We start from the raw sequence: 72,089 nt of genomic DNA, 5'->3' as shown, positions 1-72,089 counted from the left end.
GGCTTGAGGGCATGGGTGCCTCCTCTACCCCTGCCCGCACCCCAACCCCCACCCTCAACACTGGGTCAGCCCCGCGGGGTCCGAGACCCGGAATTCACAGGCCTTGGGGCCACCTGTGTAACTTGGAATTCTTAGCCAAATTCTTGTATGTCCAACCTCACCCTAAGAGAAGGTAGGCGACCCAGCCAGCTCCTTCCTTCTCGCTTCTTCTATCCGAGCACTCCTGGTTCCGGGGGCTGCGGGTTGGGTGACAGTAGGGTGTTCCTGTGTCTTGCAGGTGGGCTTCGAGGATGTGATTGCAGAGCCGGTGACTACACACTCCTTTGACAAAGTGTGGATTTGCAGCCATGCCCTCTTTGAAATAAGCAAATACGTGATCTACAAGTTCCTGACATTTTTCCTGGCTATCCCCATGGCCTTCGCTGCAGGAATTCTCTTTGCCATCCTCAGCTGTCTGCACATCTGGTGAGAAGGGCACACCGGGGTGGACCGACTTTCTGAAACGTAGAAATGTTCTTTGCCACCTGCCCCCTGCACTCCCCTTCTCCCAAGGCCTGCTTGCAAGAAGAACACGCATCAGCTCGCCACAGTAGCAAGAAATGGGAGGCCTTGAAGGGCAGTGTGCTTTTTCGAGAATCATAGGTTAGGTTAGGAGTTTAAACAGAAGTAACGTCCCTCTGCCCTTGGGTGTGATTTTCCTTCTGATGTTAATAAGGCCCCGCTGACTATGGAGGTAGAGACCTGGAGGTCATGCTTCCTGCCACAGACTGTTCTCTTATAGAACAAGTTAGGACTTGTGCCAGTGGTTCTGGGCTAGGCTCTTACTTCTATCATCACCATTTATTCAGTCACCACCTGTGCTTGAGCTAAACAAAAGTGATCTCTGAGCAGACTGCCAGTGACAGTATAATTGAACAGGGGTATCAGACCTGGTTAAGAAATGCTATGGAGGGGCTGTCCAATCCTGACAGTAGCAGATGGCAAGAATGTGACCCTGTGTGTGTGCAATTAAGGTGAGGGGCCCCCAGCAGAAATGAATGAAAAGTCAAGCTGCAGGATAATGAAATGAGAAGGCCTCCAAATTACTTTTTCACCTATGAGACAACATAGGGAGTGGCATCAACTTGAAGTATGAAACCTCCTGGGCATTAATAGGCTGTTTTGAGTAACTTTATTCACACTCAAAGTGCATCATAAAACTTTGGAGAACATTTTAAGCATTAAAAATTTTTAAAAGAAAATGTTACATTGTTTAAAAAGATATCCACCTTGTGTTGAGGGAAAGAACATTCTGATCATCCCCTGTATTGCAACAGTTGTCAAGATTGTGCTTTAGGCCAGTCCTGGCAAAATGTATAATCCTCAATGCCTCCATGTCTTTCTTAGTCACTTCTTACGGTATTGCCACACCCTAACACATGTTGTGTTCATTGTTAGAAGTTACAGAATTATTCTCAATTCCCCTTTACCTTGTAAATCAATTCAATTTCTTTCAGTTACTTAGCTAGTTAGCTCAACCTGATAAATTTATTGAGTGCTTAGTTTGTGCTGGGCACTGGACCAAGGATGAGTAAGATGTAGAATCTGCCTTCAGTCTATTCAGCATATCAGGGTAGCAGACTAGGTACAGAAGTAGATGTTGAGGAAAACTCTGCTAAATCTATTAAGGAAGAGGGAGGCACTAGGAAGCCTTCATAGAGAAAAAGGAATCTAAAATATCTCTTAAAGGGTAAATAAAAATTCTGGATGCCTGTGTGGCTCAATTGGTTAAGTGACCAACTGTTGATTTCAGCTCAGGCCATGATCTCAGGGTCAAGAGATCAAATCTTGCATCAGCCTTGGCACTCAGCATGGAGTCTGCTTGAGGATTCTTTCTCTCCCTCTTCTTTTGTCCTTTCCCCTGCTCGTAGGCGGTCTCTCAAAAATAAATAAATAAATCTTTTTTAAAAAAGATAAATAAAAATTCACCAAATCAGTAAAGGACAACACCAATTTAATTTGGTCACTAAAGATGGAAACAACTAAAATATATTGAAAGTGTCAAAAGACTGTTGGAGGAATGAAAATCTTTGCCTTTATACATAAGCAAATTCACTAAGGCCAGATGTATAGTTTGCTTATAATCTGACATTATTAGCACATGGATTTTTTTAAAAGAGGCACAAGCCAGCATATAAAATTTTGGATTCCTAATTAACCAAAACCAATCGTGTAACCTCTTTCAAAAATGTGAAAAACTGAGTAACCACATAGCATGTTGTGAAATGTTGGCTATTAAGCTGTTTGGAAATACAGAGTGCTGCATTTATAATCAACAAAGCTGGGCTTCCTAAAGCACTGGCTGAGGAATTAAAGACAAAATGGTTTTCATTTACTAAATGGTGGAAAGATACAAGTAAAGCTACAATTACCCAATGATGCTTCTCTTAACCTGGGTCGCCTAAAAACAGAAGATGTTTTTTTGTGTGCAATGCTTCCAATGGTGAATCATCAAACCATTTCTTTTTCAGACACATAAAATGTATTATTTAACCTCAGCTTGTTTTTCAGATTACATTCATGTGGGTCATTAATGTTTAACAGTCATCTATTCATCATCAGGCAGCTGTGATTACAAGTAGAGGAGTTACTTCAAACAAAAAAATGCTTAAAAGTTAGTGTGTATCTTGATAAAATAGATTTATCATTAATGGATTACATTCCCTGGACATGATAAGACCAGATCAAGGAGAGGCCCTATAACAAATAAAACCTATTTGAGTAAACCTTTCTTCCCCATTGTTTCACTTCCCCTTCTTTCTTTTTTTTTTTTTCCCCCCTTTTGGCAAGAAGTAGGGGTTGTTATTACCAAGAGTTTGAGAACCAAAGTATGAAACTATGCAGTAATAGATATTCAACCCACATCACATCATTACAATGGATCTGATTTTAGATTCTTTAAACAAACCAACAAACAACAACAAAACATCCAGAACTCAGTCTGGTGTTGTTGGATCCTAGGTCAGAAGTACAGGTCATGAGGGACCAGTGGATTGTTTTGCTACCATGCCACATTCCGACTGAGATAACCACCATTTGGCAACAGCAGATTATTGGCCATAAGGGGATCATATCAAAGAAATATGTCTGGAGCACCCTTACCTTTTGTGTTTGCTGGGATGCAATTCAAATAGATAGTCCAACTTACAGAAATACAGTAGTAGCAATTTCACTTCTAGAAGAAATTTTTATACAGCAAATTGCTATGACAATGCAACCTATATGACACTATAGTTAATACAAAGCTAAGTAAAAGTCTCTGTCCCAAGGGCTTTGTCCAGTGGAGGGATATATAATCTTACAAATTATAAGATTTCTTTAAGAAGTGTTTAGATCAGGTGCCTGGGGGCTAAGTGGGTTAAGTGCCTGCCTTCAGCTCAGGTCATGATCCAGGAATCCCTGGACCAAGTTCTGCATCAGGCTCCCTGCTCAGCAGGGTGTCTGCTTCCCCGCCTTGTGCTCCCTTTCTCTCTCCTTTTCTCTCGCCCTTTCTCTCTCTCTCAAATAAATATATAAAACCTTAAAAAAAAAAAAAAAAAAGGAAGTATTTGAGTCATGGATCCTCTGACCCACAGTGAGAGAACAACAACTTGAAGAAAATGAGTTTACCAGTTTACCACATCCTATCAACTGAGCTTTCACATGTAAACAACCACACTTAGCTGCACTGGAAAGTCCACATTTGTCCTGTGCTTCATTCCCTTTTAGGATATAGAAATCTAAGAAATTATGAGAAAGAAAATGTCTCAACCTAGGGAAGAGTGGAAAGTATATTATATTCTCAGTGAAGTAGATTTGGTTAGGAAGCTTTCTGATTTAAACTTTAGTCTTAGAGTACATCAGTTTGAGATCGTTTTCTTTATACTATATATTCTGACTTCAAATTGTTCTACTTATAAATGATGATACCATATATACATTTTAATGACAGCATCATATAGACATTTCAAGGGTGCACAGTAAGTGTTAGCCTTATAGCCAATCTTACGAACTCCTGTTCTGCTTTCATTTGTAGTGATATGCCCAAGGCCGCATATCAAGTGAGAAACGTAATGTGATGAGAAATCAGAAGCTGTCATCATTCGGGTTTCTATTCAGCTATTTAGCTTTGAAACACCTAGTAATTAATTTTCTTTAAAAATTTCTTTTAAGTCTTTAGTAGTTGGAACAAAATATGAGATAAACATAAATGTGTACACAGTCCCTATGAATATTCAGTATTCTGAAAATATCTCAATCAATCAGACAGTTACCTGATCTTCCACTTCCCTTAGCTAAGTACAACAGACTGATATTTAAGTCACATTTTAATAACAAACCAAGAAAATCAACCTTACTTCTTGTGCCCATCCAGATAATAATAGAAATCCCTTTGAGGCTACCAATAATTCCTGAGAATTCAAAGATACTTCTGTGCTCAAATAGCACTACTACAACAGAGAGCATTATACAGAAGATTATACAGAAAATTAATCAGGCTGAGGATATAAAGATTTGCAGTTATCTTACAACAAGACAAAATGAAAAAATAATTTCAGGATAGTCTAGGTTGTTTTGTTTTGTCTAGGAGTTCTGACATAATTCAGGGTTCTTTTAACTCTACCACACAGCTCTTTGCAGTGTATGTAATTACCATGAAAGATTAGTAATATTAAGCATGAAAATGCTAAATTCACTTCCCCCAAACCTTTAATAAAGGTCAAGATTGTCCTTACTTAAACAGCTTCCACTCTAGGGGCATCTGGGTGGCTCAGTTGGTTAAGCGTCTGCCTTCAGCTCCGCTTATGATCTCAGGGTCCTGGGATCAAGCCCTGCATGGGGCTCCCTGCTCACTGGGAGTCTGCTTTACCCTCTCCCTCTGCCCCTCCCCCTGCTCATGCTCTGAAATAAAATCCTTAAAAAGGGGGGGGGGGGCTTTTATGCAAGTAGGAAAGACAGAAGTATAGCCATGTATTTATGATACCCCTTGGTAAATTTAAGGATTAAGAAATTTAGTACTATAGCACAAAAAAGGAGTGTCCAACCCAGCCTGGCCCAAGGGGTGGGGAAGTGGAATGAGGCAACAGGAAAAGGCTACCATCAAGTAGAACTCCAGGGAATTATGAAGAATTAAGCAGGTTAATGTTTAGGGGCAGAGATCAGGTAGATCCATTTACCGTTTCATTTATTTTTTTGTTTTACAGTTTCAGATAGCATGCCATCTATAGAAAGAATATTGGTGTTATCTATATGCCTATTTATTTTTTTAAGCAACATATCTCTATGCATCTTATCACTATGTGGGTCACTATTTATTTGTTTCAGATGTTCAGATTTAGGTGAATTAGGCCATTATTATATCTTTTCCTGCATGTACAAGAGTCAGTGGCCTTATTTGGCTACACCAATAATCCTTACACAAATCTCTTCCTCCATTCTAGGATTATAATGCCTTTTGTAAAGACCTGCCTAATGGTCCTGCCTTCGGTGCAGACAATATGGAAGACTATAACAGATGTTGTCATTGCCCCATTGTGTACAAGTGTAGGACGCAGCTTCTCTTCTATCAGCTTGCAACTGAGTCACGACTAAACACTTGGACCCCAGTCTGGAGATTTGGATACTGTAATACTTCTTGACTGTCATAATGTAAAAACACTACTGTTCTGTTCTAAGCATTCCCAACTGTTCTAATTAAGAAAATTTTTAAGATTGGGCAACCACATGTAGAAATGTTTATTGGCAGATCTTTTCAAATAATGCTTTTCTAATTAATAGTCAAGGGTTTAATATATAACTTTAGAGCCAGAATTATACAGTAGGTTGGCAACACTTAATTTTAAAGGCAGACAGTTTTTACTTTAGTACAAAAGTATACATTTTATAATGATGAATTTATAAAGATCAAGAGACATTTCTCAAACACTTTAATTTTTTTGCACAACTGCCTGTAAAAATATGGAATTTCTTTTTTTTTTTACTCTTAAAGTAATACTTTTAAAATTACCTTTGCAGATAAAGTCATGGGAATACTTACAGAAAAAATATACAAAGATCCTAGAAATTATAGTAACAAAAGCATGCAGTGGTGATGGGAGCTATGAAATATAATAGGACAAATAAATGTGAAAATAGATTCATGAACATGTGTACCTTTAAATAAGATATTGTTAACCTACAGATCTATTTAATAAGATGTTTCATTTTACTGTATATTTTGTACTTAATGTAAATTTTGCTCTAATCAGATTGCTTTTAAGTACTTTTATTGTATTTGTTATCTTTTTGAACTAATATATAGAATGAGTAAATGTCTCTTTCACGGGGAACTTCATTGGTGAGATTGCACTGTCTTGATAATGTAAGCATATATATCTTGTTTGGGAATAGAATGTAAAAGAGCAATATACAAAGCTTTTCTAACTTTTCCAGGCAAAATCCTGAAATGGTTTATGACTGAACTTTTCCTGGCTGTGACCTTAAAAATAATTCAAATCTAATTGGTATTTCATCTGGGAGATGCTTTTCTCTCTTATAGTTAGAAATTTAACTTGCATTCTGCATTCCTGTTAATGTCTCACTTTACCTTCAAGTAATACTGGTGCTAATTAATAACATTTTACCTAAAGGCTATTTCTGACACTCAAGTACTATTTCAACTACAGTGATTCATGGAGATACACTTATAGGAAAGTTGTCAATTTGCTGGGCCCATGCTACTTAGCTACATATATATATGTAAGAGACTAACAGATACAGACTTTCATGATGTCGTTTGATACGGGATTTGTTTTACAGTATAAAATTATTCTTACACTTTTGAATTGTAGAGTCCTATTTCAATGTTATGAGTCACTGTTATTTTAAAAATCTCATTATTCCAAAATGATAGGCATATATGAAAGATGTCTATGATATAAGTGGTTACTATAATTTACATATCTTAAGTGCGTAAATGCTCAAATTTTAAGAATTATTATCAGAACCTGAATTAACATTCCTTTGAGTATCTATCTTCGTAGATGAAGGATGATTTAACTGGAATACTATTGGGGGCCAAAGTAAACAAATGATTAAATTATGAAACTCCTATCAGTTTGAAGATAACTACAGAAGAGATTTCAAAATTGCCACTAGGACACTGTAGCATTCTTAGAAAAGATTCTCATGATCATTACCTTAAAACATTACCACTCATTTGACTACATAGATTTTATTATGTTAGTGAAAAAGATCAATCTCATTACTTTATAGTTATACTATAAACTATACAACTGTATAGTTGTATTTAAAGTGTTTTTTAAAATATGTGGATATGCTGATTGACAAAAGTATTTGATTAATAAAATATGCACTTAAATAAGTTATAAGTTTAAATAAATCATATCTTTTCAAATAGCTGTGGATAAGTTTTAAAGCCAAAATATATAGCAAACCTTTTAACTTTTAACAAGTGAGACGTTTGATTTCCTTATTTCTGAATTGCATTGATTATTCACCAAAATGAATTTTTATTGAGATTTACCATTAACTATTTTATTTCAAAGACTGAAATTTTGTACCAAGTGGATCCAGGTTTCATGTGCAAATATGTTGGTTCTTTTATTTGGGGGTGGGACAAATAGATGATGAGTATCTATAATAAACGTTCTAAAAACCCATAAACTTGCTCATTGTTTTTATTACATTAGATATGAAATTGTTCAATAAAGAACCTTTTTAAACCTTGTTAAAAACCCATAAGAGAAAAAAATACATGACTTACTGCTCATTCAGGGATGTACTTATGAAAAATTATGGGATTGGTAATTTAATTATTTCTTTTCCCAGCATATAAACAGGTTCCCTGTAAATTTTCCTATCATTTGATGAATAGTATACACAATGAATTGCTCAGAAGCCCATCATACTTCATCTTCCTCATGAAATGAAAGTCTCTTACTGATTCTAAATAAACTGATATTTCTGTTTTCAATTTTTTAAATAAGAAAGTAAAACAATATAAATCACATGTACTTGGATACTGGTACCACGAAGCCAGACTAGAGTCCAAAATTATTTTTGGAAAGTGAGTATGTGATGAGTAGTTGCTGATATTGGCACGGATTTTCCCATCAGCTAATCTGGAAAAATGAACAGCCCCTAATAATAAAGCAGGTGTTTGGCTTTCTAAAATGCTTTTTATAGTTTTGAAGAACTTAAAAATCTCCTCTTTTCAAATAGTCATCCACATCCCATTGATTTACTTAGATGTCTTTCCTGGGAAGCTGTTAGAGTGCAGTGAAAAGGGCCCTGCCCTCCTGATTAGGCATCTGGATTCCAGTCTCAGATCTGTCATTACTGTGTCACCTGCAAGGGGTTTAATCTCAGGGTCTCAGTTTTCTTACCCCTTTAATGAAAGAATTGAACTAAAGGATCTCAGGAGCTTGCCATTTAATTGCTTTCTGTGACTTCAGTAAGATGAAGACTTGCCTATATATATGCAAGCCACTCTAGCTGTTCAGACCAAGAATTTTCTAAAAATCACAAACTTTCTAGCAATTAGAGGTCCTGTGTGCTATAAAGATAATAATGAATGCATTTACTTTTCAATCTTCAGCTGATTGTGAAAATGAGTAATGTGGCTTTGATTCTCCATGACGGGGACTTCAAGGTCTTTAACAATTCTGATTCTTTATTGTTGTTATATTTTCTCTGAAAATAATGTGTTATTCGATCTTTTTAATTAATTAAAATATATTTTATTTGAAGATATTTCTACCAAAATCACTGCTGTAAGATTGTTGCCATTTTCATCTTTTGCCTAGCTAGTTGCCACAGCCTCCTAAGGGGCCTCACTTCCAGCCTTCAAAGATCTCCAATCCATCTTCCTTTTCAAAAAATAGAGTGATCTTATCAAAACTCTCCTGACATTCTCCTGCATAAAATGATCAGTTGTATGTGATTACCCTTAGACCAAAATCTAAACTCTTGAGCTAGAGATATAAGATACTCACTCTCAACCCATTGCTGTCTTCAGCCAGTGCCTATTCTAGCCCTCACTGAAGTGCCATTCTGCTCTTGTGTGCCCCACCCTCTCCTCTGTTCCCATGCCAACATCCCTCTGGGAGGCCTGCCCCACCCCCACTTCTAAAACTCCTCCACATCAAGTGCCTCTTCCACGTCTTCAGATAAAATCTTGTGCACACCCCTGTTACCACTTCCCACATGGTAAAAGCAACCCTGTTAAACCCTTCTAGACTACTACATGGTCTTTGAGAACCAAAGACATCATCTTTGTTTCCTAAGATTCTGAAATGGTGCCCAGCAATCAGTATTTTTTGAATGAATGACAATGTGACTAAATAATTGAAGAAAACTAGAAATGACTGCAGAGCTGAGATGGGAATCACATTTCAACTTCATGATTTTCTTTATTTTCAAGAGATGTTTGAAATGTACTGATTCTAGTAAGATTTCCTTTCTCACCATTTTCACACTCATGAATCATCAAGTTGGGAAAACAAAAATGTATGTAAAACATATTAGGTGTATTTCATCCTTTGGAATAATGCTTGTCTTTACTCTCAATTCTCTTACCTAAATGAAATGTATTTTCGCATCTCAGGGGTAGGAAATACCAGCACTTAAAAGCTCATCTGGAAACATATTTTCTGGTATGTTTAAAATATTGCTATTCCTTTTACTATCAGATTTTCCATTTTGAAATCTATAATACGAAAAGATTGTTTTATGGAGTTTTACATTGTCGAAAACACAATCCCTACTTCATCTCATTTGAATCCCAGGACAAATTAAATAGCATAGTAGAGAAATCATATAAAATAGTGGCTTAGTTTCTTTAGCTTGCAGATTTGTCATTTTAGAATGTTTATTTAAGATAACAAGAGCTTAAAGAATGTTAAAAAAGCTATACATTAAGAAACCAAAAAAAAAAAAAAATGTAGGTAGTGAAAAATTACCACCACTAATGCAATTTATCATAAACCAGGATTTGGTATATTTCTTTCCTTCAAGGTATATCTATGTGTATGGGGAAGGACAAGAGAAAGAATTAAAGGAGGAGGAAGCAGAAGATAAAGATATACTAGATATTCAGGCAATAATTTTTAGGAATAAAAACAATTTAGGTTCCCATAATTTAATCATCCCAGTTTCCTCTCCCTGTTCACCCCCAAAGGGCAAAATGAGCAAAGACCCTTTGTTATATTTTGAAGACATTTTTGTACCTCCTCCTCAGCCTTTTTCTTTGGACTATATCTGAAATACCAATAATGAAACCTTACACTTGGATGTTTGTTTAAGTAAAAGATGTCCTTGGGTGGGGTAACATTTCAATCATGAGCAGTCATCCATTACTTTATGTGAATGAAGGACCTGAGAAGGGGATACTGAAAACTACATAAGGGACCTGAAAGTGAGGACCTTAACCTGAGTTCCACATGAGAGTACCAAAGAGGAAGTTGGGACAGAAAAAGGGAAAATAGGAGCCTCCTCCAAAGACCATGATCTTCACCCATCACAGCTCTGCTTTTGGACATTCCTGCCCCCAAACCTCTAGTGAAGGGGACAATGGAAAATGAATAGGGATAAAGGGCGTTGAAGTTATCTACGGACTTCTCTTTTTTCTATAAGAAGTGTTACTTATGTCTTATTGAAGGAAAAGGGCCCTGGAAGGGGGCATGAGGGCTCTTCTACCACCATGTGCCCTAAAGACAATGCTGAAAAGCAAAAGTTGAAGTAAAAATGGAACTATAATTTCTGACTATCTGTCTCTCTCCCACCTTGCCTCTCTGTGCTGTTGACTGTTGCCATGTGTCTGTAGCAAAGAAAGAAGACCATGCAGCAGTCAGAGAAATCAGAGGACACCACTTCAACAATTATCCAAAAATAGGACAGAGACACCTATCAGTCTGCACGTGGACGTGTTAGGTCACTCAGCTTGGCTGCACGGCTGGAGAAGTGGTTTTTGCCATTATAGGAAAAGGTAGGGTGGAAAATGATGAGAGAAAGGAAGAGACATGACTCAGAGTGGGAAACAGCACGTAAGCAAGGGCAAATATTTCTCCCAGACATAAATGCATCAGGAAAAGACTGGAGCAAAAGGTCATCTGTGGAGCATTCTTTTCTTTCCCAGCCTCCCGGTAGCTTGTCATCCAGCACCTGCCAGTAACAAAAGGGAAGGGAAGGGCAGTAAGCAGGACCTGCTTCTCTAGCTGAATGGCATACGGGTTCCAGCCAGCTGCTGGCTCAGCTAACTGGGACAGTGAAACAAGAAGTCCTTTGGAAAGCTGCAGGGATAAACACACAATTTCCCAGTGAGGCAAGTAGCAAGGATTAACATACTTCTTTTGCTGAGGGGGAAATTAGTTGGACTCCTTCATGCATAATCTCAGCAGGAGAATTCTGATCTCTGGTACAAAAACTAACACTGATATTTGGTGATCATTTATTACCTGTTAGGCATTTATTTAATCTCCATGATAACACTATGACATGTGTTGTATCATTATCCCCATTTTTCAGAAGAGTAAACTGATGCCCTGCAGTTGAGGGATTTTGCCAAGATCACAATGGGAATCAGGATTTGAACCAAGAGAACCTGACACCAGAGCCTAGGGTCTTAATCACTATAGAGGTGATTTGCTATTTCTAGCATGTGTGCACAGCTATTGTAATGATTTGTTCTCCCTTCCAGACAAATTCTTTTTCATTCGTCATTCAGTCATGCCACATTCCTGCCCTGAGAAGCTGGAGAAGCTACTCCGATCAATGGAGTCAGTTCCAAGTACTCAGTGCTAAGAGCTCCCCTCAAGTTAGTAACTGAGTTCCAGGTACCCTCCTCACTCTGTCCCCTTCTGATCCCTAAACCCTCCCTGAGCCTCATACCCTACTCTCCTGAGCACACTCTTTCCTGACCTTTATGATCTGTGCTCTAGGCCCTATATTCTAGTTCAGGGCAGAAAAATATTTTTCAAATACCATTATTCCTATCTGTTGTAAATTTTATAAAATTTCACTATCTTTAACATAGACATCCTTAACATATATCAAAAACATGATGATATTTATCTTCAGTACCTGACAGTTTGACATGTAAAATATTAATATTTATAGTAATAACTTCTATTGATACTAAGCATGTATTTTTCTAAACAGAGGCCATATTTTGTATCTTTCTCACTTGGTTGGAAATTTCTTGTCAGTTTGTACATCTTTTAATATGTTATCCAGTCTGATTAACAGTTGTTTAATCTTGGAAATCCCAGGGAAAACCATATCTAGATTTTTCTTTCTCTTATAAGGTAATTTGCTCATAACTTTTTCTTTTTTTAAATATTTTATTTATTTATTTGAGAGAGAGACATAGCAAGAGGGAGAATACAAGTGTCGGGGGGGGGTGGCAGGTAGGGGAGAAGCAGGCTTCCTGATGAGCAGGGCACCCAACTGGGACTTGATCCCAGGACCCTGGGATCATGACCTGAGCTGAAGGTAGATGCTTAACGACTGAGCCACCCAGGCGCCCTGCTCATGATAAGTTTTCAAAAGCAGAAAAACTGGATTGAAGTATGCAATCATATTAATGGTGTTTGTATATTGTCATACTGCTTTTCAATGGGCTTATACAATTTAAAATTGCAATCACAGTGTGTGACGGCATTTCTATGTTAGTAAAAAGTTATACATATATTTGTAATTTTTACTAAGGTATTAGGTGTTATTGCAGAACAACATTATAATATTTCATTTTTACATATAAAAATGTAATAAACATTTTTTATAGTGATAACCACTATTGTTATCCCCATACTCATCTCCTCCCGATTCTTCACCCACATCTAAAATAGTAATGCTATCTGTGCTTTGCAATAATAATAATAATAATGCTAGACCCTATCATAGGGCACGGACTTTCTATTTCCCAGTGTTGGCCCAGTGTTGGGCTAGGACTGATCCATCCATTCTCTTCCTTTCTTCTTTCTCCTCCTCCCCTTTTGCAGTCCAATGAACTGAACACTTTAGATGGCTGTGTAAGATAAAGTATTACAAAGTTTTCTTTTGAGACAAAGAAAAACTAAATGCCCACAAAATATAATCTTGATGTCTTCAGAACTCTGTCTTAGATGATCTAACAAAGTTTAATATTCTTTCTGATTAAAACTTTGTAAACTACAATGCACCCAAGTAAAGAAGTTACCAAATGGACATGTCTGCAATGACAAATACTTTTATATACATATTTTCTCATAAAGTGATAGCCACAAACTAATCAATATTAAAATAGGGACCAATATTGAAAATGAGATGTTGCAGCACTGGAATATATAAAATGAAGCATAAGATAAACCAAACCCTCCTCTCCAGTTTCGATATGACCTACTTGAGGCTGTCGCAGGAATAGTCCACATTATTTGGGGTTAAATAATATAAGCAAAATGAAAATCTCCACTGAGTGTTTAGCACACTCAATCAATTTCATGGGCTCCTTGTATCAGGGCCATGCCGGGGGTAGAAGGGGGATGAAAGGGGCATAACCAAAGCACTGGAAATAAAACACCAAAATTTCCTTTTTTACTATGTGAAAGAAACAGGTGAGCAACCAATTGAATTATTTATATACATTTTATTTAGATGAGAGGAAGAATCCTATCATAATTAAAAATTTGAAATAGACCCCTAAAAAAAAGAGCCAGTTTTGGTATTATTTATTCTAAAGATGATTGAAGGGCCATGTGAAACATGAAAGATTTTGTACAAAGAAACGATTTTATTAAAACTATTCTTTTTTTCTGAGAGGGAGAAAGTCTAAGTGGAATTCTCTTACGTGAAAATTTCATTAGAGTAAATACACACAATAAGATTGTGATCATAAATATATTCAAACAAAAGGAAACGACAAAAAGATTATAAAATATTTTTCCTAGAAGAACTTTGGGAATGATAAGCATTAATCTATCTGGGACAGATTAAATGCAGGTAGGTTCTATGCTGCATATTGAACTAGGGATTCATTTAAAGGTTTTCATGATTTTATAATACTTAGAGTTGAAGAAATATTCAGAATTGTTAAGGAAAATTTCCCCAGCCTTAAAATCTGCAGTGAAGTCTGCCCAGCATGAAACACTTCATGGTGCAAGATGGGTTTTGGCTACTTTAAGCAGTCCCTAAAAAACTGTTCCGTGTTCTTAATAGTTAACAAGCCAGTGGTGTCTCAAATCTTGCTACAGGCCAATACTTTTTTGGGTGTGGCTAATGGGTTAGTTTAATATAGCTCAGGACCTTTCATACCAAAAAAAAAAAAAAAAAAAAAAACCTTGGCAGCTTCCCAGTTTGTAATTCTTGATTTCACATTCCAAGAAGCCTTCAGTTTATAGAAATGAAAAGAACTGCCAGTTCCCTGCAAGCAACTTGGCCAACTTTGCCTGTAGGATTCCCCCTTAAATGATGGTTCCTTCACTTTGTTTACAAATATTTCCTTAATAGTATGTTTGTTACTTCCTCTTGTGGAGCTGGGATTCCCTGTTAAGTCATCCAGGCTTCAGTTCTACTGCTCTTCCCATCATGTAAAGGATCTTTTTGCATGTAATTATATGTGGGGTGGGGGAGGGAAGTCTTCATTTATAGTTCTTACATTGGGAAGTAGTATTCGCTGGCATAACTCCTGACTTTGAAAATGCTTCAGAAAATGTGCATTCTCAAGTTTCCCCAAGATCACAGCTCTTAAAGTATAATGTGCATACCAATAACCTAGAGCTCTTGTTAAAGAGCAGATTTGGATTCAGTAAATCAGGCACTGGACCTGAAATTCTGAATTGTAACAAGCTCTCTGGTGATGCTGATGCTGTATCTCCCTGGACCGCACTTTGAGTAAAGTATTCAAGCCTAGTAAAGCTTGAATAGGACATGGAGAGAGATGGCAATGAAGCAGCTGCAGACAGAGAAAAGATGAAACTGACAGATATATTTGTTTGGTCCTATGAAAGGATTCTACCATCTGTCTCATAACCATAATTCGTGATACATGCTTTTAAAACACATTCACATCTCCTCTGATGTAAGCTGAATTGATTGAAGGTAAAACCAGGAGTGCAGAATTAAGCCCATCCTCTAGTATCTACAAAAGCTAATGTGGCAATCACAGATTTTCTCTGAAATTAGTGAAAAAACAAACTCATCAAATGATTATAAGAAAGCAGAGCTCTCTATAAAGATAAAATCACTTAATAAATTATCAGTATGAACTTACATATATTTTTGAAGAGTGAAGACTAAGCATCATGGCCTTAAAGGGAGTGGCTAAAGAGATAAATTTCTCTAGGTAAAAGCAACTCCTGGGAAATAGTTTATTTACTAGGGAAAGGGCCAAAAGGAAAAGAGAGTTTCCTTTGTTATATAATGGAGCTCTGACTTAAAGCCAGGTGGGTCTGTTACAAAACAAAGAGCTTTTGTAGAGGACTCCTCCCAAATATTTACATTAAGTTAAGAAAAAGGTGGAAGTCTGTATCTCCTCGTAATTTTTGCTGATATTCAGGGGATGTTATTTTATTCTTTATCATTTCATTATAGTTAAAATGGAATTTGAAAATTAATTATTTGTTAAGGTGAAAGATGAGATGTTCTAATATGCTGTGGGTTTTTTTTTTTTCCTAATATCCTGTTAAAACACTCTTCTAGTTAAAAAAAAAAATCATTCTACTAGTATATTATAAAATGGTAAATATTGCAGATATGTTACATTACATTATATCATACATATGACATTTGTTGCCCTTTTAGGTTTTCTAAGAGTTAGTCATAGTTTGAATAAGACTTATGGAGTTTTCATAGTTCTAAATGTAGTCATAATTTTGTTTTGCTTGGGTAGGAGGAAATGCAGTCATTGTCCACATGTCTATTCTACTTCTCTCAATTAGATAGATGTGATGTAGTAATCTGGTTCTGAAAATTGCTATGCCCAAGACTTATATTAAATATTTTCAAACTTGGATTAGATAAGACTGTAATTATAACTTCTATTATTGATATAAATTTATCTAGATGATAAAATGAGCCAAACATTTATTTACCTCTCATTTCATGCTTTCTGAATGCACTATCCCTAGGTTATATTATTATGTGACTCTAAGTTTAGACTCAGATTTTCTCTATTAAAGAATGCTAGACCAGGGGCTCCTGGATGGGTTAAAGCATCTGACTCTTGATTTCATCTCAGGTCATGATCGCAGGGTATGAGATCATGAGATCCAGCTCACCACTGTGCACCCCTCTCAGCTAGGAGTTTGCTTGGGATTCTGTCTCTGTCTTGGGACTCTCTCTCTTTCTGGGCAGGAAAGGAAGGAAGGGAGGGAAGAAAGGAAGGAAAAGAGAGAGAAAGGAGAGAAAGAAAGAAATCAAATCTACAAATAAATAAATAAAGATGGACCGGTTATTTTGTTAGGGCTATTATAATCTAGTTATTAAAATAATCAAGGTAGGTAGATAACCCAATTTCATAGTAGTTAGTTTGATTTCTTATGTCATCATAATGAGATGATAAATTGAACCTGGAATTTTGCAAGGATCTAAGCACAAATTAAAAAGAACTCAATGTGATTTGTGTTTGCTTCTCGTTGAGCATTTGCTCAATATTTAAGTTTATATAAGATGACAAACCAGACTGTTTTTATAGTTTTGCTTTTAATATAATATGTAAAATACAGTATCTCAAAGAAAAATTTTATAGGTAAAAAAAAATGTAAAGCCATGAGTTTTGAGCGCCTACTTTTAGAGACAATATTTTGCTACATTTTCAAAGAAAGCCACAACTTTCATCACAACAACAATAATAGTAATCCAGAACAATAATCCAGAATAATAATAATGGAGATGACAATGATAAGATAATGGCCTAATGTTTTGAAAGTAAGATAAATTGTCAACTGTCTGGAAAATCACATTCTGCTTAAAGCAAGAGAGTGCATCTTTTTTTATATGCATTTTTTTAAGGATTTTATTTCTTTTTTTGTCAGAGAGAGAGAGAGAATAAGAGGAGGAATTGCAGGCAGAGGAAGAAGCAGGCACAGGGAGAAGCAGGTTCCTATCTGAGCAAGAATTTCCCCAAGGAGGACTCAATCCCAGGACCCAGAGATCATGACCTGAGCAGAAGGCAAATGCTTAACCACTTAACCACTTAACTGACTGAGCCACCCAGGCATCCCAAGAAAGTGCATCCATCTTATCACCTGTCTAGACCCCTCTTGCTGAAGTCCTCTGTCAAGCATCATATGTGAGAATCTTCATACAGAAGTTGGCATTTAAGATTAAGAGATTTTTTTGTTACCAACTATTTAATGGGAAGATTTTAAATATACTATATAAAGCTTTACGAAAATTAAAAAAAAGATAGCAAAAGGTTATATCTAACAAACTAGGTTAAAACACAGAAAACTGAAACCAAGAACCAGTCCCTAACAACTAATGCATTTAATGCATATTTGGGAACTTCACATCTTCCTGTATTCACACTCTGCCCTGGTCTCACCATTGATGAAATTCACTCCGCAACTCTTGACCTTGGCCTAGGTCATGTGACTTGCCTTGGCCCACAGAATGGGGCAGAAGTTAAGTGTGTCATTTCCAGGTCCAGGCTGCCGAGAGCCTATGACATATTTTTTCTCTTCCTTTTTTGTAGCTGCTATTTCTTGTATCATGAAAAGAATCTTCCCCAATAGCTTGCTGGTCCAAGGAGGACAGAGACATGGAACAGAGCCAGCACAGACTTGCAGTGTAAAGCAGAGCTGCCCCAGCCATCCTAGCCTACATCAGCCAAGCCCCAGCCCACCCAGTCCATAGAACTGTGTGAACAAATGAGCTACGGAGTTTTGTAGTAGTTTATTTATGCCAAAATATTATAACAATAACTTATTGATACACCCTAAAATTCAGTTTAAAATGTGCAATGGATAGGGGAAGCTGGGTGGCTCAGTGGATTAAGTGGACCTTTGCCTTCGGCTCAGGTCATGATCTCAGGGTCTTGGGATGGAGTCCCACATCAAATCCCTGGCTCTCTGCTCAGCAGGGAGCCTGCTTCCCCTACCCCAACCCCTGCCCCGCCCCGCCTGCCTTTCTGGGTACTTGTGATCTCTGTCTGTCAAATAGATGAATAAAATCTTTAAAAAATATATATGCAATGGATAGATGAAGAAAAAGAAGTGTTGGTTCACACCATCTTTCACTTTTAACTAGCTATTGTGATATCACTCAGACATAGCCATAAAGCTTCATCTGTACTGATTTAAGAACATACAACTGTACTTTTACCAAGTTTAGTTAGGACACTGAAAAGAACTGCACTTTTCTACACATGATTTGTATCCAAAATTTTTTCTCAATAATTAATCTTATTTCAATCATATTAAATAACCAGTCAGATTGCTTTGGTCTTAGTAACAAAATATTTAATAAAAAAATTGTAAAGTAAACTGATATGATAGCTAAAGGCCAGATATATTATTCCACTATCAATATTTTGAGTTATTTAGAAGGATGGAAGCCTTAATGTAAGGCTATCAATGAAATACAAATACTGACAGAAGTTCTCCTATATTTAAAATTTGAATTTAAGGGTTTTTTATCATTCAGAAATACCAGATAGAACTTAAGAAAGATGTTACTGGCAAAACTTGGCAGGATTTGGTTGAAGGGGAAAAAGAAAACTGAATGATGACACTTCTGAAATGTTAACTTCTGTTCTTCTCTAGATGCCCCTGGAGCCCTCCCCTCCCTACCCACCCCCATGCCTAGGGAAGGATCATTACAGCAGAAAAGCAGAGATAAGACTTTTCTTGATTCCAAAAGCCTTGGTGAATGTCCTGGGGGAATTCAAGGCACAGAAAAATTCTTGGGTGATATATAAGCATGGCTTCCTACACAAGGGAAAAGAAATTGGGGAAATAAGCAAAATGATTTTTGACCTATATGTGTCTTTAGCTGAGGCCCAGATAAATTAAGAGAATCTAATAGCTGAGATATTTGTGCCTCCTGTTTCTGAGTAGGGCTCATGGAGATGGCAACCCCCTAGAGTTTCTCTGTACCACGGCAGGGCATTTCTTCTCTTCTCCAAAGCAGCTTTACCGTGGGTGGATCTGTGCTGCTACGTAAGGCCTGCCCACCCAGATTCAGTAGATACAACTAGAGCCCAAGAAAAAAACAGAAGTAGCAAAAAAGTGCCTCGAGCCTTAAAGGGTATATTGAAGGAACACGAAGGGACAGAGTAGCAGTGCTCTGAATGGACCAATAACTGAGGATGATGATGTACCTATCAGCAGATCCAAGACGGACAGTCAAGGAAGAGATTCCTCCACAGACCCACCTCGAGATTCCTTGGCAATTCATAAGCCCCTGGAATTTAGGTGCAATCCCGATGACATGGCAGAAACTAGAAATGGACTGACCTGAAGTTTCTGTCACCTGAAAGGGTGAAGTTTGTGAAAGAAATTAAGCTCAGTTACCAAAAGAGAGGAAGTTACACCTCACAAGGACTTTAGTAATACACATGTTTTCCATTTTTAAAAAATCTATAACAGGGGCACCTAGGTGGCTCAGAGGGTTTAGCCTCTGCCTTCAGCTCAAGTCATGATCTCAGGGTCTTGGGATCAAGCCCTGCATTGGGCTCACTGCTCAGCGGGGAGCCTGCTTCCCTCTGCCCCACTATGCCTGCCTCTCTGCCTACTTGTGATCTCTCTCTGTGTCAAATAAATAAAAATCTTAAAAAAAAAAAAATCTAAAACAAATAAGACAAAATGGTATTATTTGGTCAGGCTTGATGGTGGGAGTTCATTACGCTATTTACTACAACTTGGGGGATTAAACTACTTTACAATAAATAAATACTTTTATTTCAATTCTGGATCTGTAGGCTGAAATTTGTCCCTAACCCTGACATCTGTTATGATTTAGGCAGTATCCTTTGTGCTTTAAATGCATCACCTCATTAAATGTTCATGGCATCACTATTAGGTAGATGTCAATGTTTTCCATTTTACAAATAAGCAGAGTGGGGTTAATTTAAAGAAACAATATGAAAAGAATATTTTCTCATCCATTGTGATCAGGAAGATTTTTGAATGTAGAAATAGGTGTTTGTTTATTATTTTAAGAAAATAAATAGATGGGGCGCCTGGGTGGCTCAGTTGTTAAGCATCTGCCTTTAGCTCAGGTCATGATCCCAGGGTCCTGAAATCAAGCCCCACATTGGCTCCCTGCTCAGAGGGGAGCCTGCTTCTCCCTCTCCCACTCCCCCTGCTTGTGTTCCCTCTCTCTCTCTCTCTCTGTCAAATAAATAAAATCTAAAAAAAAGAAAAAAAAATAAACAGAAAAAAAGACATTTAAAATACTCAAGATGGAAAGGCCCACAACAAGGAAGAGTCTAATGGGGGCCTTCAAGCCACAAGAGGGATAGAACAGGATCAGATGATGAGGCAGATCTTCATCTAGAAAGCTGTTTCTTTCCATATATAAAATGGAAGTTATAGAACAAGGTAAGGCAGGTGTGGGAAGGCCTGAATGGAATTCAGTAGAAGGTATGTAAGGTGGTGATGCTGAAAAACAGGATAAATATTCAGCTGAACATACAGCTTGTAAAAATATTGATATTTATGCATGTAAATAGTCACCCTCTGAAATGTTCCCCCTTCCCCTTCTGACCTTCCCCTAAACGCCCCTAATCCTAGTGAGCCAACAACTAGCCAGCAGGACTCCAAGATATAGCTCCAGAGCTGTGATCCAAGTTGGGAATGACTGCTGGGTAGCTCTGCCTTGCTGGTTATTATTCTTTTTATATCACACCTAGTGATGGCCACTATTATAATCCAAACTGTAATCACTTTTCTGAACTCACTGACAAAATCATATTTGGGAAATCTTGGGCTTCTGAATATTGACAAATGTTGGAAAGCTGCTTGCTTCTTAAAACCACTGATATCACTCACTGTAAGCAGTCAAACCTTAGACTCCTAATCCTAGAGTGGAAATTAGATGAAGCCAGTGTAGCATAAGAGGATTCTAGGCTGGTGGGGACTGGAGAGGTTGGGGTGGGGGGGTGGCAGTTGGTAAGATAAGAGAATACAAAGGGCAACTAACTTCACAATTTTACCACGCGTAGATCCTCGCCAGACTATTTAAGAATCTTATGTCCCAGAAATTGTTAATAGGTGCTCTAGTTATTTATCAACTTTAAAATGTTTCGTTACCTGCAAAATTCCTTAAGAACAAATCATTTTTATATATTTAGACATCAATTTCCACATCTCTAATGCGACTGATTTGGATGAATGGTATCCCTTTTAGCTCTATATTTTTGTTAACATATAATGCATGAGGTGACCTTTAAGGCTGCTTCTTTAAAAAAAAAAAAAAAAGAACGCAAATAAGTTGCCATTTACTCATTTTTTAGTAAATGATTTAGAGAAATTTATTAACTTGCCTCCAAGCCTAAAGTTATCTGTGGGAGTATCAAAGGAAAAGATATATTGCTTTTTATATCATCTGTTCGTTTCAAATCTTATACCCATGCTAACAATGTTCTTCATTTTTATTTCTCATGAAGTTGGAGCCAATAGTTTAATTCAGCTGTTATAACCAGAATACAATCTGTTTCTTTTTGGTTCTAGCTTCTTGTTGAGGCAGGTTAATGAAAACTTTGTGGTTTTTCCTCTCATTAGGAATTCATTTTGGCATTGACAACGGTTCAGTGATCATTATGATTCCCTGTGCTGTGTTGATTTGGCTTTGCCATGGACTTCCCTAGGTTGAGTGCTAGTTAAGCATTCACTCACAGGCTTCCCCAGAAAGTCCATTCCTTGCTGGAATGCAGGACACACACTCTCCCTGTTCCTGTTGACTTTTTTCACAGTCAAGATTACTCATCACAGCTGAAAACTGAATAACAATTGATGGGAAACAGCTTCCACATTTTTCCAGAGACCATAACCACAACTGCTTTGCAACCAACTTATGAAGGAAGAATTAGATGAAAAGCAACCCTTCAGCAATCACTTAGAGGTAGACTGGGCACCACACAACACACTGACTCTGACACCACTCTTCTGTAGTATATCATGTTAGTTAAGCCACAATTTGTTCAAAATATTTAGAAATGGATTTTGGCAGAAATAAAAAATTAAAAACCCAATTTTTAGAAGATCTTTAGTATTTTTTTTTAAAGATTTTATTTATTTATTTGACAGACAGAAATCAGAAGTAGGCAGAGAGAGAGGGGGAAGCAGGTTCCCTGCTGAGCAGAGAGCCCGATGTGGGGGCTCGATCCCAGGACCCTGAGATCATGATCTGAGCCGAAGGCAGAGGATTAACCCACTGAGCCACCCAGGTGCCCCAATCTTTAGTATTCTAATAATGACTAGCCACCATAATTAATGCCAACACCTGTGACATTTTCCCTGCCATATAATTAAAGCTGATCTTTTTTAAAAATTGTATTGCTTTTTTACTATAAACAATAGCTTGTCCTTTATAGTTCTTTTATATTTTTGTATCTTCTCCCCAACTAGATAATCAACTCCAAGTTTCCATCCTCTATTCCACCTCTCCTCCCCCTTTTGTGTCCCCACCTCCATGTCAGACTGCCAGTATTTTTTAATGTAATCTATGCCCCTTCATGTATATTCTCGGGTTTGTTTGTTTGTTTTTAATTTCAAGTCATAATTTTACTTTTGATTGTATGTGGAACCTGGTAAAATGTCCTTTCCAGACAGTGAATTTCTTGACTTATTATATCGCAAATGGAAAATTACTGCTTATTGTTTAATTATCTTGTGTTGCTTTATAATAATAATTCCCAAATTCAGCATCCCCAAATTGAGGAATAGATAAACTATTTTAACTGCAAACAATTTCTTAAACTTCTAATCAATTAGAAAAACCGGGTCTCCTCTAACTCACAGGCGAGTACATTAGAAAAAAACTCTATGACAAACTTGAAGTTCTAATTAAATATTTCTACAACTGTAAATAGTTTACATATTTGTAATTATGACAGAACGTGTTGGCATGAATTTCCTTTTTCCAAAAAAGATCAGTAAAATTTAACATTTTCATTTATTTCAAAGCGTTGTAGAGAATTTCAGAATTGGTTGGGAAATGTTAAATTCTACATGTCTGCTTCTTCCAGTTTCCATCCCCATCAACTGGAGGTAAAGGAGTGTCACCAAAAGCACACCATACACAGGAACTCACACAAATTCCTTCCCTGTGTTTACATGTGAAATGCACCTAAAGGCTTTGGGTCATTTTTCCTCCCTTCCTCTGTAAAACTGGAAGATAGCTGTGTCCTGGGCAGCGCTGGAACGTGGGCGATGAGAAACGGCTCAGAACAAAGCTGAATTCTTTCTGAAGCTCCGGTGCCCACACGGGCATCTCTGCTTGCGCGCGGGTTCCTTCACTCCCCACCCCTGTGAGAATGATAACACTTCGAAAACATTCGCTCTCCGCAGGACGCCTCTGAGTGGTTCATAACTGGGAAAATCTTGCCCCAGGTTTAAAATATTTGCCCAAGCAACTCAGCGCTGGTGAAACGCTTTCTCATTGCTCTTTGCTCCCTGCGGGCGCTCCCCGCCCTCTGCTGCCAGAACCTTGGGGATGTGCCTAGACCCGGCACCGCGCAAGTCCCGGCCAACCGCTGCAGAACAAACCCTTGGAGGACGGCCAGGAGGCTCCCTCCCAGCCACCGCCCCCCGCCAGCGCCTTTTTCTCCCCCTTACAATACAAGATCTTCCTTCCTCAGTTCCCTTAAATAACAGCCCAGGGAAATCTCAGAGCCTTCATCCAGCCACCGGCCAGCATGTCTGGGGGCAAATACGTAGACTCCGAGGTAGGCTTGTGTGGGTACGCGCCGAACCCTGCCGAGCGCAAGGAGTGCCTCCTTCTGCTATCTCCCACTCCAAATATTCCGACTGCTTTCCCTGCCCCAGCCCTCTCTCGACTTCGGAACACTTCTCTCGCGCTGGCACCTCTGCGGAATGGGCCTGGGCAGAGAGGTGAAGAGGAGGCAGGAATGTTTTCTATTTTCCTATTTAGAAAAGGGGCCGGGTGCCCCATAGACTAGAGGGAGGCGGAAAGGAGGGTCGGGTCCTGAAATTAGCACTGAGGACGCATTTCTAGGTGGATCTGGGGTGCTGCTTGCTGCTTTATTTCGGGACTCCCACGGTCCAGCCCCTGCTTGCTGAGAGGCAGCGAGATGGAACGCAGGGTGGGAAGTCATTCACCCGCAATCCTGGGGACAGTCCCCGCGGCTCCCTGCCAGGCTCCTGGACGGGTTGGCTTGGGCGGAGAGCGTCCTGTTTGCACTTTCCAAAGCTCTTGGGCCATCTCAAGAACTCTTCCTGCATCTTGGCGCCTGGTGGGGGTGTTTGGAGAGGGATGGACCTCTCCTCCCCCCAACTACCACCACCCTTTCCAACCACCCTCCTGTGCTCGGGCTCCGCCCGGGTGTGGAGACCTCGTTTTCTCAAGCGCGGCCGCGGCTCAGCCACCGGCCGGCAGCCTAAGAGTGACCTGAGGGTGGGTCGAGGGCGCTGTGCAGGTGAGAGATCGTTGTTCTAAGGAGTTTAGGGGGGGCTGACACCTGGTTTACTCCAGAGATGGGAGCTTTCGACACTGTGACCACCACGGGGGTGGGGAGAGCAATGTAGGGACAAAGAAGGCTGAGAGAGGGTCGGGGACGCGAACAAGTGCGAGGGAGATGTGACCAGAAAGCAATAAAAATGGGGACACTCCGTGGGTCGGGGGCTCAACCTGAATCTGAAAGATAAGCTTGAAGAGCTTATTGAGAGGAGGAATTGGGGCTAGGGGGACAGGAAAAATAAAGCAGGTGAATCGTTCGGGGCGAGGATGGCGTAGCAGCAAGAGTGGTTGGACGGAAGTCAGAGATCGGGTCCCCTCTCCTGCTGGGGTCTCCGCAGGGTACAGGGGGCCGGGTGTGCACGGGGCGGGGGCCTAGGCGGACGCTGCGGGGTTTGCCCTGACCCCTGGCGGCGGGCTGGGGAGACAGGAGCTCCCTGCCTGGTACCGAGGGGTGTGGTGTCCTCTCCTCGATCCTCTTAAAAAGCTTGCGGCGCCAAGGAGTTTACTGTGCGCGGAGCCACCACTGCCGAGGCCGTTAGTTCGATTTTGAAACTCGAGGTTGCCCCGCCACCAGGCTGACTTCTGATCGCTTGTTTTTGTTTTTGTTTTTGAAATTTTCTTCCCATCTCCCCGGCCACCCTCCCCTTCCTGGACGTCTGCCCTGCACAGGGACATCTCTACACTGTTCCCATCCGGGAACAGGGCAACATCTACAAACCCAACAACAAGGCCATGGCAGAAGAGATGAACGAGAAGCAAGTGTACGACGCGCACACCAAGGAAATCGACCTGGTTAACCGCGACCCCAAGCATCTCAACGACGATGTGGTCAAGGTAAGGTGAGGCGGCCAGCGTGTAAAGGCCGCCGCCCCTCCGTGCCCCCTGCCCCAGGGATGCTTTCAGGGTTGGGACATCTCTCTCTGGCAAGCAGTCTGTGTATCCTTCCGTACCTTTGCCACACATACTGTTTTCTCGGCTTGATAATGTGGGAGCTTCCACGGTTGTCAAAAATGTCACATATTCCCTCCGACCTCCTGCTGGTTAGTTCAGGTGGAATTTAGCTAACTTGAGTTTCATATAACTGCACTTTTCTCCTGGCAAATGAACCTCCAGATCTCTGCAACAGATTGACCCGTACTCCTTGGGAGACAGACAGTTGCCTTGCAGTTCACCCTCTGTGTATTCCCAGGCTTAAAAGCTAGCAAAGGGTGGTGCCCCATTGCACACAAAATTAAAGCAGTAAGGTCATTGTGTAAGGTCTTGTGCCGAGATGAGAAAAGTAATACAGAGTGGGCAGGTTCTCCCAGCTCAAATCAAGATAACCCAAAGTTATTTTCTTAAAAATAATAAGGTGAGTAAAATGCTTCAGAGTAAAGGCAAAGAGTACATATAACATATATTATATATATATATAGAGAGAGAGAGAGAGAGAATTTTAACTGGGAAAAAGTGGTACTTGTGCACAACCAAGCTAATTTACACAATCAAAAATAATGTGCACCTCTTGATTTCTCCCATAGACATCTCTAGTTAGGTATATAAAGTTTCTTCTTTAGTAACTGCCTGGGTCAGGCTTCCCTGAGTTAATGGGACACTCAGGTTGGAGTTCTTTTTAATACTTTCAGAATGTGTTTAGTGGTTTAAAAATAAATAAATCAATCAATTGAATGAGTTACTGGCCAAACTTAGATTTGAGTCAGTGATCAGTTTTTTATTATCATTATATTATTCAACTTTGACCCTTTTAGCAAATCAAGTTAGAGAAATTTATTGTCTGAGCCCATCTGGGTTGGGAAATCATGGGCCTGAGCCATTCTTGGCAGAGGGTTTACTTTGAGGGGTAGGGAGGGCCAAGGAAAATCCTGGCATGGAAGTGTGAAGACCCAGCTCCGTACAACTCCAGAACAGCCAATGGGGCAGATGAGCAATTTCCAGCTACCTAGTCTTCTATCTGTGGATGGGAGGAGCTATCGTTCAGAGACTGTTCACATTTATGAATAATATATTTCAAAAAGGGAAACAATTTAACCTGTAACTGGAAGGAAAATGTAACTGTCAGAATTGACTCTCTTGGCTTGCTGGTAGAGGAAAAAGGAAAATTGGACCATTAGTGGGTTTTTCTACTAGCCAGATTATGGAATATTTAAAAGCTTCAGCAATAACAGAAGTAGCTTATAAACTGGAAATTAGGGTTGCTAGAAACAACTTACTAAAAGTGTTACCTTAAAGTGAGGGGAGGACATTTTTGCTTTTTTCCCTTCTCATGTAGCTATAGACAAGAAGAAGAGATGCCAGGAAAAGAGCCAGATTTCAGAAAGGGCTGGCTTTATTGGAGCCTCCCTGTTGTTCCACTGCAGTGTGAGTGGGATTTCTGGAGCAAGCAAGCCTCCTAGGATGAGTCAGAGAAGCCAGCAGTGTGGATGTGGGTCTCCACACATAGCATGACTAAGCTGAGAAAGAAAGGCTCCACTGGGAAAAGAGACTTCAACTCAGATGGAAAAAAGGCATAACAGGCTTAAAGGAAATAACAGTTAACAGAAGCAAGTGTGGGGATCCTCATATTTAAAAAAAAAACAAAAAACAATTAAAAGGAAGGGTTAGAACAAGCTCCTCCGGGCCTAAAGAAAACAAACCCCTCCCATTTGCTCCTATGAGCAAAATAAGAGAGAAAAGCCCACCTGGAGAAGAATTTGGTAGACCCACCTGCTCAGATGCCCAGTTGAGAGAGGATTTTAGAGAATGTCACACAGAGGGACACTCAGGCTACAAGTATAAATTCTGCCCAAAGGGTATCATCTTCCAGTAGCCCAGGAAAAGTGGCCTATACCCTATGGAGACTCCTATTTTAGAAATGCTTTTCTTTAAGTCCACGAACAAACATAATGCAGAAACAGGGATGATTTTCCTCTCCATGTTACAAGGCAGTAAATCATAAATTTCTCTAAATTTTACTTTTGACCACATAGACTTTTTTTTTCGATTTTTTTTGTTTCATTTTGTTTTTATATATTTTTTTATTTTTTTAATAAACATATAATGTATTATTAGCCCCAGGGGTATAGGTCTGTGAATTGCCAGGTTTACACACTTCACAGCACTCACCATAGCACATACCCTCCCCAATGTCCATAACCCCACCACCCTGGCCCTCTCCCCTTCCCCCTCCCCGGCACCCCTCAGTTTGTTTTGTGAGATTAAGATTCTCTTATGGCTTGTCTCCCTCCCTATCGCATCTTGTTTCATTTATTCTTTTCTACCCCCCAAACCCCCCATGTTGCATCTCCATTTCCTCATATCAGGGAGATCATATAATAGTTGTCTTTCTTCGATTGACTCATTTCGCTAAGCATAATACCTTCTAGTTCCATCCACGTCGTCACAAATGGCAAGGTTTCATTTCTTTTGATGGCTGCATAGTATTCCATTATATACATATACCGTATCTTCTTTATCCATTGATCTGTTGATGGACAACTAGGTTCTTTCCATAGTTTGACTATTGTGGACATTGCTGCTATAAACATTCCGGTGCACGTGCCCCTTCAGATCACTACATTTGTATCTTTGGGGTAAATACCCAGTAGTTCAACTGCTGGGTCGTAGGGTAGCTCTATTTTCAACTTTTTGAGGAACCTCCATGCTATTTTCCAGAGTGGTTGCACCAGCTTTCATTCCCACCAACAGTGTAGGAGGGTTCCCCTTTCTGCGCATCCTCACCAACATCTGTCATTTCCTGACTTGTTAATTTTAGCCATTCTGACCCGTGTGAGGTGGTATCTCATTGTGGTTTTGATTTGTATTTCCCTGATGCCGACCACATAGACTTCTTAAAATAACAAAAACACACAAAGTTTTACTGTTAATACATGGTACCTTAAAACTTCATGTGATAATGAAGAAACAGTGGTCAAGTTACCCAATCAGATATGGAAAGTTCTGTTTAAAGGCAAGTAGCTCTGTAAAAGCTGCCTCTGCCAACTCTATAGTCACCAGCCACTTGTGGCTCTTTCCATTTAAATTTCAAGTAATTAACATCAAGTATAATTTAAAATTCAGTTCCTCAGTCAATACTAGCCACATTCTGAACTCTCAATACATGAGGTTACTGGCTCCCAAATTGGACAGCACAGGTATAGATTTCCATCATCATGGAAATCGCTTCTGGACAGTGCCAGACTAGTTCCCTTTATTTTAAAAAGGCTCTTATACCAAGTTTAGAAAAATAGGATTAGATGGAGAAGAAATGAAACCCTGGTGTACAGTGTGAGGAAAAGCATGGTGTATCTGCACAGTAACCTTTCAGTTTCATAAAACAGCTCCTTAGGGAGGGAAAGACGAATCAGGAAATTAGTCTATACAATTTAGTTCCAATAAAATTGGTTTCTTAATCTTATTAAAGGTTTGCTGTACTATATTACATCCGTGTGGTCATTTATCCCAAAACAGTAGGCTATGAATGCTTTTTAAAATTTCCTCTGATTAAAGTGATCACAACTTCAGACCTTCATCCTTCCTCTGAGATTTCTATGTCTTCTTTTTATGTTCACGTTTTCATTTGTATGTTCACTATGCCCCTATTTGGAATTTCTATATAAATAAAACAGCTTCAAATTTATGAATCTTATAATTATCACCAATTAATTTATTAAACTCATCATATGTTAGACTACACACTGTGCCACATACTACAAAGGATAATTCCTAAAATAAGTCCTAGCAATCACAAAGATTAGAGTTAGAGAGACAAGATGCATATAGATAAAAAGTTTTTAAAAATACACATACCATATCACAATAGTAAGTCACTGCCAAATGGTAACTAATGGGTTCTTTTTTGCTTTGACTACCAGGAAACATATAGTTAGATTTTAAGTTTCATTAATACATGTTACTCCTCTCTCCCACTTTTTGTTTTGTATTTTCACTTTCTTTTTTAACTGATATGCTGTTTTATGTGGTCTCTACTGTAAACCTTCTCATCATCATTTTGGAAATAGATCAGATATATACTATAAATAAATCAAAAGTAAGCAGCATTGAGTATTGAATAATACAAAGGTTTTTAAAAAGTGAATGACATTAATTACATTGATCTTGGTAATCAGTATAGATGTATATCAGATCATCACATTGTATACTTTGAATACATACAATTATATTTGTCAACTATTCTTCAATAAAGTTTTTTTAAAAGTGAATGGTATTGATATTTAAGTATCAGGGAGACCCTGTGGATGGGGTCAACAGGGTAAAGGAAAGAAGATGGGTTACAGATAGTTTAATAGAGTAGGGCCTGAGGAGTACAATCTGAGTTGGATCATGAAGGACAAAAAGAATGCAAATAGCTGAGAAGAATATAGGAGGGTGTTCTAAACAAGTCAGACACGGAGATGGGAATGTCTCATAGAGGGCATGATGGAAGGTTTAGTAGTCCATTTTGAGTGGGACTAGAGAATCATGTGGCAGAGTGGTAGATCATAAAAGTGAACAGACTGATCATGGCCCAATGGCAGAGTACTTTACTTCACCCAGTTCTCATGGTAAATTTGGACTTTATCATCTCAGGAAGACTTAACGTTTGAGTATGGCATGATGACGGTGGGCTTTCTCAAAGATGACTGGTTAAGCTATTGAATGTAATGAAAGATAGTCAGTGTGATTGAACATAGAACAGTTAAGATGTAACTGCATCATCATCTAGACATGAAATGAGGACAGCATGCAGTGGCACTGGGGATAAAATCACATAGGCATAAGATGACAGATTCTGAGAACTGGAAGAGAACATAATGGTTACCGGCCCAATTTCCAATTCCTTAAGAGAAGCACAAACACTATAGAAGTTTAAAATTTTATCCACGTTTTCAAATGGTTACTGTCCAAAACAGGTATTTTAAAATAAGGGAAGAATAGACAAGATTACGTGATTCTTATAGACTGTTGCTATGAGGCGATAAATGACTTGAAGATGATTCTAAGATTAGTCCTGAGAAAAATCAGAACATCTGAGAGAAGGCTTTCGTTGGAAAATAAAAATATACATTTATAACTTTCTATCCAAAAACTTGAATGTAATAATTCTTAAATATGCTCAGACACAAATTTTCTTTAGCAGTCAAAAAAAGTCATAACATGGTAATCAGATTGGTTTTGATTTCACAATAATGTCCCCATGCCTCCCTAATCCTTTTCAGCTGGAAAGCATTCTAGAGTGATTATTGATTAACCTCAATAAATGGTAATTTCAAATTCTATATTTATTTGATATATAATCAAAGCATAAGATTTAAAAGATCAGATTGTCTCAGAGCACTCAGCACCCTGTTAATATTATCTTCTGTTAGAATTGGTATTGGTTTTGTTTGTTTATTTGTTTAGGAGATAGCTCCACACAATGGTGATTGATATTCTGCCACATAAGAGATCATGCACGCAATTCAGAATCTCCAGCTTGTAAAGGAGTGTTATGGTCATTTTTTTGAGGAAATTATTCTCACATCACTGAGCGATACTAAATGGGGGATATTATTCATTCTTAAGCAGCTGAAAACACTTTCAAATTCAGCCAACAATGATATACATTTTAAATGATTATTAAAAGAAAGTCTCTTTCTCTTCTCCATCTCCCACTATCAAAAAATAACTTGTTTTTAGCCGAATAAAATTTCATAATTATTTATTAAAGTTTAAGACCAGATAGACCAAATATCTTTGAATTATGGAAAAGCTCAAGATGTGGCTTATTCTTCCAATTAATAGCAGTGCTGGCTACATTTTAAAAGGGCTTAAAGTAAGAACAGCTGCAATAGTAAGCAGCATCTGGGAAGTCCAGTAATTTGAAGAACCACCTGCTTTATGTGTCCTGCCCACTCAAGTCCATAAAATAATAGACATTTTCATATTTTGAATGAAACTGCTTTTTAGTTTGCCCTACTTTTCAACATAAGATCTCTATGACGAAATGCCCACAGAGAATTAGTCCCTACAAGAATGGGGCTGTGTGCACTGACCTGTGGGATGCTGGGCCCTTTCGTGATCCTTCTGACTTGGTTTGTGTGGGGAAAGGGCAAGGCTGCTGTTTTCATATAAAGACGGTTTATGCCAAGAAACACACACCATTTCTTCTTCCATACTGTGGACCTTGTATATTATCTCCTTTATAGTACCCTAAGGCCATGGAAAAAAAGATTTGCCTACTATATTTCTTTTAAAAGAAATTCCTAAAAAAAGAAACCCTCAGCCCCTAGACCAATGCCTGACATATATCCTGATAGAGTGGAAAGAGTATTGTGCCAAGATAAGAAAAAATATTTTTGTAACTTTCTTCTCTAAAAGTTGAATGTAATCATTCTTAAATACACACACAAAATTCTTCTTCTTTAACAGTCAAGGGAAAACATGTACATAGTAATCAGATCAGTTTTGGTTTCAACATAATGGCCTATTGCTTTCATGATCTCTTTCAACTAGAAAGCATCTAGTCCCGTTACTGTGGGACTGAGGAAGGAGTAAAGAATGTCAGAGCCAATCGATTTCTTTCCCTCTGTAGTTCCTAAGAATTAGGTTTATAAATAGGATTGAACTTGTTTGGCTAATAAAAGCTAATAAACACCAACCCTAAAAGTATTGGGGGCAAGCTATTTTGTTTCTATGCTTCAATTTCTCTAACTATAAAGAATGAGAGTCATTCTCATATAATAGCATTCCCTCCAAAAGCCATCCTTCTTTCTATAAATAATTATTATGCACTATGCCAGTGGCTACCATATGGAATTAGATATGAACACTACTCACACAGAGTTTATAGCTATTTCCTTGCCTCTGTTTATATAGTTTTCTTTGTAAACTTTTCTGGAATTCCTTTACCACATTCCACTGTCTGTTAAAATTTTATAATCTTCAGGGCTTAGTTCAAAAAATGATTCATCTATAATGTCTTAAATTCTGAGCCAGTAAACAAGGCATAAGAAAAATAAGGAATATATATATTTTTAAAACAATTTGCCTCTGTTCTTGTCCTACACAAAATATAATTAAATTATGGAAAATATTTATGTTCTTTCATATTTTCTCTTCTTGTATTGGCTCTCAACTTCTAATATTCATATTAAAAAATTGAAATTTTTAGCTCTTTAAAAACCCTATAGCCTCTTTACAAACCTAAGAGTGTTTTCAAATATAACTAGGCATCAGAATCACCAGAGGAATTTTTGAAAACACAGTTGCTTGAACTTACTATAGATCTATTAAATTTAGAATATCTAGGGCTAGAGTCTAAGGATGGGTATTTTTCAAAGTTCCCTATATAATTACATTGTGAAGTCAGGTTTAGAAAGGTGGTTTAAAGACATACACTCTGGATGGGTCTATCCTAAGACAATAGAGAACTATACAGTAACACTACATAATTCTAGATGTTCTCCCTGCCAGAACAGTAACACTACATAATTCTAGATGTTCTCCCTGCCAGAAGAATATTTGAAGGTCAGGCCAGTTTAAACCCTGCCAGAGAGTTTTGAAACACCATGAAGGGCTCCCAGATCAACTTTGCTCAGTGGTTCTCCATCTCTTGAGGCCACTTAGGCTATGGACAACCATAAGCTTAGCATTGTAGAGTCACTGAGGAGTGGGGTAGCCATATGCTTTCGGTTGTTGCATACAGACAATTTAGTACTGATCAACCCTGAGTAACTACTAATAGTGCCCCTTCCATATTTAGAAGCGTCCTAGCTTGGAAGAAAAATTATAAGGTCACAGATAGATTGGTAATGGCCTATAGCCGATTCCTATAACCTGGAATACATTCAAAACCCCAACACACACTAATTTTTAGCAAAATGGGCAAAATTTTCATATGCCAATCATGACATGCCTTTCTTTCCTCTCTGCTCTCCTGCATGACCCCACTCCTGCCCATCATCACAGCCATTGAGCCGCACTATATATAGGAGGAGCTCTAATGCCAATCTACTCCACCCTCAAACCTTAGTTTCTTTCCCTGCAACAGAGGGTTAATGAAACTGACATCCTTCCATCACATTTTTTGTCAGCTCCTCCATCAAAGATTAAAATGTTTAAAATAGTTTTAACTATTTTTTCAGTTAGTCCAGGAAACATAAAATGGCATGCTTTCACATGAACCATTGTTTAGGGCAGGGGGAGTGTTTTTAATTTTGTCTTAAAGGAAATCTGCATGATCCATGTACTTTGCAACTACCAGGGGAACTAATTGGTAGAACAGATTTACACCTGCAAGGAATACCTATTTCCTGCCTTTCATGGGAACTATGTTGATGTTTCAGATATAAAATACATCTTGTTTCCTTTATTGAACCTTGAGAAGATGTCCTCTCATTGGTCATGATTTCATGGCAGGGGAAATACATATTCCTAAAGGCACAACCAAGCTTCCCCTTTAGTCATTATCAGCTGTTTAGTTAATTAAGAGCCAGGCATTTTTAATTTGGGGGAGGCTTAAATAAATTGTGATGCTGTGTGTATGTGCTTAATATTCTATCTTATAGCAATTTAAAAGTGAAGTTTTTAAAAATTGTATTCAATTTTCAATTCCTGAACCCATTAAAGACATTACAGTACCAACGGGCATTGATAGAATCTTATGTAAAAAGATAAATTGTGCATAAAGATTGCACTGCATCATCTCCTGTTTGTTGCAGGTATCAAACACAATTACATTTTTTCATTTATAATGAGTGACTAGAAAAGATGCTGATATCTGGACACAAGTTGTGAGAATGTAGAAGACTGGGAGAAAAAAGAAACAGAGATAAAGAGAACCACAAGGCCCCTTCTCTCTGTCCTGCCACCCACTCTGTGCTGGACTGAGCTTTGCACACATCAACTCCAGGATCCCCACATCCATTTCTTTGTGGGGGTCCCCACAATGCTTCCGTGTCTGATGACACAGTGTGGCCAGAGCAAGCAGTTCCCAGATCAGCAGGGCCTCCCATGCCCAGCCAAGGCGTTTGTCCCTTTATAGGCCACAGCATTGCACAGAGGCATTATTAGGCCAGGAAGTGAACTCATGAGATACGGCCTTCACTAATAGAAAGGATTAACTTCAACCAAAAAGTGCTGGAGGTGCAGGCGAGAGTGAAATAGGCGATGGGAGGCTTCCTCCAACATTCCTACAGGCTAGCTCCGTGGCACAATTCCTCCTCCAATGACTAATGGAAGACTATTATTATCACCATCACATTCAGTTTGCAGATAAGGAAACTCAGGCTTAGCCATTCACTCAGAATTACAAAGGTAAGAAGTAGTCAGAGTTTCAACCTAAACAGTGAGAGACTAGAATCAGGTTGTCACCCAGGACACTCCAGTGCCTCTCTCTCTCTCCAGCAATAGATCATAATCCAAGCAGATGGCAGTATCTGCATAGTGCAGAAAGAGATGGCTGTGTTCTTAGAGTGGGTGGGCAGCATTTGGCAAGGGGGATTCCAGAAGTCCTCTGAATTGGGAATACAGGCTTGTAGCTCTAAGGTCAGTCTCTAGATCCTGGCAGGTATGCTGGGGAAGGAGGGGGAAGGACCAATGTGAAGACTAACGTAAAACCTCAGACCTCAAGAAATCTGGATGCTGGGTGAGTTCCCAACAAGCGATGGAGGATCAAGTCTTAAAGACCAGATTAGGGGTACAAAGTGGGGGTGTAGTGTCAATGATTAGAAGTACAGCACATGCCCAGAACCAGACACGCAGCAATGCCGGCTTGTGCTGAATCACCTGAGTCTTTAAAGCACCTTGACTGCCAAGGGAAGAGCCTGGGGTGTGGCTGATCCTGCCTGGATATGTGGGGAGGAGCAAGTGTGAGAGAATAAAGCAGGTCCTGACAGGCACTCTGAATTTAACAGCTTCATTTAAAGTTCTCGATTTGTCTGTTTGAATTCCAGATACTTACGCTGTTACAGTAATACATTGTGAAAACAGAAACAATTGAGAAAAACCTGAATTGTATGCTAGTGGGAGAAATGCCTCTTTAATCCTGAAAGTAGTTTCTCTGAGACTTCCTCCCTGGTAATTATGTATTTGTTCTCAAAAACAAATGCCAGAAGTAAGGAACAGACTTCATAGGACATTTTACAAGGCACCATTAATCTCTCAGAAGAACAATTGAAATGTTCCATCAATCATGGCTCACTTGTTGGCCTTGTCTATACGATTAGCAGTAATAATAGATAGCTGGAAATGGGTATACCAAAATCTGTCAAGGCAGTGGAATTGCATTCTCTGGATTTCACCCCCAATTATTTTGGTTACGTCAACAGATCTCTTCCTCAACCGACCCTGAGCATCATGGTTTTTAGTAGGGAGAGAAACTGTTTGTCTAAAATAGTTAATAACCACCAATTCACCAATTTATTTTGAGTAAACCCCTCCACTACTCTAGTTATAATTATAGAATGATTCTCATTCTCAGATATTATGCTCCCTGAGGAAGGTCATTCAACAAATACTTAGGAAGCACCTGCTCCACACCAAGCACAGAGCATGTCATGAGTCCTACTGCATGAGTGTCCACCTGACACACTACAGCCATCTGCCAGGGCTCACCTGAAACACCCGGGCTTCTATTAGCCTTTGCTGACCACCCTCTTGGAACTGGTCATCTCTTCACTTTGCTTCCACCACATCTTCTTTTTATTCTATTTTGGCATATATCGAAGCCCTCTGAGTATTCTGCTTCTCTATCTCCATCCCTCTCTCCCCAACTTTCCTTCCTATTGCATGCCTGCCTTCAGGGTAGGACAATGGCACCCTGGTGGCCCCAGGACTATGGCTTCCCTGTACCCATCTCAGGGCTCCACACTGAGTCTGTCATCAGCAAATGGATATCAAATTGAATCTGCTGAAAAAAATCTGAAATTCTTCTTTAAGTAACTGAATGTCTCCTGTGAGTAAAAAGACAATAGGATTACATTTCTGAATGTCTTTCTTGGCCCCTTTCTCCAATGGCAGCCACATTTTAAACCTTCTAAGAAAAAGCATATCCAAATAATGAATAAACAAATCCAGAAACTTTCACTCTATTTACCAAAGTAAAGAAAAAATATGTTCTGTGTATATATTTATTATTAAGAGTTTTATTTTTATCTGTTTGAGGAAGACACAGATGAATCTCTCCTGAGCCTTCAGTAAACAGGCCATGGCACCTGGATGACCTTCTGGGGCATGGAGGGTAAGGCTAAACTCCTAAGTATCTGTCAGGCAGGACAAGCAAATTCCCAGAATGCCAAGAGATGCTATTGCAAGTGGTTGGCATTGCCCACTGGGACAGAAATTTGAAGACTGACAAGTGGATCTCAGGCCACATGAGAAATTCCTTGCAAAGAGAGGGGTGGAAGGACTCCCTGTCAGACCATATGCCAACGGACAATGGCAAACATCAAAGAAATGACTAGGTCAGCAGACAGCCCTGAAGAAAAATCCAAACCTTCCATACCTGAGGGAGACAACAGCTATAAGAAGCCAGAGCCTCTTTTTTCTTCTCTTTGGCTTTCTTATTTCTAGATTTCTTAAGTACACAGAGCTCAGAGATTTTACTAGCTGGGAAGGAGTGACCATTAATATCCACCATTCCAACAGCATAGAAATTTCTTTGTACCTCGGAAGTGGTCTTTTATGAATTTCAGAACCCTTCTCAGAAGGAAAAAAAAAATAGACAAAACACACAGATGTCTCTAGAAAGGATCGGACATCATTCATTTCATTGTTGATGTCTGTACCAAGTCAAACAAATGCTAGCTCCTTTTCCAAATGTGCTACTTTCTCTCACCTCTTGTGAGAGAAGGTGGATTTACTGTAACATGTAAAAAGTAAGACTTTTCAATTTGACTCCAAATAGTTTCCCTATCAACAAGCTAAATATAGAAAATCAGGATCATTATCAGTTCAGAATAAATAGGACTAGGAAGTAACCATCAAAAAAGGGTGACGATGTGTGATGAGAATTTTAGGTGTGACTGGTATCTAACATACAGCCAGGACCACAGCCCTAGCACATTCAGTATTTTATCAATGACTGGAATGAATAGGTTAAGAGGACTCACAACTTAAAAATGACACCAATCACAATGACCTGTTAACATCTGTGATAAAAATAACATCAAAGTGCTTTTGACAAATACCAATCACCCACAAAAATAAGATTAAGACCTATATACAAAGTGAGATAATGCAAAATGACTAGAAATAATGAACATAGATATTAAGTAGGAAAAAGTGGGTAAATTTATGAAAAATAAGAAAATACTAGGAAAAGATTATCATTTTTGTGGGAGCTTGTGATATGGAAACCCAAGATGGTTGGTGAGTATAATGGATCAGCTCATAATACCACAGTCCCCACAGGACAAAGATCTCCAGGGTGATAATCACTATTGTAAAGGTGCCCTTAAATGAATTTACCATGCTCCATTCCCCTTGGGCAATAGGGGATAGAAACTAAGGCTACCAGTTGTTCATAAACATTAAACATCTCAATAATTTAATGATAGTTTAAAGGAAATATAATGGGGGTGGGTGGCTCAGTCTGGTAAGTGTCTGCCTTTGGCTCAGGTCATGACCCAAGGGTCCTGGGATTGAGTCCCACATCAGGTTCCCCACTCAGCAGGGAGTCTCCTCCTTCTACCGTCCCCTGCTCCTTGTGATCTCTCTCTCTCTCAAGTTCTCTCTCTTTCTCTCTCTCAATAAATAAATAGAATCTTTTTAAAAATAAAGGAAGTATAAAGGATGGAAACAAAAGGACAATGTAATCAGAAGAAATGTCACCTATAAGATTCTCTGCCTCACTTGCTGTTTGTCAGACTTATTAAAAATGGGTTCCTCTTTTGATCTTTTGAGGGAAGTAGTGATGCTACAAAGATCCTAAGGAGGAACAAAAGGAAAGAGATAAGGGATGAAGAGACACCCTCAAGTTTGGCTGAGGAGGGCTGCTTTGTCTGGAAAATCTGTTAGAAGAGCTGAAGGAACATGGAATGACAGTCGTCTTTAGGTGTGCCAGGATATTAAGAGACTTACAAGAAAAATACTGCTTGGACACAATCACCATTCAGGACAAGGGAAAAGGGGAAAGGGCTGTACCCTTCATTTAAAAAAAAAAAAAAAAAAATATATATATATATATATATATATATATATATTAGGTTACCTGGGAGAAAGAATTCCAAGTAATAAGAGTGGTTAATCTGAGGGTATCACAGTTGTTTTAAAATGATTGTGTGTTAAATTCCTTGTCTATGTAACTTCTCAAACACCTCTACCTCTACAATTACTATTAGGTGTATAATAACACTGACATACAATCAATCTCATAATTAAGCGCTAGCATACATACAAACACTTTCCTCTATTCCAGGATACCTGGTGTATTTGGAGGCAAAGAGGGGTCAGTATGGCATTGTTTTAAACAGTGGTTGAGAATGCAAGTGGTAAACATCTAAAAATAGACCACTGCAAAATGCATGCATTGTCTGTACCAAAAGGTCAGTATGAAACATTATCTTTATGGCAAGCCTGCCCATCCACTCCCTCCTACACATTGTATATTCATACAATTTCTCAGCTTGTATAAACCCCTATTGTGATTTAAACTCATGAGAGAGAATGGATTCTGCAAAGGGTGTCTGTTTTGTGACTTTTGACCAGAAGTTCTTTACCCAAGCTGTAGATTATCTGGGGAACATTTTGAAATACTGTTGTATCTATCCCATCCCTAAAAATTCTAATTGAACTGATCATGATGGGACCCAGGCCTATGTACTGTGCTTTGTTTTGTTTTGTAATGTAAGAGCTGGAATTGAATCTAGTTTAGACACTCAGTTAGAATTTCTTAATAATAAAAACATGTAGTGTGATAAAACTTTCAGGACCATAAGGGCCACAGTGGGGAAATTATTACTTCTTTAGGTCCTCATTTGGGGAGTCTTAGCATTTGATTGGAATATGATATTGTCTCTCAAATTCCTATTATAAAAAAATACTTTCTGGAACTCTACTATAGCAACTGCAAAAGACAGACTCTGTATGTGGGATAAAACTCACGTGATTTATGTAATCCAGCCCTATTGTTTCCCCTTCCTTTTGCTTGTTCTTTCTATTATCCCCAAGAGGAAGAGTGTCATCCCTATCCCCCCTTTTTCTACATGGGTTCATGGCTCAGACATACTAAGAATGGAGATAATGACATGCACTAGTTTTTCTCCTAATGGTGCAGAGGCCACAGGAAGCTGCAGTGGACCTAGGGACAGGCAGGTCTCCTTCATTTGTCCAGTGCCTGGCACAGAGAAGAGACCTCAAGTCACTAAGAAGTGCTTTACTGATGCCAATCACTCTTCGAAGCAGATGGGGAAACTGAACCTCAAAAGAAATCTGAATTCTAGCCCTCTTTTGGACATTCAGCTCAAGTGGTACTTGGGCTTCAGAAAAGTCACTTGGACCGATGGACAGCAGCTTCTTCACCTATAGCAATCAAGAAGTGACTAGATGGTCCCTAAGTTGCTTCCATTTCTAAAATTCTGTGATCTGTTTAACCATTATTCATTAAAGAGTAGAATCCTGTAAAGATGCACTAAGTCCATTCAGAGAGAATGGTGGAAGATCTCTCATCTATACTAGGTTTACTACCTTCCTCCTAGATTTTACCAATGGTCAATATCATTCTTAATATTCAGGCTGTGGGATTTAGCTGAGTCTGAAATACTGAGCTATCAACGGATAGCATGCAAATATGAAATGAGATCAAGAGCTGGAGTTCATTTCCCCTTCTCAACTGTGCTCAGAACTGTGTGGTACCTTTTATTGCCCTTGCCTCAAAAATCGGATTTTTGTGTTCCAAGATAGACCAGAAAATCATTTCTAAAGTAGGTTACAAACATTCAGGAATCTTTTTTGTAACCAATAAATTCCTCTTCATTCACATAACAGAGTGCATCATTACTTACAACTTTAGTTAGAGCAATGGTCTTAAAAAGGTCTAGCTAAATAAAAAATGCTCAGACTGTCCAAGTGCTGACAGTTGTCAAATTGCAGAGTTCATGTAGCTACATTTCTGAAGATCTTTTAACAGCCTATCTCTGAGGAATTAGATCAGATGACTAAGAACTACAGAGCAGAAGCACTATTACTTTGAGTCAGATTTTCGCATTAGCCAACTATAGTTTATTTCTTTTTGATCCATAAAAAATTTCAAATTTAGGGCCCTGTGTGATTTTAATCCCATCACTTAGCACCCAAGCTGTATGATTCCGAAGATAAACATGTTGATAAACGTGTTGTCAAGAATTCATCATCTCCCTAAGCAAAGCTATGTCTGCATCTGTAGGTTTGAACCCAAATTTCGCGAGAAGCAAAAGCTAAATTGATTTTATTTCACTGTCATTAGTCACCTTTGATCACTCTTTTATCAAAGTTACTGTGACTGGGTTAGAATAAATTAATGCGATTACTAACCCTTGGACAGGATAAGGCATTCAGAACTTCTTTCCTAAAGGAGATTATATCAAATTATTGCTCTTGTAAATAGAAGAAAGAGAGAAACATAATGTAGCAAATATCAGCATTCACTAATTCATTAAGTAATAGAGCAAATATTAACTTAGTACTTATTATATTCCAGGGAGCTTATAGTCTAGTAACAGAAATAACCTCTCCCCACCCTGCCTCTCTCTCTCTCTCTCTCTCACACACACACACACACACACACAAACCATTAAATAAATGTCAGATATGCTGGATGATAAAAACATCGGGTGAGAAAAGGCATGGGGACCAGAAAGAAGTCTCCAAAGAAAGAACATTTAGGTTAACACATGACCAATAACTTAGTTAGTCAGGTGAAAATTGATGGAAGGAATTTTCCAAGTAAAACCAACAGCAGGTGGAAAGGCTGTGAAGCAGGGACGGGCTTGGATCATTGTCCTGAAAGAAAGTATTCAAAATTCCAGTGTACACTCAATGATTACTGATTTGGGAAAGGGCAAGAAAATTAGTTCCTCTTCCTCAATAGTTAAGGTAGTGTACCACAGAAGGATAGCACCTCTCCTTCTTAATGATTCCTGAGGAGCTCGAGTAACCAGAGGTCATCTCCATTTCATTTGCACTGCTCCCTTTTCGGTGACCCATAACCAGCTCATCAACCCTATTCTGGCTCTGTTTCCTTGTTTAACTTTTTCCATCCTCAAAAGGTAGGTGCTTCATAAATATTGAACAAATGGATGAACTCACAAGGCCACAGTACTATAAACCAAAAGGTTCCTGCAATAAATACACAAGCATTCTAGCTTATAAATATTTCCAAAATTCGAGCCCTATCTCATCACATCAATTCTGATTTTCTAGAGCAGAGGTTTTCAACCAGGAATAATTCCCCACCCACCCACTGCTAGGGGACATTTGGCAATGTTTGCAGTTATTTTCAGTTGTCACAGCTTAGGGAGTACTACTCTGGCATCTAATGGGTAGAGGACAGGGATACTGATAATCACTCTACAGTGCACAGGACAGCACGTCTACCTTCACCCCAACAACAAAGGATTATCCAGTCCAAAACGCCGACAGTGCTCAGTGTGTCTTGGGAGCCACATATGGGCTATGATTATCCTTGCTTAGACCTGACAAGAACTCTAGTTTATTTTTTTTTATTTTTTTTTAAAGATTTTATTTATTTATTTGACAGACAGAGATCACAAGTAGGCAGAGAGGCAGGCAGAGAGAGAGAGAGAGAGAAGCAGGCTTCCTGTGGAGCAGAGAGCCCGATGCGGGGCTCGATCCCAGGACCCTGAGATCATGACCCGAGCCGAAGGCAGCAGCCCAAACCACTGAGCCACCCAGGCGCCCCAAGAACTCTAGTTTAGATCCTTTTCTTCACTTGCCTGCAGAGATTTATTTCATCCATTTTCTATTTGTTTAATAAACAGACTCCAAGCACTGGAGGGAAAAATATTCCAGCAGTGAGGTAAGATGAAAGCTATTAGTAACCCTAGTTTGACTTGACTGAATGGTAGGAAAAAACCTCTGCCATCAGGAAGTGAATTAAAGAAACTGAAAAGAAGTTGAGACTGTTTAAAAAGCTCTGGTTCAAACAAATGTCTATGCAAACCAATGGGTAGTTTGAAAATGGTGAAGACATTTCCGTTTCTTATGTCTTTGTTAGAATGGAAAGAGCTTTTGTTTTCTTTAGTGTAGTAATCATTCATATTTGTCCCATGACACACCCAGAAGTTTAAAAGAATAACAAACTCCCAAAAGTGTAAACACAGAATTTAGTGAGCAAGTGAGGCTTGCTCACTAAAGTGAGTGAATCCTTATAATTGCCTGTTTGGATAGAATAGGATTTCCATGCATTAACCAATGCAGGATTTTTCTATTAGGAAAGAGAATTTCCAACACTTCCAAGGGCTGAAGTTACTTCTCCTCAAGGATGGCGCACACACACACATACCGCCCCCAAGGTATTACTCCTTCCTGTTCAAGTTCAGTGTTTCAGTCTCAAGGCTATCACTAGCCCTTGCGTGGCCTATTTTTATGCTGTTCACTGTTGCATGTCATTCATTTGGTGACACTCAACATCAACAACTGCCACCAAATCGATACCAGAAGGCTGGAGATTTAAATAAGGAATCAAAAAATATGCAACCTGCTTTGTACTGAGCTATCTGCAGCTAGGCACCTTTTGTGATCATAAAAATGTGAGGCCACGTGGACTGAAGAGATGGTTCCGGGTTACTGAAGAAGCCTCAAAACCAGCTGGTTGCAGGGACACTGAAGGTGGCTTTAGATTTCTACTTGGGATCTCAGAAAAAAAAAGGGTGGACAGCCTACTCAAGGAAATATGAAAATGCTCTGGAACCCGGAAATCATCTCATCATGAAGGATAGTTTTTAGCAATTTTTCAAAAGGATGTATAATCATTTCCTGGAGCTACCTTAGCATGTATCACAAACTGGGTGGCTTAAAACAATAGAACTTTATAGTCTCATAGTTCTGGAGGCTAGATGCCCAAAATTAAGATGTCACCAGGGCCATGCTCCCTCTGAAACCTGTATGGGACTCCTTCGTTGTCCCTTAGTTTATGGTGGTTTGCTAGCAATCTTTGGCATTCCTTGGCTTGCAGCTGCATCACCCCAATCATGGGGCCTTCTCCCTGTGTGTCTCCTCATTACCATCTTCTTATAAGGATGCTAACCATATTGGATGAAGGGCTCACCCCATTCCAGTATGATCTCATCCTAGTTACATCCATAAGACCCTGTCTCCAAATACGGTCACATTCTGAAGTACTAGGGATTAAAATTTCAACATATCTTTTTGAAGGGACACAATTCAATGCACAACAGGATGTAAACTAGGAATATATATCTTTGTTATCAAAATAGGGAAATTTAACTTAAATTTTCAAACTGTAGTACAAACCCTAGGGTAATTCAAACTCTCTCCTAAGAATAAAAGATGGAGAAACCTGTTGGTTACTTTCAAATGAATGAAAAAGAAAAAGAAAGCAAAAAGGAATTAATCTAAAGCAAAGAGAGTCCCATTACTTCATGTTAGTGTCACTTTCTGACAAATCCAGGAGCTCAGTCAGCTGGGACATTTTTATCCCAAGGGCCTATTTGGTTGCCGTGTGCCTCATGTTTATAATAGACTCTAGAAGGTTGATGCATTTGATAGAGATGACCTACTCCTTCTTGTTTGCATAATGGCAGAATGCAAAATAAGCACTCACCTGCCTGAAATGATTTCAGAAATACCAAGAGGCTCTCCTTTTCCAATATATCTCCTCCATTCTCCCAACACTATTACTGAAATCCCTGACACTTCCCTCTTCTCCTGGTTGGAGTGGCTGGGCCAGAAGCTCCTGGTTTAGCACTCACCATTGCCCAGGAACTGCCCCAAACATTTTGCATAATTTAAATGTTTTAGTACATGGAACAATCCTGTGAAGTAAGTACTATTTTACCAGTAATTTACAGATGAGAAACTAAGACTGAGCGGCTTAGTAGCTTATGTGAGATAGCATAGCAGAGTTGAGAGTCAAACCAAGCCCTGGTGCTATCAACCAGAGGACAGTACTGCCTCTCAAAAGTAGGGGGCAACACAGTAACTAAACTACTATTATGCCCACTCAGAAATGAATGTCAGATTTTTCAGAGCCTCTCACCTAGCATAGAATGAAGCCTAAGGCAGCCTTTGTTTCTCAAAGTCTTCTCCCAGACTGCTTGCATCAAGATGAGTGGGGAGGGGGTACAGATATCTGAACCCTATCCTTGAACCACTGATTCAGAATCCAAAGGCCCAAGAATCTGCATTTTAACAAGCATCCCCAGAAACTTCTTGAGTAGACTAATGTTGGATAACCACTGGCCCTACAGAAATGGAGTAAGATATAATGTTATGGTAAATCCAGGAAAACCAGAGAGAGATGACAAGGTAATGGGGACCTGGTAACCAATGGTCAGTCAAATGACCCAGGGATCCTGGCTATAGAGGAGCTTGGTTGCTGGGGAATGAGAGTAATGCTGAGCATGGAGGTTTGACAGCAGGACAGCCACATCCTCTGACTTGGATCACTTGCTCTGTCCTGGTGAACGTCATTACTTGTTGAGTCAGGAAGGCATGTTCTATCAGTCTGAATGGGAAGCATGGGTGCAGGCAAGAAAGAGCAACCAGAGTGTGTGGATTCAGAAATTCCCGTGTGACTCCGTCTGAATGAGCAGGGTTGCATAAACAGAACGAGAATTTTGGTGTGAGGTTAAAGAGATGTAATAGAGGTTGAAGTGAATGAAGATCTGAGAGACACAAATCCTGTATTTGGTCCAGTCATGGATTACAACCTCCCTGAGGTTCAGTCTCCTAGTCTGTAAAATAGGGAAGACAACTCCTGTCTTGCCACTCCTCATACACATACAGGATGTGATGTCAACCCAGTGAGGCATATAGTGTTCCAAAACACTATCGTTATTACAAGGTCTCTGTGAAAGTCTGCTGCCTCAGAATATACAGTTGACCCTTGAACTAATGGCACCCTTATGCAGTCAAAAATCCATGTTTAACTTTTGTCTCCCCCAAAACTTAACTACTAAGAGCCTACTGTTGACCAGGAGCTTTACCGATAACACAAGTAGTCGATTAACACATATGTTGATTGTTATATGTATTATGCACTATATTCTTAAAATAAAGTAAGCTAGAGAAAAGACAATGCTATTAAGAAAACCATAAGGGGGGTGCCTGGGTGGCTCAGTGGGTTAAAGCCTCTGCCTTCAGCTCAGGTCATGATCCCAGAGTCTTGGGATCGGGCCCCACATCAGGTTCTCTGCTCTCTCTGCCTGCCTCTCTGCCTGCTTGTGATCTCTGTCTGTCAAATAAATAAACAAAATCTTAAAAAAAAAGAAGAAAACCATAAGGAAGAGAAAACATATTTAAATATATTTACAGTACCGTACTGTATTTATCAGAAAAATCTGTGTATAACTGGGCCCACACAATTCAAACCCATGCTGCTGAAGGGTCAACTGTATCTACCACCCTAATACTCTGCCTTTTTCTCCACCTCTTCTTATGCTCCCTCCAGGAAAGAAAAAGCAGTCAGCTATATTCATTCTGAACTACATATTACTCGTAAGCCTCCTTTCCTGCACTGGGAAAACACACACACATACATACATACACACACACACACACACACACCACCCCCCCCCCCCCAGGAAAACGTTGGGGGGAAAAAACAAGTTTATTCCCTCACCCTGTCCATTCCCCACTGGAGTGTTCTGCGGATCCCCTGCTTCCTTTCTGAGAGTTCATCTCACCCTCCTTTTAGGTCAGGATTACACAATTGTATTCAGATCACTGAGGGCAAAACCCAACCAAGCAAAAGAGTCCTTTAATCAATATTTTCTAAATCATCTCTCCTTAAAGGTGAAGACTTCTGAGCTTGAATTGCCCCTTTCTGTGGTGCCCAAGTCACTTAAACAATAACCAACCCTCCACTTCATTTTGATCAGAATGGTCATGGCATTGTAGGGCTTTGGTAAATAAGAACATCATTTTGAACGGGATACAAAAAAAAACAGATAAATAAAAATGCACTTGTGATAGCAGGTAGAGAATTCATAGGAGATAATATGATGGTTAGTGAAATGTTATATATATATGCCTATATCCTTCTGATATACATTTATAGCTCCTTTAAAAAAGTATACTTACTGAAGAAATATTTATTTCTAATTAATGTGTGCATAGTACTATTAGGTATCATGGAAGATACCAAGATGGGTGCAACAGACCCAGACCTCCCTTAAGTCCTAGTTTGATCCAGGCATTTATAGTAAAGTGACCTCTTCTTAGTGGGAAAATGAAAGACAACTTTCCATTCTTATTATGAAGATAACTTAGAACTTTACAAGTTTATAAAGAGAAGTAGATGCGTGAAGTTGGGCACTATAAATGTGAAGTATCATTATTCTGAGGCTTCTGTAATGTTTGGAAGGCAGAAAGAGGAAGGTCAGTCTAAAGGAAGAGACTCAAGGGTCCCAGCTAGAGCCCAGGTCAGAGATGGCAGATTTCCTCTGAATTCCTCCCCTTGCACCCCAACCCTCTCCTCTCACTCAGAGAGGTAGATAAATACCCCCATTTTATCCTCTTCCAGCTTGAAACCCGCATTAGTAACAGACATCTATCTCCCCTCCTCCCCCAGGAAGCAAACCTGTGTTCTTATGCAAGGTGAAGTTGCCTAGTACCTCCCACCCCAAGGCAGCCCAAATCACCTCAGTGTTCCCGCTCCAGGTTTACATTTTTCTTAGGGCTACGTAGGGATCCTCTGGGAATCCAAGTAATTGCAGGCATTCACACAATCCAGGCCTCCTCTTTTTAGTTGGTGCTGCAAGAACACTGCAGTATTTTCCCTCAGTGGTGCTAATTTGGCCCAGTAAACACATGGGTATTGGCCCTTGCCCCTGAGAAAACACACTGACATTAGGGAAAAGTTCCTGTGTTCTGGTAACATTTAATTGTGCTAGTTCTCAACCCTCTCTACGCCCACACATTCATGCACATTTATTCTGTTGACTTCAAAAGCTACTCAACATGTTGGAAATATGTGTGAGAACAGTGAAGGGAGCTTGCAATTAGTCTAAACTTTCTTTCTGGATGACTGGGTTTGGTACATATGTGAACATTTTAGAAGTACATATTTGATATTTTTAAATATACTTTTGCTTATACTGGGTTTAGAATCGAAAATAAATCAGGATTTCTATTGCCAGTTAGTGTGTTTTCATAATAAATAAGTCATTCATCCTTGTCCAATAATACATATTTAATAGGTTTAAATTAGGAAAAGCTTTTCAGAGGGAATTTCCATTCATTATCCACCAACATCCAGATGCCATCCAGCATATAAGGAGCTTCCAGAGAGAAGCAGGAAGCAAACCAGGGCCTCAAGGCATGGAGGGAAAAGAGTAGCACAGACAAAAAGGAGTTCTTACTAGATCCAAAGGTGCAGGCATAACTCTGATTTAGTCTTTTGCATGAGAAAAGAGGAGAAATCTTGTTAAAAATACAGATTCGGGGCACCTGGGTGGCTCAGTGGGTTAAAGCCTCTGCCTTCAGCTCAGGTCATGATCCCAGGGTCCTGGGATCAAGCCCCACATCAGGCTCTCTGCTCAGCAGGGAGCCTGCTTCCTCCTCTCTCTGCTTGCCTCTCTGTCTACTTGTGATCTCTGTCTGTCAAATAAATAAATAAAATATTTAAAAAGTAAAAATAAAAATAAAATTAAAATACAGATTCCCCAGATCCTGTCCCAGAGAATCTGATCTGAGAATAAAATGGGGCTGAGTTTTGCATTTTAACAAGCACCCTCCCCAGCTGATTCCTTTGCCACATGGTCCATTCTGAGAACCCCTAGGAACTGGGACCCCTGTGCTAGTTCACTCATAAGTATTAAGTGCAAGAGTCCATAATTGGTGATGGGCCTTCTATATGGAGCTGGCCCTTAGTCTTTGGTAATATTATAAATCCAAGCCACTTTAAGGTAAATGAATGATTGCACCATAAGTAGCCTAAAACTTTTCTAACATTCTGTTTGACGTGAATTGAAGAAAGTTGAAAATGCTCTTTACTTTTCATATATTTCTGAATTTTTCCCCAAGACTGAAGTCTAGGATATTTATTTTGTTGTTGTTGTTGTTTATATAAATTCAATGAATTAACATCTAATATATTCTTAGTTTTTGAGGTAGAGGTCAGTGATTCATCAGTCTTATATAATACCCAGTGCTCATTACATCACATTCCCTCCTTAATGTCCAACACCCAGTCACCCCATCCCATCACCTCCCTCCCCTCCAGCAACTTCAGTTTGTTTCCTATGATTAAGAGTCTCTTACAGTTTGTCTCCCTCCCTGATTTCATCTTATTTTATTTTTCCCTCCCTTTTCCTATGATCTTGTTTTGATCCTCAAATTCCACATGTGAGTGAGATCATAATTGTCTTTCTCTGATTGATTTCACTTAGCATAACACCCTCTAGTTCCATCCATGTCATCGCAAATGGCAATATTTCATCCTTTTGATGGCTGAGTAATATTCCTTTATATACACAACACACCACTTCTTTATCCATTCATCTGTCAATGGACATCTGGGCTCATTCCTTAGTTTGACTATTGTGGACATTGCTGCTATAAAGTTGGGGTGCACATGACCCTTCAGATCACTATATTTGTATCTTTGGGGTAAATACCCAGTAGTACAATTGCTGGGTCATAGGGTTGCTCTATTTTCAACTTTTGGAGGAAACTCCATACTGTTTTCCAGAGTGGCTGCACCAGCTTGCATTCCCACCAACTGTATGAGGGTTCCACTTTCTCGACATTTTTACCAACATCTGTCATCTAACGGGTGTGAGATAGTATCCCATGGTGATTTTGATTTGTATTTCCCTGATGCTGAGTGATGCTGAGTATTTTTTCATGTGTCTACTGGCCGTTTGTACGTCTTCTCTGGAGAAATGTCAGTTCATGTCTTCTGACCATTTCTTGATTGGATTATTTGTTCTTTGGGTTTGAGTTTGATAAGTTCTTTATAGATTTTTGATACTAGCCCTTTATCTGATAAGACATCTGCAAATGTCTTCTCCCATTCTTTTGGTTGTCTTTTGGTTTTGTCAACTATTTCCTTTGCTGTGAGAAATGAAGTCCCAATAGTTCATTTTTGCCTTTGTTTCCCTTGTCTTTGGAGACATGTGCAATAAGAAGTTGTTATGGTTGAGGTCACAAAGTTTGCTGGCTGTGTTCTCCTCTAGGATTTTGATGGATTCCTGTCTCACACTGAGGTCTTTCATCCATTTTGAGTCTATTTTTGAGTATGATGTAAAGAAATGGTCCAGTTTCATTTTTCTGCATGTGGATGTCCAATTTTCCCAACACCATTTGTTGAAGAAACTATCTTTTTTTCCATTGGATATTCTTTCCTGCTTTGTCAAAGATTAGTTGACCATAGATTTGAGGGTCCTATTCTGGGTTCTCTATTCTATTCTATTGATCTATGTGTCTGTTTTTGTGCAGTCCTGAGGATTATAGTTTTGTAATAGAGATTGACCAAAATATTTATATACATCCATTGTATATAATTTTCTATAAATGAGAATTGAATTATCTAACAGAGAAGAGAAATGAAATAGAACACAAGAAAAAAATACCTTGAAAAATACCTTGAAAAAAATACCTTTTTTCAATACCTTGAAAAAAGAAAAGAAAATAAGAAATGATAATCAAAATAAAGGTGATTTGTTTGGGGATTGTTTTAATTATTCCTGGTGGCATTAACAAATTACCCCAAAATTCAGTGGCCTGTAACAACAAACGTTTATTATCTTGTGGTATGTCAGAATTCCAAGTGTGGCTTAGCTTAGTAATTCTGGCTCAGGGCCTCTCAAGGCTGCAACCAAGGTATCAGAGCTAGAATCACTTCAAGGCTCAACCGGAAAAGGACCTACTTCCAAGCACACTCACATGGCTGGTAGCAGAATTCAGTTCCTCCCAAGCTGTTGGACCAAGGGCCTCAATTTCTCAATGATTGTTGGCCAGTGCCCTGCCCCGCTCAGTTTCTTATACAGAGACCTCTCCATAAGGCAACTCACAATATGGCACTGGCTTCTAGCAGGGTAAGGAAACGTGAGAGTAAGAAAGGGAGCAAGGCAGATGCCACACTCTTTTGTAACCTAATTTTGGAAGTGACACCCCATCACTCTTGCCATGTTTTATTATTTAGAACCACATCTCTAACTCCAGCCCACAGTGAAGGGGAATATATTACATGGGGCAAGAATACTAGGAAATAGGGGAGAAGGAATCACTGGGAGCCATCTTAGATGTTACTTATCACAAATATGTTTGTCTCTTTCATAGTTAATTTATCATCCTAGTTACGCTTTACTAAAATTAAATGTTAATGTAAAGCAAACATTTTGTGATACAGGTTAGGAGCATATTCTGGGAATAGAGTCTACTAGTGCTAAAAAGATACATTGATGTTAGAAATTGAACTCAGATCTCTAAATGTGGAGATATACAACTACTATGTCAACCAACAGAAAAGACTACTAGTTACTATATCACTTAGGAATGTTTTCTGCTATAGGTAACTGAAAATTTGAATAGCTGTGGCTTAAAAATAAGTGTATATATGTGTTACCCAAGAAGCCCAGAGATGGCCAGCTACTGGCATTGTTTTTATACAAGACCAGTGCTCTAACCCCTGAGCTATGGAGCCTTCCCCTTTGGCATTGTTTTTATAGGTTGACAATGGCAAAAGCAATATCTTTTATATTCTTGGCCTTTAAAACATGCATGTCACCTCCTTGTCACATGATGACTTCCCTACATCAAGGGATTATGTATTCATAATTATGTATTCATAATTAAATTATGTATTCATAATTTAAGCAGGATAAAAGGGAAAAGGGCTAAATCAAGCACCTCTGTCTCTTTTCATAAGGAAGATAAAGTTTTCCTAGAAGTCCCACCCAGCGGACTTCCATTTAGGGAGAACTGAGCCACATGTCTTCCTTAAACAAATCTCTTGCCAAGGAGACTAACACTATCCTAGCAAGTGTAAACCAACCTAACTTATCTGTGAGATCAAAGGATTATTTCCATTACCTGAATAAATCAGGATTCTGTGGATGCTGGGCAGACAACACACAAGGTTTCAGTAAACACCTTGTATATTGTTAGTTATGTGTTCTATATATCTAATACATTCACAATTTCTACTAAGAGTCTAAGAAGATATTACCACATATAAACAGAATATTCAAGCTTCATATTCTTTGAGATTCTAAATGTACTTTAAATTTTCTACTTCAGAAATAAAATGTCCAGATTTTAGGACAAAAAAAATGACCCTGAAAACAAACAAAAAGCCCCAAAAACAAAAACAAACAAACAAAAAAATGACACTGTATTTTATTAATCCTGTGCACATATAAAAAATGTTTTAAATATGGTTATGGCATACTTTTAACAAGACGAAACCTTCTTAGATTTATTACCTTAGTAAAGTATTATCAAAACACAAGACAGATTGCTTTTCTTGATGTCTGTTGCTAGATTTTTGTTGATTTATGTTTCTGAAATTATAGCATCATAAGTCAATGCTGCATAAAGGAATTTAATGTCATTTATAAAAATCTAGTAATATAAATTGTTGATTCCTTATAAAGCATCTATTAAGACATAGAAATATCACTGAAATACATTCATGCCTTTGATCTTGAGGTCTGCATAAGGATTCTTGCCAGAAGGGCAACTTGTTCCATGGATTACAGAACAGAAAATCAATTCTTGCAGACACAGGTCAACCTCCTCTGAGGCATCTTATTTTAAGAAAATAAATGACACCTGCGTCTCTTGGTTTTTGTTTTTGTTTTAAATCAAATCTCTAATTCTTCTTCTGCTCCAAATCTAAGTGAGCAGATAAAGTTCCTGTCTAGGTAAGACATACTCATTAAGGAGTAAGAGGAATAAGTTCCTGAAGAAATGGGACTCCAGAGTGATAGTTTTAATGTGGGATAAATCAGCCAATGATGGATGTGAACAATGAACACACTGGGGACTGTCAGAGAGAGGCACCATCACTTACTCAGCAATAGCCCTATGGGACCTCTTGAGAGCAAGATGATGTTCAAGTTCCAATGCAAACCTGTCTGTCTTTTGCAGCAGCTACAGCAGCTAGACTGACAGGGGATGTGTAGCAGACAGGAGCAGAAGAGCCCAGTAGAGTTCCTAAGCCTGAATTCTAATCCTGTGTCTGCCATACCTGGGAAGGTACCCTTAGATCCAGTCATCTGACAACCTTGGCCATTAATTTCTAAAGATTCCTTTAGCTTTAAACATCTACGAAAATGCTGAATCAACTGTGCTTTAGGTGATGGGGAATTCTGACCTAACGCTATATGGAATGACTGATTATCTAGCAGAACTCTGTTGAGTTCAGTGCATTACTGATATATATCAAAATGTGAAATGAAGATTTTTTTTTTAGAATATTCCTTCCTGTTTTCTTCACCCCAGGTAGATATTCAGAAATGTTCATGTTCATACTATAAAAAGGACATTTCTTCTAACTTCAAGTAGGAATAACCTTCAAGTCAATGCCTTAGAAGGTAATGAGAGACTTACAGGAGACCTGAAGATATGATTGGGGTAAATGGAGAAGGGATATGGTAAGAAAGATATAAGCTCCTAAAGATACAGTGTTGAGCACAGAGCTAGACCTAGGCCTGTGAATCAAAAAGTTAGAGTTCTAATTTCAGCTTTTCCACTGGTTCATTTGGGACCTTGAGAATGTCTGGCCCATTTTAAACCTTCTGTGCCTCAGTTTCCTTATCTGCCAGTTAGAGTGAGAGTTCTTGGCTGAGTGCCCAGGATTGTGAGAACACACGGTGCAGAGCCAAGAAAATACAATCAGTACCAAAAATCCAAAACATCCTAGTTACTAGATGTCCTAACTTAAAATGGAAATCCTACCAACAGTAATTCCTTTAATAATTAAAATGGGAATGTTTTAGGAAGCATATCTATGTGGGTCAAAATTAAGCAAGTATGGCTATTATAGGGGCTTATAACCCCAGGTATACAAAAACAAAATGAGCTCACGCTTCAGGTTGAACAAGTTTCAGCTTTGCCACTTAGCATTTGTATAGCCTTGAGCAATTTTTTAACTTCAAACACCACCCTCATCTATAAAATAGAAATAATGTCATGCATCTCAGAGAATTGTGGTGAAGATTGTTACAAATGGAAATTAGTTCTTTTGAGCCATTGGTGCTTTGTGGTTGATAGTTTCTATTAAAATTCTCAATTAAAAAGCTTAGTCATCCACAGCAAGGAATTTTTAATGCTACTATTTATTGAGCATTTACTATATTGTAATGCTTTATACCCTTGTTAAGCACTTTATATAAATTATGTCCTATACTATTCATAAAAACCTACTACTATTACTGTTACAGAAATGGAAGGAGAAAGTAAGCTTTATTTCTGGTTCCAATGTGTTTCCTTTACATGCCTTACTTTCTTTTGCTCAGCTGCATCTAAAGGGCTATACTTTTAGTAATCTCTAGCCATCTTAAATTTTCAGGACTAAAACAGCAACCAACTAACTGAATATATTTATGTAACATGTTATTTTCGTCATGTTTTGTCCACCCCTAGAGACCTGCTCTAAATTTACTTGAAGGCAGTTAAGAATTTCCAATATGTTCGTTGAAAAAATGCATTTATAGTTATGCTTAAAAAAATAAAGTTGTTATCAAGAAATCTCACCCACATCCATATGTCCACAAATCTTCATTAAGGACCAAATTGTATATGTGATATACATAACCTCATTGCAACATTGTCCTTAGAGACCATGTTTTGAGAATTCTTACTATTATAAGAAAAATAAAATTCAGCAAATTCTTTTTTGTTAATATGGTTTTTAATTCTGAAATAGTAAAATTGTCTTGGAGAAAATTTGAAAAATATTTTTCTAAAGTGATGTGGTATTGAAGAAAGAGTCAGTATCTTTCAGACCAGATTCAAAACTCAAATCCACCTCTTATCTATCTGGACAATTTATTAACATTTCTGAACCTTGAATTTTTCCTGTAAAGTGGGAATAATCTATGAAGAGTTGATGTGAGTTAAATGAGAACAGTGTCTGATCATAATAGCAAGTCAACAAATGTTAGTAACTATCCCTCCCTAGGAAATGCATCTCAAGGCAGGCATAATTCACGTTCTGCTTTGTAAAGAGGTAGGAATACCCTAACTCCAATAATGTGCTCCCTGCCCTCCTTTGATAGTAGACTACCTTTATTTTTTAATAAAAGTGAGGTACCCTCTCCCATTGTGCACTCTGAATGTTCCCATTAAAGGGCATTCATGGACCATGACTGCTCTTCTTTTGTCTGCTCTAGTGTATTACTTTTGGCTTCACCAAATATTTTTACAAAATAAGGTCATCTTATAAAAAAAAAAAAACACTATTGGGTATCTTGAAATTGGATGAAGAAAAACCACAGGCTTTTATTCTTAATAGCTTTGGGAAAATACAGTGTCAGTACAAAACCCCATAGTGGACAATTAAGTAAAGTGCACAGAAATATCATTAAAGGATTGATCTGACTTGCCACATATTTCATGCAACCTTTTAAAACACACAAGTAAATGTTTTTCTCTGAGTCTAGATCTAAATAGGCAAAGAAAAGAGTTGGAATGACAATAAATCTGTTTAAAAAATGAAGTTAATTATGTAAATAAAGCATATGTAAATAAAATTACAATCATCATGCAAATGAAACATAATAGCAGAAATACCATTTTTTACATATTACCTTATTAAGGCATTGGACAATAGGTCAAGAAACAGAATGTTCTAGAAAATAAACTTTTAATTATTAGTAAGCATCATGTACTTTTTCCAAAAGAGGTTTTATTGTGTTGAATCAAAGGTGGCATCCTGGCACTGAGAAGCTCCACAGTCACCCAAGACCTCATCCCCTAATCCTGAGCTTGCCTGGATTCCTGATGATGTTGGCAGTCATCAACTTGTCTGGATTTCAAACTACATTATATCCCTTCATATAGCTGCCTTTGCCAAGCAGATGAGCTGGTTCTGTCCTACTGTTCTATTGGTAATTTTTTTAATCCCGTGCTTCTGTTGAGATTGTATAAATCCTTCTAGAGAGATAAAAGCTCCTGCGAATTCATTGTTTAGGTAGCAGGTACTGCGTAAGAGAATGCTCTAGGGAAATGTGTCAAGTTTGCATTCTGGTCCCACCACTGCTGTTTGCTTCCTGTTAGCAAGTCACCTTCACCTCTCTGAACTTCTGTATCTTCTTTTGTAAAGGGATAACAACCCACCTTCTCAGATTGGTTTGAAACCCCAGATCATATAGAGACAATGCATGGAGAAGCACTTGGTTACTGTTAACTGCTTTGTACTGCAAATTCATTTATTTGATTACTTCCTTATGGCCACCCAAAGGGACTACTATAGGATTCACTGGTGTGGACCACTGATATTTGTATCTGTCTTTATTCAAAACTTTACTCTGTTCGTTTAATTCAAAAATGAAGCTCTCCTTTAACATGTTTTTAACTGCCTTCCTTTCTAACTTCCTTCTTGCTGTTAATGTCACCTCGGCTTTCCTTAGCTAGCAAATCAGAATCTCAAAGCTCATCTTAGGCTTTTCTCTCTCTCTAATCTTGAAGTAACCAAATCCTGTGGGGTCTTCCTTTAACATCCCTGAAATTCATTCTTTCATTTTCTTTTTCCTGGCCACAATTCCAGTTTGGGCCCGGCACCAAACCTGGGATATAACAACAGTCTCTTTGCCTTGAGTTTCTTTTCTCCAGCCTATACACTGCTGTCAAATTCAGCTTAATAAATGACCACATTGAGTGTGGCTGCATTCCCCCACTCTACTATCTTCAATAGACCTTCCACTGTATGCAAAATAAAATTGAGACTGGCTTCAATCAGTCTTACTAGCTGTGCCCACACAGGTCTCGCTGCCTGTGAGACTCACTGTATCACCCTTCCTTGTTCCTGGGATCTTGCTCACACCATTTCCAAAGTACCCTCTTTCTTCTTCTCCAAATCATACCCCATTTTCCAAGCCCTGCCCAAGTTCCACCACCCCATGAAGACTTCTTGAGTCCTCACAGCTCACAGTGATCTAATTTGCTGAAGAAAATCTACCAGTGGAGTGTTCGAAGAGTCAGCAATCAACTATGCACTAACTACCCCTCAAAACTGTTTGTGTAGTTGTGTTGGAATACAATTAGCTTAGGCCATGTCATTTGCATTTCACTGAGCGCCTCATCTATTTATCCATGTTGCCAGGTTTTACTTAAATGCAGGAAGTTTTTTTTTTTTTTTTAAAGATTTTATTTATTTATTTGACAGAGAGATTACAAGTAGGCAGAGAGGCAGGCAGAGAGAGAGAGGAGGAAGCAGGCTCCCTGCTGAGCAGAGAGCCCGTTAAATACAGGAAGTTTAAAGAAACATGTGGAGAACATGTTAGAAATTCTCCTGGATTCCACCCCCAGAGATGCTGTAAGGAAGGTCCAGGTGAAGCCCAAATACCTGTTTCCAGCAAGTTCAGAGTGATGTTGATGCTGCTGAGTACTTTCAAGCATCTCACACAGAACTCATACATTAAAGCTAATATGTATTTATGGATACTCAGTAGTGGTTTTTCCTCTTTTCTTCTATTGTAAGCTCACATTCTGTCTCTTCTTCCTTTTAGATTGATTTTGAAGATGTGATAGCAGAACCAGAAGGAACACACAGTTTTGATGGCATCTGGAAGGCCAGCTTCACCACCTTCACTGTGACAAAATACTGGTTTTACCGCTTGCTGTCTGCCCTCTTTGGCATCCCAATGGCACTCATCTGGGGCATTTACTTTGCCATTCTTTCTTTTCTGCACATCTGGGCAGTTGTACCGTGCATTAAGAGTTTCCTGATTGAGATTCAGTGCGTCAGCCGTGTGTATTCCATCTACATCCACACCTTCTGTGACCCGTTCTTTGAGGCTGTTGGCAAAATATTCAGCAGTATTCGCATCAACATGCAGAAAGAAATATAAATGACATTTTAAGGATAGAAGTATGCCTGATTCTTTTTTTTTTTTTTTTCCTTTCAATTTTCTTGGTGCCAATTTCAAGTTTCAAGTTGCTGGTACAGCAACAGTATATGAATGAATTTTCTTGGTTCAGAACAAAGAAATCACTCAGTTTTCATAACATTATTTGTGTCTTCTGAGCTATTTCATCTATTTTTTTTTTTTGGTGGTCTTGATTTTTTAAACCCATTTAAAATTCTTTTCCTTACATTCTTATTTGCATGTGGACCATTGTTTTATTGGCTGAGATATGGACCTATTGTTGAAAGGTAACTTGAGAGAAATATGAAGAACTGAGGAGGGAAAAAAAAAAAAAAAGAACAAACAACCTCAAATGCCTATTCTAATATGTTGATCATTTTATGGTAAGGGAAGAATTCCTGGCTAAGGCCATTAAGTGTACAGGTATGTGGGCAGGTTTTAAGCAAACTCTTCCCCCACCATCTGAAGCATTAATAGACCATTGCCATTCACTTTAATGATCCAACTGGATCTAGTGATCTTTATCAGGTTAGAAAATATAATCTGCACTCACATATTCCAACTAATGCCTTACACTTCTTGAAATTTTAACCTGTGATTCTTTATGTGCCTGAATATTTGTTATATAGATAATGAGACCTAAGTGCCTTCCTGTTCTTCACATTTTCCTTTTCAAACAGGGTCCAACTCATCAACTTTCATTAGGTCCAGCAGCCTTCCTGAAGACCAAAATTAGAAAACCCATTCTCCATGCTCCTTTCTAACTCTCAGAAACAGAGTTGGATGAAGTTCACGTCTGCACTTGATTACGCAGCATCTTTATCTATATCAAGTATGGTGTATATCAACCCCATGAAACAAATTAAGGTGGACAAATGGGACTGAGCCCTCTCTGGGCTGGCAGGAGTGGAAGCCAACTTTCCCTGCCTCTCATCAACTGAATGAGGTCAGCATGTCTATTCAGCTTCGTTTATTTTCAAGAATAATCACGCTTTCCTGACTCCAAACTAATCCATCACTGGGGTGGTTTAGTGGCTGAACATTGTGTTCCCTTTTCAGCTGATCAGTGGGCCTCCGGGGAAGGGCTCATAAAATGGAGGCCATTGTGAGACTGTCAGAGTTGCTGCAAATGTGACCCCCTTCAAAGTAAAGCACTTGTAACTGTCTGTTATGCTGTGATACACAGCCCCTCCCCCTGCCAGGAGCTTTGGACCTAATCCAAGCATCACTTTGCTCAGAAAGAAGATGGGGAGGAGGCAGTAATAAAAGATTGAGGTAATTTTGCTGGAATAAATTCAAATTCTTCTGAACTCAAACTGAGGAATTTCACCTGTAAACCTGAGTCATACAGAAAGCTGCCTGGTACATCTAAAAGCTTTTTATTCCTCCTGCTCATATTAAGAGTCTGACCTTGGGGACATTACTTTTAACCTTCAGTTATATGCTTTTATTTTTATTTTCATACACCTATTGGAACTCTGCTTGATTTTATTTTTCATCTCTTCTAGATTTCCTGACACTTTAATTATCAACCTGTTACCTACGTTTAAGTTTTGCATTTAAAACAGACACTGGCATGGACATAGTTTTACTTTTAAACTGTGTACATAACTGAAAATATAGTATATTTGCATACTTCATAAGTGTAAAGATATTTTTATCTTTATATGAGGAAAATCACTTGGGAAATTGCTGTGTGATTCAATCTGTAAACTGTGTATCCCAAGACATGTCTGTTCTATTCCCTCATGCAAATCAATTGCTGGTCCAAAAGATTGCTGAAATTTTATACGCTTACTGATATATTTTACACTTTTTTATCTTGCATGTCCTGTAAAGGTTACAACCCTGCACAATAAAAATGTTTAACAGTTCAACAGTCAGTCAGCTTCATTATTTTACCCCAGAACTGGTGTGTATGTCAGTGTCTGTGTTTGTGTGTGGTAAGCACGTACATAGTGTCTGTATGCGGTTGTGGGAGGTAATGGTCTTACACTTGTCAGTTATTGCAAAGTGGGATTAGGTGTGATCTTTGTTCTAAGGCCATCACCATGCATGTTACCTCAGATAAAAGTTATAATGAATAAGAATTTATTTAACAGTTTACCCAATGCTTTATTTAAGTTTTTATTTAAATTCCAATAAGTTAATATACAATGTAATTTTAGTTTCAGGTGTATGGCACAGTGATTTACACCTGCATATAACACCCAGTGTTAATCACAACAAGTGCACTCCTTAATCTCCATCATCTATATAATCTATTTCCCCAACCACCCTATGTGTCATCTAATTTGAGCCCCCAACAACTTTGTGTGATGGATATTAATATTCTCATTTGGTAAGGGACACATCCAGGGGCTAATGCTTTGAAATTTGCTATGTCTTAACTGGGATTTTTTTTTTTTAAGAGGTGTATTTCAGTCACAGTTTATTTTTGGCCTTGGCTAAGCTTACATTCAGAACTTCTGTATTAGTCAGGGTTCTAGAGAGAAGCAGAACCAATAAGAAATATATTGATTCTTCATATTTGAAAATATACTGGTATATATAAATAATATTAAAAGCTATATAAAGACATATACATATAGATAAGGAGATTTATTTTAAGAAATTGGTTCACATGATTTATGGGGACTAACAAGTCTTGAATATGCAGGGTGAGTTGACAAGCTAGAGACCCAGGAGAGTGTCAATGGTGTAATTCCTGTTTTAAAGCTGCTGGCAAGCTCAAGACCCAGGAAAAGCTGCTGTTTTAGTTCACGTCCAAAGGCAGTGAAGAAACTAATGTCTCAGTTTGAAGGCAGTCAAACAGGAGGAGGGGAGCCTGCTTCCCCCTCTCTCTCTGCCTGCGCCTCTCTGCCTACTTGTGATCTCTCTCAAATAACTAAATAAATTATTTTTTAAAAAAATAGTGTCATGAAGAAAGTCACTAAACACATTCTGATATAAATTACAGCATTACCAACAACATACACATCATTTGTTCTTCTCTTCCACTTTATTTCTCCATGATTTTTTCTTCCCATCAAAACTTTCCCTACTGTACCCATTTATACATTTTGATATGTCAAAATATGAGTTTCACCAAGGAAAATTTTAGCAAAAAACTATCATGGATATTTGAAATATGTATTTTTCTTAATTGAATAATAGCAAACACATGTTGACAGTTACTAAGGAAAAAGTTGACTTTCCAGCAGCTGTTGACTTCATCAATTTCACTATGTGATGAGTCACACAAAATTCCACAGAGCTAGGAAGCTACAAGTGAGGAAGAGGGAGTGTGTGTGTGTGTGTGTGTGTGTGTGTGTGTGTGTGTGTGTGATGAGAGAGGAATAGGGAGACTTGAGACATGGGGAAGCAAATAAAATTAAGTTGAATGAGTGATTTGATGCTACAGAATGTTGAACTGTTTACTCTACACCTAACTAGTACTTCAAAAGAACAACTGAAAAACATATGAAAACTAGCATAAAGTATGAGGTGCTTGCAACAGGTAGAAGGCAATCAAAAAAATAAAAAAGACAACATCTGCCCACCTGAGCCACTTATGAATGGGCAAACACATTTTGGAGCGAAATCTACTCTTCTTCATTTTTTTTTTAAGCTATTATTTACTTATTTGACAGAGAGAGATCACAAGTAGGCAGAAAAGCAGGCAGAGAGAGAGAGAGAGAGAGAGAGGGAAGCAGGCTCCCCACTGAGCAGAGAGCTGACTCGGGACTTGATCCCAGGACCCGGAGATCATGACCTGAGCCTAAGGCAGCAGCTTAACCCACTGAGCCACCCAGGCGCCCCCCTCTTCTTAATTTTTATTAATATCTTGCCAACTTTTAATGAGATAGTAACTATTCCAGCCATTAGTCAAAGTCCTTTTTAAGAGGTTATTTCTTTAATCCTTCATCACATTGCATAATCACCTCGAAAAGGTGAGATTTAGTTACCTGCCAACTCTGAATAGAAAGTTCTATCAACTCTATAACACAAGTGAGCACTGTGAAATGTACAGCACAATGCTCACATTGATGGATGTAATTTGGCTTGATATTGACTTTACATTTTCACAGTGGTTTTCTTCTTTACTTCATTGTTTCTCATATTGACCTCAAAATAAAAATAGCTTCCATATATTGAACATATAAAATATGCCAAGCAATGTACTAAGCATTTCACAAATGGTACCCCTACAATAGCCATATGGCTTATGTGCTACAATCTAGGTCAAAAGGATACAATTGCTCTGTCTTTGAGATCAGAATATAGAAGCTCATTGGAGTTAAATAACTTACTCAAGGTTACTCAGCAAGTTTAACACCCATGATATTATTTCCAAAGCTCTTCTTTATGTAGAAATCCACTCCATCCTTGGGAGAAATTCAAAAAGTAGAATACCATTTGGCAGTATTACAATAGCATTATGTGTTATTAAGGGGAAAGAAAAAAAGAACACTAAATGGTTAGAAGTCATGAAGATAATGTGTTTCCTAACCCACGATTCTATTCACATAATAGTTCACATTGTTCCTTCAATAGGCATTTATGGAACAACTATTTGGTGAAACAGGGAATAGAAAGATAAGACAAAGAATGGTGAGATGAAGGCCTTTGTCTTCAGGGAATCTCATTAAAAGCAATAATGAAGGAAACTCCAAAATGGAATTAATATTTTGCCATTTTTATGCTAAGAAAATAGCTTTTTTGTAAAAATTAAAATTATTGACAATAATTTAATGGTTTAATATGATGGCTTTGAAACTGTGCTCTATAGAATCTAGAAGTGTTTGACTGGGTTCTGTAAGATGACAGAGGTTAGTGGTAGAGATGAGAAGAATAACATCCACCACTGTCTTCAGACAGGCAAACTCCTCTGTGATTTCTTTTCATATCAGTTTTTAGCATATTTTGTTTGATAAAATAATCCATCAATAAGAAAATTTGAAAACCATTGAATGACTTGTTGATGAAATAATACATTTTTATATACAAACTTAGATCTTAAATGAAATGATGCTTGCTTTTGTGATTATCACTAAATATGTTCTAATAATATTTTTTGAAGATGCAGGCTCAACTGAGGGGTTGACCAGTCAGAAAATGTCTGTCAAAACCATGAGTACACATCAATTAAATATATGATTGCCTTGCAAACTCTCACACTCTGGTTCTAACAGAACCAGAATGGTTCTGACTAGGAAAAAACTAGTAGTGTCATCTATATTCCAGAGGAAAAAATAAATTTAACAGTGAGGTTTTTGGCATTAGAACACATATCTAGGATGATGTCAAATATTGTCCAGGCAATTTACAAATAAAATATCAGTCTTCAGTATCTATACTGGACTAGAACAATTTCTTTAGATTTCCTTATTTCAACCTTAAACAATAATGAATGCAAATAATAAGCCACGCCTGCAACAGAAAAAACTTTGAATTTAGAAGCAGGAACCTATAATCAAATCCTCAATCAATCTTAGAACCAGCTGTGAGTATGGATAAGTCTTATAACTGACTCAACTCTCGAGCTAGAAGCTTTGTTGTTTCCTACTTCATTAGACTATAATGCAAATAAAAATGTGAAAATGACTAAAACAGACCCAGATCTCATGGAAATTAGAAAGTTTCAGGCAACCCCTCATTCCATTATCTTATTTCATTCTTTCTAGTGCCTCAGGGTCATCTACCTGCTTTTCTTAATGCATTTAAGCCATTCTTTTGCCTGTCTTCATCCAACCATATCTCTTCTGGTGCTCATCAATATGGACTGAGTCAAAATGCCCAAAGTCTACCTGACCATTTACTTAAAGATCAATCACCATCTGACTTCCATTTCTGTATCTCTGTAGACTCAAGAGAGGCATCTGATTTGCTCAGACTAGATAATACAATGGCTCCTCCTACATTTGATGTCCACTCTGGCCCAGTCAGGGGTAGTAGCTTGGTTTCAAAGGCTGTCCATTCAAGGAATTGTGGAAGGAAAGAGAAGCTAATCAGCAATAGGGATGTGAATGGCAAACTGGCAAACATGTCCATTATAATGTCAATCTCCATAAAACTCTAATCTTCCAAACTCTTTCACATCTCTGTCTTCCTGTACTCCCATGATATAAGAAAAGAAGTGTACTCATAACCCCATTTTATATATACAAAGAATGAAACACCAAGGATAAATGACTTACCTAGGATCACTTGGTTAGTGACTGGTGGAGCAAGATATAAATCCAGATTTTCTGAAAGTTCAGGCTGCCAGATCTCTCTTTAGCAATTAAGATTACAAGGATTTCAAAACAAACAGCAAGTACAACAAAAGCTGTATCAGTATCAACTGTAGAGGCAGAAATACAGGCATGGATAAAAAGAAGTAACTACCCAAAGTCACTAAAATAAGGGAATAAATCAGCTTGAAATATACTTCTATCTTCACAGCAATGTGCTTCCCCTCTCTTCCCAACTTTCTCTCTATAAAGTAACATTAATGCCTGTGAGAAAAGAACTTGAGGGTTAAATCCTTGGCGCCAGTCCTAGATGGCAATGAAGAACTTCCCTTCACCCCCTTCCAGAATTCAGCCAATGAATAGATGCCTCTTTCACATGAGTCTTGGAAAATACAGTTAATATTTAGCCACTACCCACAAATTAAATGAGGAGTTATCTTACTGTAAATGACACAACTATTTCATTATTTATGGAATTTAAATAAGACATAATAAAGGGGGAAAAGACATAAAACAGCTGCTGCTGAAAGTTTCAATAAAAGATCACTGCTGACCACTTAGAACTGTGAGATTATTATTAAATACAAATATCTATTGCACCTGACCCATGGTGATGGGGAGGGAACAGGAGAAGGCAAGGAGAAGTATCACTGGCATGAGGTCTAACTTCCTGCATTACGAATAATGTTGCCAGCAAATTTGGGAGTTGTCATGGTTCCCACTGTATGGTCCAAGCTCATTTGTAGAATAGAGCAAAGAGAGCTCAGTGTTTTGGAATGTCAATGCAAAATTATAATAATTGCTTATTACATAATACAGTTGTTAAAGTATTTTCTGTGTTATTCATCTACATGGATAAGAAAGACAGAATAAATAAACATAATTGTGTTTTCCTCTCATAACTTTCCCAGGCAGAGAGAGCTGCTCTGGTCCTCAAGGACTTGAGACATTTTACTCATATCTTCACTGAACTGTAAAATACTATGGGGCAGAGACCAATTTTTAGCCACCACTGTGTCCACAGAGTTTAGCATAGTGACTATCACAATAAATATCTGCTCAACTGAACTGATAACTCTGTTGTAGAATTTGCTGTGATATATTCTAAGTTCTGCTATAGGCATATAATAATTATAAGTTCTTAAAAATAGAGGGGCCAAGTCTGATCCCTTTACATCTTTGTAACTATGAAGCAGTGTTGTCCAACAGGACTTTCTGTGATTATAGAAATGTTCTATTTCTATTATAATGAGTGGAAATCTCTTAAAGAAATATTATTCCTTTAAGAAACTGTATCTGCACTGTCCAGTAACAGCCATCAGTCATATGTGGCTATTTTGAAATGTGGCTATTGTGACCAGGATCAAAAATTTTTAATTACATTTAATTTCAATTTGAACTACAGGTGGTAGTTTAAATAGTAGCTACAATTTAAATATTTCTGAATGAAACATACCTAAATGAACTCTCCATAAACCTACATTCTTCCAAAAGCTCTCATCTTCAGAATTCCAGGAGCATTTAATACCTCTTGGCTCAGCTGGGTTAAGTATGTGGTGTTAAGAAAGAGAGAATTTAGTCATTCATGGATTTTGTGAGGAAAGCCTTTTGTGGCTAATTTCAAAGATATGCTTCATTGTCACTGATGCACTAAATACTCCCCAAAGCAATCTACAGACTTAATGCAATCCCTACCGAAATAGCAACAGCCCTTTTCACAGAACTAGAACAAATAATCCTAAAATTTGTTTAGAACCACAGAAAAACTGAAATAACCAAATCAATCTTGAAAAAGAACAAAACTGGTGGTATCACAATCCCTGATTTCAAGATATACTAGAAAGCTATAGTAATCAAAACTGTATGGTACTGGCACAAAAACAAATGCATAAATCAATAGAGTAGAACAGAGAGCCCAGAAATAAACCCACAATTATATGGTCAATTAATCTTTGACAAAGGAGGCAAGAATATGCAATGGGAAAAAGAGATTCTCTTCAACAAAAGATGTTGGGAAAAATAGACAGCTACATGCAAAAGAAAGAAAGAAAGAAAGAAAGAAAGAAAGAAAGAAAGAAAGGAAGGAAGGAAGGAAGGAAGGAAGGAACTGGAACATAGGCAGTAATTTCTCTGACATCAGTCTTACCAACAATTTTTCTAGATATGTCTCCTGAGGCAAGGGAAATAAAACCAAAAATAACTATTGGTATTACATCAAAATAACAAGCTTCTGAACAGCAAAGGAGACAACAAAACAAAAAGGCAACCTACTGAATTGGAGAAGATATTTACAAATGATATATCTGATAAAGGGTTAATATCCAAAATATATTAAAGAACTTACACAACTCAACTCAAAATAATCAATTTAAAATTGGGTAGAAGACATGAATAGACATTTCTTCAAGTGACCCCATAGAGATGACCAATAGCCACATGAAGAGATGCTTGACATCACTCATCATCAGGGAAATGCAAATCAAAACCACAAAGAGATATCATTTCACACCTGTTAGAATGGAGAAAATAAAAAACACAAGAAACAACAAGTGTTGACAGGATGTAGAGAAAAAGGAAATCTCATACACTATTGGTAGGAATGCAAACTGGTGCAGCCACTGTGGAAAACAGTATGGAGGTCCCTCAAAAAAATAAAAACAGAATTAACATATGATCCAATAATTCCACTACTGGCTATTTACCCAAAAAATATGAAAACACTAATTCAAAAAGATATATGCACCTCTATGTTTATTGTGTTATCTACAATAGCCAAAATATGGAAGCAACCTGTGTCCATTTTTAGATGAATGGATAAAGAAGATAATACACATATACAATGGAATGTTGCTCAGCCATGAATAAGTCATCTATAAACCATATTTTTACTCCTAGTTTTATAGCTTAGGGCAGAGTGCTTAAGTAGAAAAGCAATCTACCTCTGTTCTAGTCCTACTCAACTATCTACCAGACTGACTTTGGAGCTCAAGTACCATGGAAACCACTTGACTTTTCTTAGGTACAAAAAAGGGGAATTCCTATCTGTTGTGTCGCCTTCCCAGAATGCAGTTAACAGAAAATGAGATCACACGCATGAAAATATATAATGCTAAGCAAATACAGATTATTATTAAAATATGTTATTCATCTTGAATTAAGTGGTATTTTTTTATTTTTTTAAGATTTTTTTTTTAATTTGTTTATTTGACAGGCAAAGATCACAAGTAGGCAGAGAGGCAGGCGGAGAGAAAGGGGGAAGCAGTCTCCCGGCCAAGCAGAAAGCCCGATGTGGGGCTCGATCCCAGGACTCCGGGATCATGACCTGAGCTGAAGGCAGAGGCTTTAACCCACTGAGCCACTCAGGCATCCCCCGAATTAAGTGGTATTTTAAATAATGATTGTCATAGCTATGATGCTTGTGTTATTAACAAATAATTAAATATACATTTCCTTGCATAGTAAAGATATACATATGTGCCCCCCCCAAAAATCAAAAATTACATTCTTCCACTTTTATTTCTACTTTTTCTCTGCTGTTTCATATCTTATAAGGTTATATCTTGCTTCCTGGGTTGATTCAAGTGACAATTCAGTACTTATTCCTCTCACCCATTTTTCAACATTATTGGATGTGGCTCTCAGCACAGAAGGGTTACACTGTAGGATCTAAGTTTGTAGGAAAAACCCTATACTGACATATTATTTCCCAGCCACACTTCCAAGAAAGAGATTTCACACACTGTGTTTCTAAAGGTCCCCTGAAGAATGGCTATATGGGATCCTCTCAGAAATAAAAGGAATAGAAGGAGCTACACCAGAAAGTGATCTAGGGAGTGTCCTTCAAGACAGGGGAGACAGCACAGAAGTGTGTAGGCTCCACAAGCACTGGAAGCCTCTACCCTGACCCTATGCACTGGCCTAAAATGTAACAACCTCAGAAGAGAATGGCTACTTCGGGTTCCTAAGGAGGCTGGATCCTCAGTACTGGGCTCCTAGCCTGGCAATGACCCCAGTGCCCCAGGAGAGTCCCCATCCTTGAGGAACAGTAGTTCTCTAAACACTACCACATCCTCTTTGGGGACCAAATACAAGAGACGCTTTGGGCATTCACATGATACCAAGAAGCATCCCATCATGGCAGAGCTTGGCCTTTCCACCAGTCAGGTCAAATGGGGGACTGGAGCATATTAAATTTATTTACAGGAAGAAAAGAAATGTAATATTACTCACATCCTGTGTTTTGAAGAAAAATCATACTGCTACCCACTTTATGACTATGCCTCAAAGAAGCAGGGCTGCCTTCCATGCCACATTTTTTATAGGGGACATAGCGACATGGCTTTTGGATTCATCCTTTGTCACAACCCCATATCCACAGAACTATGAAGACTGAGCTGGAGACAAATCCAATGACACTTGCCAGGCAGTGTTCAAAAACCAGTGTTTTTCTCCAACCCTCAAACAAGCTTCTTAGATCAAATGAATGTATCTAGGGAACTGACGTAAGCTAATTTGGTTGTTCATGAGTTTTAGATTATTCTGGCAGATATCAGTTACTTCCAGTGACTATAAACAAGTGAGAATTATAATCCCCCCCACAACCTTATTACCAAGGGTTTTACTAAAAGTACATTTCAAACCAAAGGAGCCACGTGTTCAAATACTCACAACAAGCAGACTACTAGAAACTACTAGATAAACTGAGACAATAAGTACAATGAAGTCCTAAGCAACACCAGATATAAAAGGGTCACTCAAACATGTATCAGTGCTCTGGTGAAGAATTCATCTGAAGTTGTAGTCAGAAGTCAGGCCACAAGATCCTCTGTTGAGATGTTAAGCAAAGCCTGGGTAAAGCCCTGGTTCCAGAAGACCCCTTTGAAGGGGGTAGACAGCCAAGCTCTTTCTAGAGTCTTACTTCCTATTGTTTATACAAGGACAGTGGTGCCTATACAATATTTCTAGCTAATCCGATTACCACTCATTTGACCAATGAAAAAATAGTGTATCATCCCTCATGATAGCTAGCAAACTTTCTTGTGCTCATTGGAGATGAAGTTAAAATAGTATTGCTGGTTATATTCTTTCAAGTGCTAGCTGAGCATTCACAAAGTATGAATTTCTTAGCCCAGTATTTCAAAAGTTAACTACCCATTGCTAAGGTAAAAATGTGCACACAGACATGTGCACACACATTCTTCTGTTTGTGCTACAGAATTATAATTTACAGAGAATATAACAATACTGTTCTCCCTTCAGAATTCTTCCCCTGAATGGTTGAGGGGTTTGAACTCTTCCTTCTCCCACTCATAGGGCTTAACCTTCGAGTTCAGTGTTTCCCCTCACTGTCTTTATTCTGAGTCCCCATCCAAATAAGCCTCTGGAGCTATCTGGAAATAACCACACATGTATAAGATCACAGTGAGCACACAGCTTGCATGTGCCCAGCTGCTGGTTCTTCCATCCAGTCAACACACTAGAGTCATTCTTTTTTTTTTTCCTTAATATTTAATTTATTTATTTGATAGAGAGAATGAGAGTGAGAATGACAAGGGAGAAGGTCAGAGGGAGAAGAAGACTCCTCATGGAGCTGGGAACCCAATGCAGGACTTGATCCCAGGATTCCAGGATCATGACCTAAGCCAAAGGCAGTCGCTTAACCAACTGAGCCACCCAGGTGCCCCACTAGAGCCATTCTTAAAAATAAGTGCAAACCCAGTAGTGCTGTTCCAAACCTTCAGGAGCCTCCCAATTTCCTCTCAATATTCAACTGATACTTCCTCCAAACATCTATTTGTTCCATTTGAAACAGAGTATCTTCTCACTCAACTGGGGATATCTGAAAAAATTTCCACCTCTTGCCAAATAGCCTGGTGTCTACAATTTATTTTTTTTTTCTTTCTTCTAGGGATAGAGGATGTTAATAAACTGTGGGTTCTAATAGCAAAGTTGGCCACATAGTTAACTTAAAGGACAATGAATAATAGCCTGTAAATACCCTTCTTGAACTTTCTTCCTTTAAGAATACTGTTTTGTCAGTCTCTGTTTTAAAATATATGTCTCCTTCAGCTAGTGTTTCTCAAACTGTGAGTGCTGACCTATTACAGAATTATAAAGTTGTTTTAGTGGGTAATAGCTTTCCTTTTTTAATGAGAATAGAATAAAATCTGATAGGATAGGATGGGATGGGTGATGATAGGATAAGATAGAAATATTAAAGTAGATCACAGCAAAAGTAATAGGATGAATTTAGTAAGACTTGGTTTACTTTTATGAATGTGTGTGCAGTGAGTTGCAATATAGAGCACATTTCTTACTGAGGATAATACCAAAAGTTTTAGGCTACTACTGTAACTTATGTGGAGATAAATCTTCTTTGGATCTCAAAAAAGTAAAAGAAAATTCTAATGGGAATCACCTTGTGTCAATCAAGATTACCTAGGGTTGGGGGGAGATACCTAAGGGGAAAGTTTGAGATTAAATTCCAACATGATCTCAAAGTATCTGCCTGAGAAAACATTATTTGAAGTATAGGAATTACCCCTGCATGCAGCCCGGGCTATTTTCTGGAAACTGGAGTCTTTGCATTCTCCCCAAAGCAGACCCTAAGACAAAGATTCACATGCAAATCATTTATTTAAGAAGAACAGGAAATACTAAGTGATACAGGGAAGGAAAGACAGCTATAAGAGTCAGCTACTGTGGTTAGCTTACGCACACATAAAACCAGAGGAACAATGCACATCCAAGGGGCAAGAGAGAAGGCATTTATAACCAGTTCCCAAGTTGTCTGAAGCCTGCTGCCAGGGCTCAGGGTGGAAGTGACAGGTGTCAATTCCCTGGTACTTCCAGCCTGCCCTATGCCTGGGTAGAGTGAGACAAAGAGGTTTCCCTTCCCTGCTCTCTAAAAAAGCCCTTGGACCCTGAGACGCAGATACTGAAAGGCCCAAGCGTTGTGGGTAGAGTGGTGCTAACATCTGCTCAGGTGGCCTGATCCTGCAGAGACTCACCTGAAAGGCTATGGTAAAATCTCCATCTTTTCTACTACACCAACTTGGGGGCAGTGCTAGTCCTGAGCTGACCACCATGGCGTAACTGAGGGTGGAAGGCTGTATAAGTAATGTCAAGTATTGTTTTGGCTCTAGTGTTTGGCAGTAAATGAGGTGTAAGTAAAACCTTTTTGATTGTCCTTTCTACCACTTTTGTGTAGAGAACAAAGCTTACAGAAACCTAAAAGGAAAGCCCTTAGTTCTAGCAGATTTTAAACCACTTATGCTAGCTAACTTTGCTGGCTCTCAACCATCAGCCACATACTCTAGCTTTGCCTGCTGCAGATCCATCCCTCCAAAAATTAGTATGCAGTCCGAAATTCTGGGCATGAACTCCTCCATGGTTTCTGAAGTAGCCCACTCTTCTGGCTTCATTGTCTCCAGCCACCTGAAAGGAGGGTGGTAGGCAACTATAGTACTCAGACTCTTAGCCCATCCCTCTCACTTTTGCCTTAACACTGATGTCCTACTTGTAACAATTCTTCCTGGGCCTCTGGCATACTGAGTGGGAGGGGGATTTGCTAAAATTCTATAGTCACCCAGCTCAGTCACTGAGCTGGAATGGACAGATCCAAGGCATCTCCATATCCTGTGCTGGGAAATGCCCCAGCTAAGAGGGGTGTTACTCATAGGTGCAGAGTGGGTCCCAAGGGCTACCAAAGGGATTGGTAATTTCATATTTTCTCATCAATTATGCAATTGCAGATTCACATGGGGGTTCTCGGCTCTGTCAAACAGCCTGGCTAGAAAAATGAACGAAATAACCAAGATGAGTTTAGAGCCGTAGTGAAATAGACCTTGGAGCCTCAACCACAATTTCCACAAGATTCAAAGAGAGAAATGGTGTGTGGAACTACATTCCTCAACCGCAACCAATTGAAGAAATACAAGACCTTTATCCTGCTCACCTCCAGAGTTCGTTCCTCTGAGTCTGGCAGAGCTCTAAAGACACCCCCCCCTCCACCAGATGGTATGGTCTAGAATTGTATTTTCCATAGCATGCCCAATACATT

The 72,089-nt window shown here is 38.6% G+C and overlaps 2 protein-coding genes across 4 annotated transcripts in view; both read left to right on the top strand.

Moving 5' to 3' along the window:
* Positions 1-7,683, top strand: part of CAV2 (caveolin 2) — an 8,551-nt gene extending 868 nt beyond the window's left edge. Inside the window, exons 2-3 of one of the 2 annotated variants that reach the window (XM_059396527.1) lie at positions 278-465; positions 5,460-7,683. In XM_059396527.1, the coding sequence (XP_059252510.1) occupies positions 278-465; positions 5,460-5,610 (339 nt within the window). In that variant the 3' untranslated portion in view covers positions 5,611-7,683. The remainder of the gene's footprint in view (positions 1-277; positions 466-5,459) is intronic. The other variant, XM_059396528.1, reaches the window with a different exon arrangement.
* Positions 7,684-23,602: 15,919 nt separating this feature from the next.
* Positions 23,603-59,689, top strand: CAV1 (caveolin 1). Of its 2 annotated transcripts, none has more exons than XM_059396525.1 (3): positions 23,603-23,884; positions 25,306-25,470; positions 57,453-59,689. In XM_059396525.1, the coding sequence occupies exons 1-3, from the start codon at positions 23,855-23,857 to the stop codon at positions 57,792-57,794; spliced, it is 537 nt and encodes a 178-aa protein (XP_059252508.1). In that variant the 5' UTR covers positions 23,603-23,854; the 3' UTR covers positions 57,795-59,689. The 2 variants fall into 2 exon arrangements, with proteins under 2 accessions (XP_059252508.1, XP_059252509.1); XM_059396526.1 differs by lacking the exon at positions 23,603-23,884 and adding an exon at positions 24,173-24,595.
* Positions 59,690-72,089: the final 12,400 nt, after the last annotated feature.

Source organism: Mustela nigripes, chromosome 4 (assembly GCF_022355385.1).
Source record: "Mustela nigripes isolate SB6536 chromosome 4, MUSNIG.SB6536, whole genome shotgun sequence".
Taxonomy (NCBI): Eukaryota; Metazoa; Chordata; class Mammalia; order Carnivora; family Mustelidae; genus Mustela; species Mustela nigripes.
Note: the sequence above shows the minus strand (reverse complement) of the source record. Positions and strands in the feature narration are given on the sequence as shown.

Bases quoted from the DNA above. Each gene is read 5' to 3' on its own strand.
- CAV1 (XM_059396525.1), top strand. From the start codon at position 23,855: ATGTCTGGGGGCAAATACGTAGACTCCGAG. The intron at 23,885-25,305 runs GTAGGCTTGTGT...TGCCCTGCACAG, and splicing joins GCAAATACGTAGACTCCGAG to GGACATCTCTACACTGTTCC. The intron at 25,471-57,452 runs GTAAGGTGAGGC...TCTTCCTTTTAG, and splicing joins TCAACGACGATGTGGTCAAG to ATTGATTTTGAAGATGTGAT.